General features: G+C 37.3%; 1 long non-coding RNA gene across 1 annotated transcript; it reads right to left on the reverse strand.

Annotated features, from left to right (window-relative positions):
* Window positions 1-23,980: 23,980 nt before the first annotated feature.
* On the reverse strand, window positions 23,981-46,743 carry LOC113482946. The gene is made up of 3 exons (XR_003398936.1): window positions 46,319-46,743; window positions 39,648-39,652; window positions 23,981-23,995 (listed from the first exon to the last, which is right to left on the reverse strand). It is a non-coding gene; the product is annotated as an uncharacterized LOC113482946 (long non-coding RNA).
* Between the last annotated feature and the right edge of the window lie 25,346 nt (window positions 46,744-72,089).

Raw genomic sequence — 72,089 nt, forward strand, 5'->3', positions numbered from 1 at the left:
TTTTATTGTAGAACACACTGTCATATGGTACAGGAGATCCCTTTGGAAAGTTAAGTCAGCTGTTCTCAACTTCTCATGCACCCCCAGCCTACTCACTGGTGGGGTAGTGTAAGGAGTAGAAAAGGCTTTGACTCTGTTTGAGGACTGCTCTGCAATAACTAAAACATTGGTGTGTTACTGACACTATTTTCATCACAAATCCAAACCATAGCACTATACAAGCTACTAGGAAGAAAACTAACTATATCTCAGACAAAATGTATATACTACCTCAGATGTAAATGTCTACTATGCTGCTGTCTACACTTGATGAAAAATACTTCTTCGTCTGAATACATTTCCAACTTTATGTCCTCATTGTATTTTTTTTTTTTTTTTTTTTTTTTTTTTTTTTTTTTTTTTACCAGTTCCTACTTCTAATATATTTTTAAGCTTTTTCTATTTTCCTAATCGGTTTGTTAGCTCTACATTGTAGAATGTCACTATGCTTCTTTATTCTGCATCAGTCTGTGGCTATTCCTTAGTACTTAGAATTTTTTGTTTGTTCGTTCATTTTCTCTAACTATATTTATTCTTGGACAATGTATACACAAATAATGTCATCAGTAAGTTTCTCATCTATTACTGCCTTTTTTCATGTTGTCTCAGTTTCTTAAAAATAAAATAATTATATGGAAATATTTGAGTTATGGTGAAGGATGCTCTTTTCTACATGAAGATATACCCTTACAGACCTACAGATTGTTTATGTTCAGCTATCTTGATTCATATGAGAGCATGATACAGAAATAGACTAGGAGTGATAAATAATTAAAGACAGGAAATATGTAAGCATATCAGCAGCACGTGAAATTGCTGATCATGAGAAATCATTATCCTGACATGCAAGAGACAGAGATACCAGAATGTATCAGTCTCAATTTTCCTTGACTGTTGATGATTGAACAATATGAGACATTTCTACTACAGGGACTTCCTTGTGGGACTTCTTAAAAATATGTTCTTCCTCTAGACAAAGTCAAATTTTATTCATCTTTAGGATTTAAAGTGTCTAAGAACTTGCATCATTATGAAATTTTAAAAATTAAAAAAATAAACAGTGTAGGTTTCTAGACTTAACTCAAATGAAAGTGAATTACAATAGGGAACAGTGAAGATAACTTACAGGTCTGGTACAGTTTCCTTTATCAGAAAGCCTCACAATAAATTTTATCTGCAGTTTGAGTATATTTCTGTATTCCATGATAGTACATAAAATGAGGTAACATAGCAACAGCCTGATAAATATTTTATATAATCCGACTGCCTAAACATATTCAGATGCATCCCAATGCATGATGACTAGCATTAGTCATAGTTACTTCTTTATGGCCTTAGCATTCTGGAAAATTTAATTCATTTGTTATGCTACTGTGCATAACTTGACAACCATGAATATAATAGGCATTTGTTCTTTGCCTGCAACAGTCAGGTCATGTTCAAGTGTTCACAATGCACATTCAGTTGTACTGAGCAGAGGTCACATTGATGTCAGATAGGAGGCTGAGGTCATGTAAGACCGGTAACTTGCATTAGTGCCTGATGGATATCCATTTCCACAGAAGCTAAGGAACAGCATAGTCTAAACTAGTTCTGAGCCTGAATATGTGCTCAATTTAATTTTGTTTTCTTTAACAGGGCAAAGCACAGCAGGTATGTTAAAAAAAAATAAAACCAAACATAGAAATAGGTCAAGCCAAGTCCTTACTATACAGACATACCCATAGCAAAGAGTATGAAAAAAAGAAAAATAAAAAAATTCACTGGCTGCACTTTCAGATCATCTGAGTTACATATTTTATTAATAAATGTAATAATAAAACAGCCACCAGTAAGAACAAAACTGCAGTCCGTTAAAAAGGGCAAAAGTTGAAGTGAGTATTTTCTACATAAGAAAAAACAAAACAAGCAACAGAATAAAGGGAGCAGATGGGAGAAAGTATCTATCCTAGGCATACTGAGAGCATTCACTGAGTTCCAGGACTAAACTCCTACATCCTCAAGGAGCTTCTATAATTTTAAAATTGAGTCCCTTTTTCAATAACAAAATTTTAGAAGATAGCAGGGACACAGCCATGCACATTATCCTTTCTTTTAAGTATTCAAACACAATTTAAAGAACACCCAGACTGTTTAAGTATAAACTTATTGTAAATATTGTCCCATTTTTTTATAGTCAGAACAAATACTCAATGTGGACAGCATTTTTTCACAAACATCTTGTGACCCTGCCTTAACATGGATCATATAATTGTTAAATGTGAATTGTATCTTTTTCTACAAATGTACTTTGTAGAAAATGTGTCTCCTAATGCTGTCATTATCCTCAGTCAGAATACAAGTAAGGAAGCATCTCTTTCCTCTCTGAGAGCAACAAGACTCTCTTCTTGCATTTTCTAATTAGAATATATGCTGCCCACTCCTCTTGTCACAGGAAATTTCTACTTAAGCATTGTTTAATGGACAGCAGGTTAAAATTGCATTGTGATGCTGTATTGGGTGCAGGTGTAAAGGTTATAGTGGTGGGGAAGCTGCAGGGGTGGTCTCTGTAAGGAGAGGCCAGGGATGCCCTGTGCCAAACGCAGCTGGTTTCAGACAGCTCCATTAGATCCACCTCAGGGCATGACTGAGCCCCTCAGCCAAGGTAGTAGTACCTCTGGGAAAGCACATTTAAGAAAGGGTAGAAATTCCACAGAAAGGGAGGAGGTTTCCTGTTCTTTTTACATTTTATGAGAAATTATAATATTTCTAAGCACAGAAACATGGATGCAATACAAACATGGGTTGGATGTAACAATAAAATTACTCCAGCTAGGAGCCTGGATTTATGCTTCTGCTCTAAGAATGAAGAAGTAGTTACACAAGACTCACTCAACTGAAATAAGAAGACTAAGCCTTAAATCCCTATTGTGCTTCAGCACAGTATTTCCACTCTATATAGTGGGTGACTGGATATCTAACTCATTTGTAGGTATCCACATTGCCCACACTTAACTTCAGGTGTCTAAATCTGGAACTGATTCCAAGTGGATTTACCAAACATAGTCTTACTCCAAGGTTTTAAAGTAAACATAACTACAGGACACAAGGGATTTCTGTACAGAAAAATAAAATAGTAACTGTAGAAGCTGATGCATGACCTACTGAATTTATGTATGAAAAAGAACAAATAGACATACATAGAATGACACAAAATTAGCTGTACAAACACATGTATTTCCAGGCAAAGGTAGAAAAGCATGTCAGATGACATTAAGGAAAAAAAAAAAAAAGAAAAAAGAAAAAAAAAGAAAAAAGAATATATAACTGCATAATCATTATCAACTGATTTTTCTTTTAATATTCAGTAAAATCACAAATTTTAATTTTTTTTTTTTTTTTTTTTTTTTAATATATATAAAGCTGATAACTGTATAAAATTCAAAGTCTGAGTACTCCCTAAGAATGGAAGACAATACTTCTATCAGTATCAGAAGAATATACTTCTGTTTATTGTGAATGTAAATTTGAAACTCTTCAGCACAATAGGTCTCAAGACATCTTTATAATGAAAATAGAGTGGAGCTTGTAATGAATTCTGAGAACAAGAGAACAACCAGTTTTATTAACCTAGTATAGTATAGAATGAGTACAAAAAGGAGAGGGAATTATGGAAGTTTCTACAATATTTTAATGACTCGTAAAATTTTTGTTGTAGACTGACATATTTATAATTAAGAAAACTCACTCTTCTAACTCAAGGTAGACACTACAGGAAAATTCCATTAGCAGCCTACAAAAGAATGCAATATTTATATGCTCAGACATAAAGAAAGAAAACAATTTGACAAACTATTTGCGTTTTGGCTTGTGTTCTGTTCTCAGCATGAAATACAGGTCATAAAGAAGAAAATCCTAAACCAAGTCCTGTCTTGGACCAGTTTCTCTTTTGTCTGTTTGTTCCTTGTTCAGTTAAGCCAGAAATAAATATTATGAAATTATAATTTTCCTCTGCAGTGTATAGGTCAGAAGTATCTACTTATCTTCTTTTAGTCGAGCTGAAAAGCTTGACTTTCAAACTATTTGTCTCTGAAAGTCCACAGCCTCTCTCTTGAAAACTGTTAATCCTCTGTTCTGCCCCTTTTCCCTTCCATCAAGGTGAGGGGGTTAGCGTGAGAAAGCATTAAAGAATCATAATCCCTTTCAGTATGCAAGGCTTATTTTACCTAACTCTAGCCATCTCAGACTTAAGTTTGAGCTTGTGGTTTTATTTTCCTCATATAATCAATGGGGAGAAATAAACACCTAAAAGGTTGATTGATGTATCAACTGTTAAAAGCATTTCCTGTAAAGTCAGATGAACCGGATTTGGAGGTATCAGTTTTTCTGTATTGACCTTAAAATAAGTTTAAAATGTAGTAGTTTTAGATAATCCAATCTAATATGTAAGATTTCCATGAGGTGATTTACATGTGTTAAGTCATACTCTTGACTTGAACTGTTAAAGTCAGTAGAAAGTCCATAAAATGTTGTTGGCAAAATAGAGTAAGTAGGAGCCACGGGATTAAAAAAAAAAAAAATAAAAAAAATAAAAATTTCTCATTAGCACATCAAGAGAAGCAGTTTAGACCATGGGGTCGTTTTATTTTGTATTACATTTGAATTTGTGAGATTTCAAGTTGAGAAGTGATATAATCATTAACTCTGGAATTTGGGTCTTTAGTTCATTTTAGGTGTGGTTTTTTGTTTGTTTTGTTTTGGGGTTTTTTTGGGGTTTTTTTTTGGGGGGTGTTGGTTTTTGTGTTTGTTTGTTTGGGTTTTTTTATAAGCAAGGATACTCAGATAATATTAATGAGAGATAAAACAAAAGAACAAATCATGATGATGTGCATTTGCTCCTATAAGACAATGAGAAAGGCCATGAATAAAATAAATGCTTGATTCATCTAAGAATTGTTTGTAGTAAGGACAGTGCTGGCTTATAGAGGACTTCAGCTCTGGGCTATTTCATTTAAAAAAAAAGAAAAAAAAAAAAAAGCCATGAGGCTTGCGTGAACAAAAAGACAAAAGCATAAAGAAGATTCAGTTCAGGCATGTTTTATCATAGTATGGATATGGGGGTAGGATTCATCTTACTAAATGTACATTACTGTAGACATCTGAGCTTGTTACTTTAGGAGAGATTTATAGTAAAGGAAGAAAATCACTTGTCAAAATGTGACTCACTTTATTCTGATGAAGATGACTGCATTATTCAAGCAGATGAACATCCTAGGCAGATATTATCATGAGCTGTCTGAAGACTACCTTACTTTTAGACTCGATGAAATTGTTTTGAGTTATTCCATAGACAGTTGCTGACATTTGTCAAAGCTGTATTAACTAGAGATCAAAATCTCTAATATGCATCACAGACATGTTTATAGAGAGTCACAGAGAGTGACTGAATATTTAAGGAAGCAGAAAATATAGATTAATATTATTTTAGAGGTCACTTGAATCTAAGAAAGTGCAAGTTTATTCTTTTCATGCATTTATGGGAAGTGCTGTATTGTAAATTGAAACTTCAGAAACCATATCATTCTCCTTTCCAAGACTGCTATTAACTGCATTATGATAATACATTCAGCAAATAAAAGAAAATGTAAGTATATACATAATGTCTTCATTTTACAGTTCCTGTTACAAACCCATAGAAGGTCAGTTTCTTGCTGAGCACATGCACTGATCTCCATTTGGAGACCATTTTTTTCTGTTTAGCAATGCATTTTATGAGGTTTAATGTTCGGAAAAAGCTTTTCAGAGTTAATAATGTGGATGCATATTCTAATTAAGTAGATCCTGACATTTTTTTAAAATCACTTTTCTGTTTTTCTTAAGATTGACATTTACAAAACCTCTAAAAAGTATCCCTAACCACATTTTAACATAAAGTCAGCTCTCCAGATATATCCATGGCTATTATGCCATGTTCTATTTTGGATATAATGATTGCCCTGACTTAGTGTCATCAGTCTTTTTCATTAATTCTTTTATTTTGTAAGACATTCAGCATTTGACTTTATATTTTTATTTTATGGATTGGTTACCTAGGCATGAAACTACCTACCCTCAGACTTTGTAATAATTAATTATGCAGTGAATCCATGGTGTTTACCAACAATAAGAAAATTTTATTTGAAAGCAATACATGAAATAACAAATATAACCCAACCAAATAGTAAGTTATATTACCTTGATATTAAGATTAACTATTCTCCAGAGATCATCTGAATGATGAGAAAATACTCCTTAAAGCAGACTTTTTTTCTCACAATATTTTTTGACAACTTGTAGAATTTTAAAGGTTTATATGCTAAACTCAAAGTGTGATTATGATCATAATTTGTTATTTTGCTCTTCCATTCAAACTGTTTCTTACAATAACTCTTAGTTGCATGCACACACCACTGAACTAAATTTCAGTGGGTTCTTCCTGTTAGTTATGTCTTCAAAAGTTGACTTTCTAATCTGGCTAAAGTATCCAGAGTTTATTCATTAATTTAGTCCTCTCTTCATAGAATCATAGAATCAATCAATAGTTTGGGTTGGAAAGGTCATCAAAATTCTAGTTCCAACCCTACTCTCATAGGTAGGGACACCTTCCACTAGATCAAGCTCAAAGCCCCATCCAACCTGGTCCTGAACACTTCCATGAAGGGAGCATTCATAATCTTCTCTGGGTAACCTGTTCAAGTGCCTCACCACCCTCACAGTAAAGGATTTCTTCCTCATATCTAATCTCTATCTTCCCTCTTTCAGTTTAAAACTGTTACCCCTTGTGCTATCACTACACTCCCTGAGAAAGAGTCCCTCCCCATTTTTCCTATAGGTCCCCTTTAAGTACTGGAAAGCCACAATAAGGTCTACCCAGAGCCTTGTCTTCTCTAGGCTCAACAACCCCAACTCTCTCAGACCGTCCTCATAAGGCAGGTGCTTCAGCCCCATGAACATCTTTGTGGCCCTCATCTGCACCTACTCAAGCAGGTCTGTGTCCTTCTTATACTGCGGACCCCAGAGCTGGACACAGCACTGCAGGTGTGGTCTCACAAGAGTGGAGAAGAGGGGTAGAATCACCTCCCTTGACCTGCTGGTCATGCTTCTCTTGATGCAGCTCAAGATACAGTTGGTTTTCTGGGCTGCAAGTGCACATTGCTGGCCCAGGGACAGTTTGCCATCCACTCTACTCCCAAGTGCTCTTCTCGATACACTCATCACTCAACCTGTATTTTCCTTGGGATTGCCTTGTCCCATGTGCAGTCCCTTGCTTTTGGCCTTGTTGAACTTCATGAGGTTTGCATGGGCCCATCTCTCAAGCCTGTCAAGACCCCTCTGGATGGCATCCCTTCCCTCTAGAGAATCAACCTCACCACTTAGCTTGGTGTTGCTGGCAAACTTCAGATTTAAAAATTCTTTAGTAGAGGAAAAAAAGCCAGTGAAATCCCTCAAAAAGGACAAAGGTGCTGTTTTCTTCTTTCATGTGGCAGAAGGAAGAAAATTCAGGAGTGAGTTTGTCTCCTGGATCCATCCAAGAAATCCTTTCAGACTGTAGTTCTTCAGATTGAAAACTCTTATATGTTTTATAATATTATCAGAAATTACCTAAACATTGCAGAGTTGCATCTTCACTTCCACTTTGCTAGTAAAAGATATGTCAAGATACAAATATGGGTTAGAGATTTGCTCCCCTAAAAATGTTAGTGAAACAGAGGATTCAATTTTTAAATAAAACCTGAAATTTAAGGGTAAATAGTGGTTTTGTATGTGTGTGAAATAGTGTTCAAAGTACGCTGTTAAATTTTGTAGGTACTACTCAGATGTTGAGGCTTTATATTCCATGAAATCTTACGGTTGAAATGCTATTCTATCTGAGACGAAAATGCTCCTCTTCGTGGCTATATTTTTATTACCCAAACAGTGTATAACTTTATATTAAACCATGCAGAATTAAGCAAATCTGTAGCCTCTACTATCCAGTGACTTGTAAAACTACTTGGACACTAAGGATTAAACCTCCATTAGGGATCCATGTGACATCTACAAAAAAAACAGCTGGATTTTATTAGATGTGAGTTTTCATTTCAGTGCTTCAAAATTGTTGCTTATTCATATATCTTAGGATGTAGCTCTGACATGTAAGATGACATCTTTTATATTTTTAATACTCTTAGAAATTTAGTTTAGTTTTAGTTAAAAAATTTGCATTTAAAGAGGGAAAAATATTAAGCAGTTTTAGCATACAAGCTTTTAAAGAAAACAAATCAAATCAGGATAGATTAAATATGGCTATAATTCAATCTTTTTTATTTTTGCAGAACAGCTTCACAGAAATTATAGAGTATATATGTCACCACTTCATTCGCAGATTAATCTGTTTCTCTGGTGGTTTATTTTCTTGCTTTCTGTGAGCTAGATCTCCATTATGCCTGTTTACAGCAAGTTATGATCATGACTCTTTGTATATGATTTATATATACAAAGGAGTTAAGAAACCAAGTAAAAACTGGTTTGGATTTAAATGCTATAAAGAAGAAGTATGCATTGGTCCATTCCATTTTCATGTCATTTAAGCAACTTTTCAACTATATCTTACAGAAAACATACTGTATTTAATTTTCAATTTTCTTCAAACTTTTTTCTCATAATACTGAATTTTATACTAATTAGAAATTTTCTTAAGAAAATGACACTAAGAATCATGCATTGTTATACTGAGAAGAATGTGAATAACTCAAGATCCAGCACTACCCACCATAATTTATATATATATTCTTCTCTACTCTATTTATTCTGTATGACCTACAGTTTCTCAGACAAACCTCTGTGAGTTGAGGGAAAAGTTTTCAGTGTGTTTTAAAACTAGCTTCTGATCCACCAACTGATTAGGATGCAGACTCCTTCATTTGTGATTAAAAGACTACAGAGGAAATTTTGAATTAATTCTGATACAGCTGTACTGAGTAACAGAGCCAATAAAAGAAGTGTTGCTATCAGTCACCAGAATTCCTGTTCTTTTTTTTGTTACATTCACTCCTTTATGCATTTTTCAGTAACAGGCATGTAAAAAATCCGAACAAACACAAAAATAACCCTCAGCCCTGAGAAAAATAAAAACAAAACAAAACAAAAAAACCCACACTAACAAAAGCTGATAAAAGCAAACCCAAAACTTTTGGTTCAGGATGTTACAGTTAATGACAAAATTGACAGTGTGGAGACTAAATGGACCGAGTTATGAAAGCACAATTATACAGCTTTCTAGTAGTAGTTGTTTTGTTGGGGTTTTTTGTTTGGTTGGGTTTTTGTTTTTTGCTGTTTGTTTTTTTTTTTTTAATATACTTAACTTTTGATCCCAGTAGCTGTTACTCTAAATCCCACTGGCTGGACTTGGATTTCTTCAGGGATCTTTTGCAATGCATTCTAGGAGATTTTATCTTCTGAGGAGGTATAGAGGTTATTTTTTTACCCCATCATCAGTTTAGACAGAGACCAAGAATGTTTCCCGCACTACTTTTGGCCTCACTTGCCAGAAGGCTTCTTATTGTTTGGTTATGCTCACAAACTTGTTTCACTTATGGATCACAGAATACAGTGGTTTCACAAGATGACTTCATCCAATAACATGCTTCGTCCAAGTGTGTAGCGGTGGCTGGAACCTAGATGGATTTTCCCACAGCATGCTGCACAGATTCTGTCTGTGTGAAGCAACTCTTTCTTTCAGTCATCATTCTAGATATTGCATAATTTGATTGAAAGAAAACAAGTATCCCTAATGAAATTTCACATGAGAATTTCTTGCCACACTTTTAGATAAAGGAAAAGTCATGTAGGGAGTGTAATCACTAGTACCAAGTGGAAGCTACTTACAGGTTTCTCTGTTACAACGAGCTGGGTGAGGATTTCCTGCAGTCAAAAGATCTGTGCAGCACAGCAGAGCACAGCCTGAAAGACACACTGGATGTGCGCCTATTCAGATTATCTTCTGAAAACAGGAAATATTTTCAGGGAAAGTAAGTTTACATTTATATGTTTCCTTAAGCACCCACTTTCATCTGCTGATGAAAGAAAAAACAGCAAGACTGTGGATCTTTGGATTGATCGGCTGCTGCTGTTACTGTGCTAGATAACATATGATTATCTCTGAAGTTGGGAAGATTTTTTTTTTTTTTTTTAATTTTCTTTTAATATGTGTAACTCATTTGGCTAGTGCAAGTCAGATAATTTCAGCACAAATAATTCATGACTGCACTCTTCCTTGCTTTAGTATTTGTAATTAGCTGATTCTTCACAAAATTGTAGCAAGGGAACAGAAATAATATAATGCAATTAGGTTCATACACACTTGTCAAATTTAAAAAGCCACAAGAAAATTTTTAACAGCTCATGATAAAATGGGTTGACCCTTAATACTGAATAAATCAGAGCATTTATAGTAGAGATGCTCAGATAATTGGATATTCTGTCTATAGCATATTAAACAACTAAATCACATTTTTGTGTAACCAAAAGAAAATAAAACCAGAATTTTCTTGCAGATTATTAAAAACAAATTTTCAGTAATAATATTTGTTCAACATTATATTTTATGTCAATATTTGGACCAGCATAAGTGTGAAAACAAAGAGAACATAAGTATTTATTTTTCATATTTTACAAACTTTATTAAATGCTAACATAATTTGGCCTTTTAAAAGAATTTTTAAAGAACAAGAAAGAAACTATGTAGATTTGTAGATAACAAACCTCCACGCAAACATAAGGAAAGGATTCCCATGGGCTGTGAGATGAGAAATGAAAAAGTTTAAAAAGTTTAAAGATTAATTTCCTGACAGAATAAAATGAGTGGTGTTTTTCATATTTAGCATGTACAATACGAATATTTATGCCTGAAATCACCATTCTAGACTCAGTTTATGATCAGTGGGACAAAATCCCCTCAACTCTGGGGCATGCATCATGTAACATTAGATAGCATTAAGACTGACTAAAAGGCAAGGCCTGGACTTTCATCTTTCTAAGATTAATCCCTCCCTCAAGTTCTGCAGGAAGCAATCCAGAATTTGATAAACATGGGGGAAACTAAGGACAACTTATTTTCTATAGAGACTGATGGAAGGAATGGTAAATGTATGTTTAATATATATATTTTTTTCACATAACCATGTATCTTTTAATAAAATTAGTTTTCACCTGAAGGTCAGCTTTCTCAGATGCCAAGCCCATTAGGACTTCAAGGAAATACAAATAACAGCTATATAAATGTATAGTTTTGGGAAAGTGGTAGCACTATTATAATAAAATTTGAGAGGCGTGGTTTGACTTGGAAGATGTTCATAACTGAAACTTAGAACATCTCCGATGAATAACCACTTTATTCAGGATCTATTATTATTAACACATATATTGTGACATATAAATGTATTTTATTTGCAATTGTTCTATAGTAAACTGGGGCTCTAAATCAATCATTGTGGTATCTATCTGAGAAGACAAGTCATCTACCTTGTTATTTTCTATTAGGTTAATGTTGCAAAATATTATTTCCCTCGACATTAAGCATTTCTTGGGTTTGGAATTTTCAATTATATGATGCTTGAAGTTTCCTTCTAATTGTAATATTTATTGTAGAATAAAAGATTATTTATGTCCCAGTGTGAATAAAATATATTATGGATTGCACATTTTCACAGAGTAAAATCTAAGTTGTTATGTTCTATTCAGTGCAGTAAATATATATATATATATATATATATATATATATTTTTAATTATTATTTTTTTTTAAACCCACATGTTGTGGTGCAGGCAGAATCTAGTTTTCTTATTGAAAACACTGAAAATAATCTAATCAAACCTTACAATTTTTCTCTCTCCTATTACATTGATTAAAATTTTGTCTCAAAAGCATAAGAAGATTGATGTAAGAAGGAATATTATCTGAGTACATTTCATTATATTTTCAGTTGTGATTTACTATTGTCAGATGCCTACAGGCATAGATGCCCCAAAATTAAAGTTTATTACTATATTATGTTGTGACATTTTTCAGTTTGCATTTAAGATGGAAATGTCTACAATTCAAGATTCAAAAACAAATAAACTCTGGATTGCATGTCAGGTGAATGATTTTTTTGTATTTCTTAGAATTTCAAATATTCATGAAGAAATTTATTTTCCCTCAAGTTTTTATGGATAGCACTTAATGAAAGTTCCAAAGAGGTGTAAATTACCTATTTCCTTCTCATGGTGCTACTGCCTACATTAGTCCCTCCTTTGTCCTGTAGCCATATGTTTCATTTTCCAACTCTTTTCCACTTCTGTTGTATTCTGTTCTTCACCTTTGACATGGCCCATCCTACATGACTACCTCACTCCTGTATTAAATATTCTCTTTATCTTCCCTTTTTGTGATAGTATTTCTTCTGTTCTGCAACCAAAGCTTTTCTGTGACAAAGTAATTCATAATACGGTTTACAGAGATGGCGTCTGTACCTGAAGAAACACCACAGAAAGACACTGACCATTAAATAAACTCTAAAAAGGGTAAGAGCTTCTAGCAGAGATCAACAAATGGAAAACTGTTTTGAAACACAAATAAAGTAGCTAAAGAAAGCTTATATAGAAAAGGATCTAAAAATGAGATATAGAGAACCTCTGAGCCATGTCCTCAACAGCAAGGTCAGATAAATTTTTCCTTGGAAAGCTGATATTCATAGGAAAATATGTATCATCTCACCTACTTGTCTGCAGAGATAGTCTTAGAACCCTCCTTTCTAAAACTGCATTTTAAAATATTACTTCCCAAGCATTATTAAAGGAAAGATGTTTTCCTCCACAGCCCACTTGCTTTGGTGGTTTTTTGGAGTGTTTTTTTTTATTAAAAGATCTCTCTCATATGAAGCTTGGAGGGTGTTATATGACTTTGCAGATGAGATCTTTTAGTGAAATGTTTTTTGCATAGGGTGATAGGGGAAGTTTTCTTCCCAATTTCTTTTTCTCTGTGTAAGGATTATTTTCCATGCTTCTCAGTGACCTTTTTAACCACAGTGTATTAATGCTAATGGATCAGATCTTCTTCCCTAAAAAGAAATTATGAATAACCATTAAGCTGTGTCTGCAATGGTAAGTAAAAAGGACAGACAACAGCTCCAAGGCCTTGGGGTACTGGTTGACTTATGTCCATGCTCTTTTTTGCCAGTTCCATCTATAACACAGATTTTGGAGAAAAGTAGCTGCAGTAGACAAAAGCAAGTGAGCTCACTTGCATTGAAATAGCAACTGCCAAGGTTATTCTGTCTGAGTGCCTTCTCAGGTCATTTTCCTTTGTTCAGGCTGAAAAATATGAGGACGACATGATACAATTAAGAAACATTTTATAGTTAGGTTTGTTTTTTGGTTTTGGTTTTGTTTTTTTTCTTTTTTTTAGTGGAAAAAATAGCAACTTCCCTTAATAAAAATGAAAGTATTAGACCATCCTTCAATAAGAATATGGAATCAGATATCACTACCTTTAACAAGAGTAAGTAGAAAATTAGATTTGTAGTAACAGTCTACAATTAGTCCTCAACCCCTACCCCCAAACCCAACAGAAAACTCCCAATGTTTGTTGCATCTTTGAATTTATGGTATTGGTATAAATGAATGAACACAGCAACTATTAAGTGGAAGATTATGATTATTTTCCCCTGGTATTACATGGACATACCTACTCTGTTGGCATTGCATAGTTACATTATAAGTTGTCACCTTCTGAAGTACTCTAGCAAACCTTTAGGATAATTCTGTTAGTCAAGGACAATATATTCACTGACATGCATCTTGTATTTCTGCCAATTCTATGTTAGACTTGCAGTAAAGCCAGAGGTATTTATGCAACAGTTTGTAAGTTCTTCTGGCAACTTTTCAAAATGCTTTATTGTTACTGAACTCTGTGAAGCCCTTTTGTATTGTGTTCCTGTGTTCTAGCTTTCCATTTCACTCAAGTTTTATTTGCTAATATGTTAGCACATCAAGCTATACTGTTGCTGCACATTAATTTCTGGTGGTTTTGAATAATAATAATGTATATAGAGTACTAGGAGACTAGAATTAATATGAGGAAACTGGAAGGAACATGCTTATTTCCTCCACAGTCCTCAATTTATTATTTTAATCATTGCCCAAATTATATTGTCTCACATTACTAGGAGGGAAAAGCAAAGTCTTATTTTAATTCCAGAAATTATTAAGAATATTCAAATTTCTACTTTTTACAAGTCTTGTTATTCAAATATCAGAAAATATATCATTTTATAAGATAAAGTCTAATGATAAACAGAAAAAGTTAAGGGCATAGAACTCACACCAACAAAATGGCACAATATAAAATAAAAAAAAAAAATTAATAGAAGCATTGTGAAGTAATACTGATGTTTCAAAATTTTATTCAGAGTTTCTTGATCTTCTAGATCATTTATTGCTAACCTTTAGACCTTAAAGTAAGTTTTCCAATTGCGGTGAAGAAGAGTGAGGAACCAGTTTGCTGGAAAATGGCAGCTGGAGGATTTCCTCTGGGCTGTAAGAGCTGTTAAGGTATAACTTCCTCAGAAAATCCTCCTCTATTTAGTTACTGGTTTAGTCTAATTAACATCAGTTATTATTTCAGTATGAGATCCCTGCACCTCCATAAGGAAATGTAACAAGAATTACCTTAAAGAGATGACATGTATAGTGGCAGAGATGGTCATAAAAAAGTTTAAGGATGTTATTGGCTATGAAACAGCAGATAAATGCTCTATACAAAGAGGCAAAATGAAAGTGTTGGGTTTTTTTGTTGTTTTTTTTTTTTGTTGTTTTTTTGTTTTTAATCAGGTCAAGCATGAATATAATTTTGAATATTTTAAACAATAAAAACATTTTTATCTCTGTATGAATGTAAGAACGTGTCACGGTTTACTTCCCTCTCTGACAGTCAAAGCGATTAGATTTTATCACACAATGATGAAGCATTAAAGTTCTGATTTTGAAAGGTTCTTTCCAAACCTTTCTGAAATGGAACATTACTTTTTAAACAACCTTTAAAAAGTTTTATGTAAAAATATGCACCATGACTTTCCACAAGTCTGGAAATTTAGTGCAAACAAAAAACTGGCCAGTGTTTTCAGAGACTTGTGTTAGTCTTCAATAATCACCATCACTGTAAATGTTTTAATCTTATTTATACGGATGGCTAAGAAAATGCTGCCTGAGCTACATGTTACTGAAAATGCTGTGTTCAGAATTTTAACTCACTCCAAGCAATTCAGCATGTCACTCCAGTCTTGAGGGAAAGTCACAGTGCAATTGCTTGTCAAATATCAGGTTTACTTTAAAATTGCTTTAATGACTTCTACGACAACATACAGTTTTGGTTTTACAACTGGGGCATGGAGGTGGTAGTGGGGGCAAGGTGGGGGAGTAAAACAGATGCTGTAGCAGAAATAGACCAGTCTAATAAAGAAGCTTGGGTCCTACATCACCTGTACAACAAAAATTAAAATAGATTTTTTTTTTTAAAGTTATATTCATAGCCCTTATCTCCTTTTATCATAGCTGAACTCTGAAATCCTTGCTAGGATTTCTGAGCATGATCCTAAGCAATAAGAGGTGCCTTTTATCCTATATCCCAGAATACATCATTCTTTTACTAGGTGTAGTGGTCTGACCTTGGCTAAATGCCAGGTACCCACCAAGTCACTCTATCACTTCCCCACTTTTCCCCTTTTTTCTCAACAGGGCAAAAAGGGGGAAATAAAATAAGATAGGAAAAAAAACAACCAACCCTTCTGGGTAAAAAAACCAACTAACCAAACAGTTTTAATATAAGCAAAACAAGCAAAGGTCCACACATGGAAGCAAAAAGCAAACAGATTTATTCTCTCCTTCCCATGAAGAGGCGATGTGGGGCCTTCTCAGGATCAGGGCTCCCATACGCGGAGCGGTTGCCTCAGAGGACCAAGGGTGACCCCACCCCCTTCCTCCTTTCTCCCAGCTTTATCCCGAGCAGACGTCACATGGTCTGGAATATCCCTTTGGTCAGTTCGGGTCAGCTGTCCTGGCTGTGTCCCCTCCCAAGATCTCGCCCACCCCGTCCCACTGAGGGGGGAAATGTCGGAAAGAGCCTTGGTGCTGTGTAAGCACTGCTCAGCAGTAGCCACAACACCAGGGTGCTGCCAACACCCTGCCAGCTCCCAGCATAAACCACAGCACCGTGAGGGCTGCTACAGGGGAAACCAATTCCGGCTCAGCCAGACTCAGTACACCAGGAAACAATTAATAGCAAAAGTGATATTTCCTGAAAAAACAAATATAAAATATATTAATATATACGAAGGAGCTATCTTCTTAACAACATATAGATATACGTATATGTACATATATGTGAACAAATATACACACATACATGTACATAACAGCATGTATATTAAGCACTCTATAGATGTTGCTATTTCTGCTATTTCTTCATGATTTTATAGTGTCAGTTCTTATAGTTCTTACTTTTTGTCCTTTTTGATTGTTCCTCTTTCCAGTGATTACAGTATTACCATATACTTTCTGTACATAATTATCTTTGGTTTTGTTGATGTGTGGACATTGGTCCTCTTTCAAATGAAGGCAATGTATTTGAGAAAGTAAGATGACTTGCAGAATGCCCCTTTTACACCATAAAGGCAAAATTATATACTTCAATAATATGACTAAATTGAAATAATCTGAGATAGTTGTATGCGTCAAGAATTAATATATTATTCTGAGATAATTATTTGTGTTAGAAACGTATGCATGTTTTTTGGTCTTACTAATGGTATGAAGACACTCTCTGATGTAATTTTAACTACTGTAATTTTAGCTGGTATATCACAGTACAATTCAGAGTGAGCAATGCAGGTTTTCACTAAGAATCAGAAATAACTTATGCTGGAATTAAGCTTATACTTTCACTGATGTTTATATAGTGTAAAGGTTTAAGCCCTGCCGGGACCAGAGAGCACGTTGCTGTTGTCCTTCCCCCACCCCCTCCCAGTCGGGCTGGAAGTTAAGCACAGACCCCGGGTTAAAATAAGAAGAAATTTAATACAACAGTGTGATAAAACAATCTGAACAGCAGCAGTGGCAATGATAACAAAAATAAACAGCAATAACAGTGAACAAGAAAAACGATATACAGAGAAATACCACAAAATGGTCAGGGAACAAGCCCGCCGCGTGTGTCACAACGCCCAAAACCAAAAGCGAAAGTAAAAAGGCTCCGCCCCTGGACCTGACGCCAGCATGGTATGAATAACCCGGCTGGAGATCCCTTCCCCCTCTCTCTTTGCTGGGGAAAACTTGACCCTTTCCCAGCTGAACCAGGACAATAGTCAGGTGATTTAGAAAGTGGTTTTGTTTGTATTTTGCTTTTTATAACTTATTTGAACAAATCAAAGCAACTTAAAAGTACTGCAGAAGTCATAGACCTTTAAATAAAAAAATCTGGACAATCACATTTGAAAAAGTCCCTGAGAACTCCAGGTCCATCTGCATTTGCTTAGTATTGTTTTTTTATATATAAGTGACCTAGCTTTATGTCCTGCAAAGTGGGAATGATGCCACTGGTTTAAAAAAACAAAAACAAAAACAAAGTAATAGGTTTAAATAGGGTCTTTAGAATTACCACTGTCATGAACCAACACTAATTTATTTTTATAAACCATATCAACACCATGAAATGATGTGGTTTTTTTCCTCAATCCTGACATGTGAAGACCTAAATAATTATATTTTAATCTATTTTAAAATTTCAGGATTAAAAATATTTTTGTTTGTTTTAAAATTTTATTAATATCTATATTGCACTTTCTTAACATAATAAAGATTAAATTACATTGAAAAATCCAGTAGGTTCTCCAGCAGCAGTAGCACTTCCTTCCATCTGGGACTCATTAATCCTTTGATTTCTTTATTTTGTGTGGAAAAGAACACTTTGTTTTGTTTTGTTTTGTTTTGTTTTTTCATAAGACTCTACAATAGAGAAAATCTGTCTTTATAATTCTCTTACTTTTCTTTTTTAGATACTTTTCTCTACATTTAACTGGTTTCCACAGCTTCCCTTAAGCTTGCTCATGAATAACTTAATGGCCCTTTCTGTCTTAATTTCCATCTTTTTGTTTTTAATCAGCTGCTTTTGCACAGTTGAGGGATGCATTTAGACCATCCATTAACACATTTCAAACCGTTCCAGTGTGAAATGTGTGTATTTCATCGGTGTCTCAATTCAACCTTAATTTAAAAATTAACAAAATTTATATCAGTTCCAGTGGGATTATACAACTATTCAAATATAGTGTTCTACTAGCTGAAACCAAAGCATTCATTCTAACACTGTCACCAGTGGTGTATTGGTTGTCTCTGTTAAGAACAGAAAAATCTAATTAAGCAAAATGACTTCATGAAAGCCAGAGTCTGAGTCAAGGTTAGAATGAGCATTACAGTTACCGTGTATTTTTTAGGTTATGTTAATCAAAACATCTTATACTTAGGTTGGGTTTGTATAGCACTATCCTAATCTGTAATATTTTATTTTAAATCTACATTAGTAAATATGTCTTCAGGAGTGTTCATACTAATGCATAATATGACATGGCAAAAAAGCTATGTTCCTGAAAGCATTGAACAGCATTTCTGACAAGTAAACTTTCTGTGGTAATAATGAGGAAACATTATGTGACATGGCACATAATAATAAATGTGGTTTAATGTCTGATCTATTAATGATTTTGTAGAGATCTTTCATTTGTGATGCCTTTTCTGACTGGCATTTGGTGAAAATTTCGGAGTCATACACAAATATGGTACTATTCCTTTTTCATATAGTTTTATTTTAGATGATACAGTCTTCCTTTGTCTTTATTCAAGAAATATATAGAGTACTTTAATGTTTAAAAATAGCTCAAAAGAACATTTTGCTGCTGATTATCTGTAACACTGGTTTTGTATTTCATGAGCAAGTACATGTCATGTTTTGATCAGGTTCTCCTAGGCTATGCTTTTGATTCTCAAGTGTTTCAAAATCTAAGGATATTACTCAGACTCAAGATCAAATTCCATCTCCAAGCTCAAAAGTCAAACCAAGTCAACCATCACAAGTAATTGAAATACGTTAGGTATAAATTATCCTGCCTTAGGGAGACAGAAACCTTTCACTGTTACATAAAGCTCTGTATTATTTATTCTCTGAAAATTAATTTTATTGCATTTCCTTTATTATGCCACTCTCAGAATGAATGACTGTATGTAAGAATTTGACATATGATCAACATCTGGTGTTTCAAACATTTCTCTTGTCTGTATTTCAGAATGCAAGTTAGACATATGATAAAAGGCAATTCATGGTTTCTGTGTGGTTGGGTTATTTTCCCCTCCATCAGTATTATCAAAAGATTATAAAAATAATAGGATAATTAAACAGTTCCACTGTTTTAACTGGTCTAAATAATATAAATAAATCCTAAATATAAATAAACCCTAAATAATATAAAAAGTAATCCAGTTTACAGTATAGCTTTCACTAAATGTTTCAGCAAACCTGATTTTTTTTTTTTCTTAAATGGACAATTTCTATATGCTTTCTTCTGGTGCTCTGTCCTTCAATTCTATAAGCTTTATGTAAATGACATTTTCTGCATCTAGAGTAGTCTTCATTCTAGAAAACTTACTACAACTGTAAACAATCTGTGCAGGATATCCCTTTGATGCTTAATATGGGTATGTTCACTGTCAAAACAGGATTGAGTTAACCACTGCTACCACTTTTCTCACATACCATGTAAAATCATAAACAGACACATGTATTGCAGAAGAACTGACTGTGCAATGTGCAACTTAATTTGAATAATGCTGACAAAGAAAGATATTGATTTAAAAAAGCATTAATTAAAAATAGTTCAAGAACATATATGATGTTAAGAATACTATTCAGTATTTTATAAACTTTTTGATTTGCATGAAATAAGTTCTAAAATTGTAATATTGAACTATGCTTTGTGCAAACCTTCAATTAAATTGTGTAAAACAAAAAAGCCATGAGTAATATTGCTGGAGAACTGTTGGCATTTGAACTACTATTATGCTAAATCATTTGCAATTGAAAAAAAAAAAAAAAAAAAAAAAAAAAGTGCCTAGCTCTAGGATTCTACTTATTCTATAAAATATTACTTATTCTTGGAGAAGAAGGAAGCCAGAAAGAGAGACATTTCCCCATTTTTATTTACAAAAATGTGAAATTATAAATAGATGCATGGGATAGCTATAAAGAAATTACATGTGTATTAAAATCTCATAGAATTATGACTCTGTGTGCTATCAGGATGCCACAAGATCTTGGATTTTGTACATAATGTCATTATCTACAAAATCTTCTATTATTCTGTATGAGACAAGGAACCACTGATAAAACAATATCAAATGCCTTTAACATGTATAGTTTTATGTGTTTTTAAAAAAAACTTTTAAAGGAAAAGGTTTGTGAAAATTTAGGACTATATGAAAATTACAAACAGACAAAAAGATGTCTAATATTATCTGAATTCTATTAAAAACTGCAACATATGAAAAAAAATTAGCTTTCTGATGTGAACTCCACTCTAATCTAAACCTTTTACCTAAAGAAAAGTGGCAGTAACAAACTCTTACTTTAATACACTAAAATCCATTAACCTCTAACACCAGTAATTATCGTGGGTTTAACTTTATATCTAAATGTTAGACTCTGGAATGCTACCAGCATTTGAAGAATCACAACCGGACTTACACTCTCTTACCTTTAAGGTTACCAGTCAAAATTCCAGAGGACTGCCTTGTGTAAAAAAACATGGCTCCAGGCAATAAAGACTGATCACTGTCCTTGCTATTACTTCTCATCTGTCATGAAGAATTTTTTTCCCCAGACATGCTAGGATGTACTTAATTTAAGTTGAACAAATTTCAGAAACTATGACTTTATTCACTCAATAACTCACTAAAACAAAGCTATGTTGAGTGGTATCACCCAAACAGTGGTGTTTATCTTGCAGTAATATAGTAGAAGAAGCTTTGTTACATAATTAATTTAGAATTCATCTTGTTGGAATTTAAATTCATGAATAATCATTCAGATGTTCAGGAAGTCATCTCATCACTTCCAGCAAGCTACGTCAAAGACAGCAAGTGTGGAAGTAAATGAGAAGATCCACCATGAAAATTGGCATCATATAGTTGAAATTTAATTGAACATACTTATGTTTGCTCAAGTCTGATATGATTTTTACCTGAAGACTCACCTGTATTTTTAATCTTTGAAGCATTCACAGGCTTTTAAGATCACTGACTCCAACCATAAACCTAACACTGCCAAGTCCACCACTAAAACATGTTCTTAAGAGAGATATCTAACCATTTTTTAAATAATTTCAGGGATGATGAATCAATCCTGGGCAGCCTGTTCCAGCGCTTAATAACCCTTTCAGTGAAGAAATGTTTCCTAATATCTAATCAAAACCTCATCTGGCACAGCTAGAGGCCATTTCCTTCCATCCTATCCCTTGCTGCTTGGGAAGAGATCCACACCCACCTTGTTACAACCTCCTTTCATGTCGCTGTTCCCTAAGTTGCTCCTCATAAGACTTCAGCTTTAGACTTTTCACCAGTTTTGTTGAACTTCTTTGGACGTGCTCCAGCAATTCAATGTCTTTCCTGTAGTGAGGGGCCCAAAAATGAACACAACATTCAAGGTGCAGCCTCACCAGTGCCTAGTAGAGAGACAATCACTTCCCTAGTCCTGATGGATACTATTTCTGATACAAGCCAGGATGTTGCCAGCCTTTGTGGACACATGGGCACACTGCCAGCTCATAATCCAGCTGGCTGTTGACCAATACCACCAGGTCCTTTTCTGCCAGGCAGGTTTACAGCTACTCTTCCCTCATCCTGTAGTGTTGAATGGGGTTGTTGTAACCCAAGCGCAGGACCTGGCACTTTTTGAACCTCAAACACCTGGTCTAAGCCCGTTGATCTAACCTGTCCAGATCCCCCTGTAGAGCCTTCTTTCCCTCAAGCAGATCAACACTCCCACCCAACCTGGTGTTCTCTACAAACTTACAGAGAGTGCAGTCGACCCCCTCATCCAGATCATTGATAAAGTTATTAAACAGAACTGGCCCCAGTATTGAGCCCTGGGGAACACCACTTGTGACCAGCAGCCAACTGGATTTAATTCCATTTGCCATCACTTTTGTGTCCAGACATCCAGTCATTTTTTTTCCCAGCAAAGAGTCCACCTGTCCAAGCTTTGAGCAATCAGTTTCCTCAGGAAAATGTTTTGGGATATGGTGTCAAAGGCTTAACTAGTGTTCAGGTGTACAACATCCAAGCATTTCCCTTATACCCTAGGTGGGTTAACTTGTCATAGAAGATCAGGTTTGTCAGGCAGGACCTGCTTTTCATAAACTCATGCTGACTGGGCCTTTTCACTGTTTGTCCTGTATGTGTTATGTGATGGCTCTCAAGATGATCTGCTTCGTAACCTTCCCTGGCACCAAGGTTGTGTTGACAGGCCTGTACTTCCCCAGATCCTCCTTCTGGCCCTTCTTTTAAATGGATGTCATGTTTGCTAAACTCCAGTCAACCGGGACCTCCCCAGTTAGCCAGAAGTGCTGATAAATGATGGAAAAGTGGCTTGGTGAGCACTTCCACCAGCTCCTTCAGTACCCTTGGGTGGACCCATATGGCCCCACAGGCTTGTGTGTGTCTAAGTGGTGTGGCAGTCCGCTAACCATATCCCCTTGGATTATGGAGGCTTTATTCTGCTCCTCATCCACTGTCTTCCAGTTTAGAGGACTGGGTACCCTGACAACATCTTGTCTTACTACTAAAGCCTGAGGTAAAGAAGGCATTAAGTACCTCAGAATTTTCCTCAGTCTTTGTCACTATGTTTCTCCACATCCAATAAAGGATGAAGATTCTCCTTAACCCTCCTTTTGTGCTAATATATGGTTATCTCATTTTATAATTGAAGAGTTAAAACAGGAATGGTGCAATTAATCTGGTCTAATTTAAGTGCCTACAAGATTGAAAATTAAGAAAACTGGGTATTTTTCAGAGAGGAATTCAACTCTTCTCTGTGCTGGTTGAGGCCCTGCCGGGACCCGAGACCCAGCCGCCGTTGTCCCTCCCCCACCCTCAGACTGGATGGGGCAGGGAGTGAGATACAAACCCTGGGGTTGAGATGAGGAAAAATTTAATACAACAGTGTAAGAAACAATAAACCGAACAACAACTATAGCAATAACAACAACAATAAACAGTAATAACAGTAAACAGGACAAAAGATATACAGAGATATATGACAAAAGACACAGCAATCCTGTCACACATGCTCTCAGGGACAAAAGCAACACACAAACTGTTCCTGTGCTTTGGCATCTGGACCTGACATCAGCATGGTATCAAATAACCTGGCTGCATCTCCCTTCCCACTGCTGGGGAAACTTAATCCTATCCTAGCTGAACCAGGACAATTGTCTTCTACAGGAGCAACCAGATCAAGTTCTAATAGAGCTTTGGCCCTTCTAATTTTCTCCCTGCATAACCTCATGACATCCTTGTAGTCCTCCTGAGTTTCCTGCCCCTTCTTCCAAAGGTCATAAATTCTTATTTGCTCTGAATTCCAGCAAAAGTTCTCTGTTCAGCCAGGCTGATCTTATTCCTTGCTGGCTCGCCTTTTGACACATAGTGATAGACTGCTCCTGAAACTTTAAGATTTCCTTCTTGAAGAATGTCCAACCTTCCTGGACTCCTTTCCCCTTCAGGACTGCTTCCAAGTGCACTCTGTCAGCCAGGTCCCTAAACAGGCCAAAGTCTGCCCTCCAGAAGTCCGTAATAGCAGTTCTGCTAACCCCCCCTCCTTACTTTTCCAAGAATTGAAAAATCTATCTTTTAATGATTGCTGTGCCCAAGAGAGCCTCCAACCATCACATCACTCACAAATCTTTCTCTGTTCACAAACAGCAGGTCCAGCAGGGCACCTAGTTGCCTGCCTCACCAGCTGTGTCAGGAAGCCATCTTCTGCACATACCAGGAATCTCCTAGACTGTTTCCTGTCCACTGTATTGTATTTCCAGCAGACATCTGGGAAGTTGAAATCCCCAACAAGAACAAGGACTAATGAATGTGAGATTTCTCCAAGCTGCGTATATTTCACCTGTGATTTCATCCTGGTTAGGTGGTCTATATCAGACTTCCATGATGTTATCTGCTTTGTTGGCCTTCTCCTTGATACTTACCCATAAATAATCAACTCTATCATCACCACCATCAAGCTCTAAAAAGCCAAAACACTGCCTAACATACAGGGGTAATCCAGAGCCTCTCCTTCCTTGTCTATCCTTTCTGAAGAGCTTATAGCCATCCATTGCTGCACTCCAGTTGTGTGAGTCATCCCACCATGTTTCTGTGATAGCAACTATGTCAGTTTTCCAGCTGCACAATGGTTTACAACTCCTGTTTGTTGCCCATGTTACATGCATTGTTGCAGATGCACTTCAGTTGGGATATCAATACCACCACTGATTCTGGGGAAGAAGCCTTGATTCCTATTTGACCATTCCCAGGCACTTTCACGGTTTCTACCATATTAACAATCCTTTAATCTTTGCTGCTGCATGGATCTCCATCCCCTACCTTCACTGAGATAGAAAGGGATTTTGCTAACACACTGTTCCTCAAACACCAATGTGCCACCCTCAGGCTTATCTCTAATGAGCCTGGTTTTATCCTTTTCCACCTTCAAATGTAGTTTAAAACTCTTTCAATGATTCCTGTTAACTCCTGAGCAAAGATCCTTCTTCCCCTTTGAAACAGGTGTATCCTGTCTGTCATCAGCAGACCTGGTGTCATGTAGTCCAACCCATGATCAAAAAAATCCCAAAATTTTGCCAGTGACACCAGCCTCAGCGCCAGATATTGATATGCTGGCTCATCTCTGCAGTTGGAAGGATAGAGGAAAACTACCTGTGCTCCTGATTCCTTAATCAGTCATCCCAAGTCTCTAAAGTCTCTCTTGATTATTCTTGGACTTCTTGTTGGAACTTCATTACTGCCTATCTGAAAAATCAGTAATGGATAGTAATCTGAGGGCCATGCCAGTGTAGGAAGTTTTCTCTTCACATCTTTAACCCAGGCCCCAGGGAGGCATCAGATGTCTCTAAGAAGTGTGTCTGGTTTGTATGGGCCTTCTATTCCCCTCAGGAGAGAGTCTCCCTTGAAAATGACCTGTCTTTTTTCCTTTATGGAAGCAGTTCTGATGCAAGGCATAGGTCAACATAACCTCGGTGACATCTCCAGCCTAGACAAACCATTGTCCTCGTTATTGTTCAATTCCACTTGCAGAGCCTCATACCTCTTTTGCAAAGGTACCTGGGAAGGTGGAGTACTCAGAGAGGAGTGCTGTATCAGGCACGAACTTGTCGCCATTGCCCCCTATCACTTGAGTCACCACATTCATTCAGGCAAAGAGAGGACAGGGAATCCTCTCTGTCATGTGTCCTGCCTGCCTGTTGGGCCTGTCCCAGGGAAGTTAGAGTGCAATTCCAGTAGTCTATCTCTCTCCCACACTCCCTGGTATTCCTCAATGTTGTCACCTCCTCCCGGAGCTCTGTCACTAAACAGAGGAGTTCCTCTCCTTGGATGCACCTCCCACAGGTGTGCTCAGTGCTGCTGTCCAGTACTGGGGTAAAAGCAGGGCCCACCCTGCAGCCTGGCACCTGGGTGGCAGCGTGTTCCCACTAGAGCTCTGTCTGGGAAGCTGTGTCAGTCATGTAGGTGCAGAGTTTAGAGTGGAGGTAGCCTTCTGCTTGTGGATACCATTGCTCCCTGGTTGAGCTGACAGAGCTACAGCACTCTTCCTCCAAGCCCTCCCACATGACCTGCCATGCAAACTGCCATGCCATGCCCATGCTGCCATGCCATGCCCTGTTTGCCCACCCTGTTCTTGGCACTTCTGGTCACTAGTGCTCCCCAGGAGCTTCTTTTATAGGTGTGGAATGGACTTGGAAGTCATTGTTCCTGGCCTTGCCCAGGTCTCGTCAGCCACTGTGGCATGAGCTGCATGCTCCTGAAATTGGCTCCTCCTGAGGTTTCCCCAGGTCAGGAAACCCCCCACTGTACTGTGTACCACGTTAGAGCATTTTACTGCACATTGTACTGCCACTGGAGCTGCTTGCCTTGGCAACTGCTGAGTCCTTCTTAAATATCATACTGGCAAGATAGATAGTGAAGTAAACTTGGAAAACCACAAAAATAAAACTTACATACAGAGTAATTTTGGATTCAGGACATTGCTATGGTAATAAGGGCACTGTCAGCCTGACCTGAAAAAGGTAGATTTTGATGTGTGTATATAAGCCCTTTCAAGCAGTGTATGCAAGCCATTTCCCTGGGGTAAAGGACTGATTCCTGTTCCTCTTGCATTAGCAGTTAGACAGAACAAATAGGAGAGGATGATTTTAAAACTTATTTTCATTTTGGACCTATTTGATTTCTGCATTTTGCATAAAGTGTTTGTAAGAATATTACAGATTAGGCTGTAAATTCAGAACAAATAACTTTTATCTAGAAATAAATGAAATTTATTTAAAGTTGTTGACAGTGCATATTTAACATGGTTGTTGATAAAGTGTGTAACAAAATTAACCTTTCCTCTTTTTTTACCCTATGATTTCATATTATTAAAAAAAAAAAAAAAAAAAAAAGGTATATTCCATGTGTATACACATGTGAACATCAGTTGAGAAATTCTGTGATTTAAGATTTAGGTTGGAGATGAAGGAGAAATGTAGGTCGTCCTGAAGGCATCGATAAACCTAAATATTCCTGATCAGCCTCACCTCAGGTCTCCACCTACACACCCTACTCATGGGCCCAGGAGCCCCATTTCAGCCTGAGTCTTCAGTTGCTCTCTGAACTGTGTTGTAGTCTTGGTGATCGCCAGCTCAGCAGTAGCAGTACTTGATCCCATTGATATTGACCTATGGACTGTTTTTCTGGCTTGACCTCAGCCCAGTCTCATCACTATGGTCCTGCCTGAACATCCCAGGGCTGTATCTGATTCTGGTTCCCCTTGAAATGAAACTTATTTTCATTGAACCAATTTTGTTTGCCTTTCTAGTTTCTTGATCAGTTACTTGCATAGTAATTTTTTTTTTTTTTTTGCAGGAATTGTATTCTTTAGATAGAAGCTACTGAGAGATATTTAAGCAAGTGACTACCAGTAGCTGTCAGAGCAGGAAAGCTTGGAATTTTTAATGGGAATTTATGAAGTGTGTAGCATGATAAGGGTGGTGAAGCATGTTCAGACTAAGTAAAACTGGCAGCATACATAGCTTTTAAAGGGATATATAACCTTTTTAAAGGTTATCTATCCATTCTCCCCCTTTCACTTTTCTCTGCCTGAAATAAATGCCTCCATAATTCCAATGAGATCTGAGATACTGCATAAAATTCACAGAAAACATAAAAGAAAAGGAGTATATTCCTGAATACTAGAAAAACACTTTAGTCAACTGAAGTTTTGTTCAGCTGTCTGAAACATTCATTGATTCTCCTTCTTATCCTGTTCTTTCCTTCTTTCATATGAATACATCCTCACACTGTGTATATTCTTTGAACTTTGTTAATTTTCAAATTTATTCTGACCTCTGTGGCTCTCATATTATCAAATACTACCCAAACTTCAACTCATTTTCAGATATAAGTAATTACGTAAAATATTTCCTTAGTTTAGAAACATTGTTTAAAGTATGAACTTGAAAAATAATCTTGTGTCTGTATTTATAGACATACAGTTAGGTACAATTTTTCAAATCATTATCTATATGCACCTGCTGTGCTCCTAATCCATGTTGTGGATGAGATTTGGGAATGAGATCTGAATATGCACCATACCATCATCCTGTCCATCATTCTATCTCCTCAGCTTTTTCTTCTCTTTCTGCTAAATTCTGTTTTTCTTCATAACAAACCTATTGTCAATAACTATGCAGCAGTACAAAAGGTCACTTAAGGGAATATGAATGTGTCATAAAACATCATGGTCTGCTATCTAGGCATGCCCTTTGTGTAAGGACCATGAGGACTCCAGTAGGCCTTGCTGGTCTTTACCAGCCCCACCTGGAACCCCATTGCACTCCATTACAGGAGTCTCATTTCAGTTCAGCCCTGGGCACCCAGCCCCGGTCCCAGCCCCAGTGACACTATGGGTGTGTGGGTTCTCAACTACATTTATGAACTTCAGCCCAGCACTTTAGATAGCCTGTGCCCTGGACAGACCTCTTGGATCCACAGTGTATTTAGTCTCTCACCCAGTCTCCTGCTGCTCATGACAGGATGTACCAGCCAGCTCCTGGTCCTGGCTCACCATTTGAAATGTTGCAAGCTGCTCATGGACACTGTTACTGGCACCCAGCTCTGCACAACACCCTCAGGACCTGTGAAATGGCAAGTGTTAGGGAGGACATGTCTTGCCCTGGGATCTTCATGGTGCTTGCCTACTCACCACAGAGGACTACCCACCTGTTTCTGTTTCCTGACACTTTGAGGTCAGTCAGGGTGTTTTCAGCACCCTTCTCTTGCTTTTAATCAAACAACATTTGTTTGCTTCCAATAGGATACATTAATAAGAAAGGTAGACTGTAGACCTATAAATTAATTAGGTGGGGTTTTTAGTGTTTTCATTATGGAAGAGTAATAAAACTATGTGGCATTTCAAGAGAGATGAAAGAAGGTCCAAGTCTCTTGATTAAGACTACCCTGTATTTGAAATTTAATGTGAAAATTTCTAAATCCCCAAACCACTGTTTTATTATTGATTTTGATAGTTGTTCCAAAAGTACAGAGTTTCAATCAGAGTGCTGGGGATTCAGATTCTAGGCTCTGTGATTCCAGTGTCCCTTCATATCAGTTGAATCAAGAATTTAGAAGCTTTAGATAGAGACTTAGAATAAGACTATAGGATAGTTCATGTAGGAAGGTATCTCATGAGGTCTCTAGTTCATCCTCTCTAAAGGTCAGCTCTGAGGTCAGACAAGGTAGCTCAGAGCTTGATTGGTCTAGTTGTGTCTTGAAAACTTCCAAGGACAGAGACCACACATCTTTCCTGAGCAACCTGCTCCATTGCTCAACTGCCCTCATGGTGAAGAAGGTATTCTTTATATTTAGCCTGAAGCTCACTTCTTTCAACTTACGTCTGTTTTCTCTCATCCTCCTGACACATGCTATTTTGAGGAGTCTGGATCTGTTTAGTTGATGACCTCCCCATAGATACTGAAAACTACAGTTAGGTCCCTCCTCAGTTGTCCTTTGCCCAGGCTGAACAAGCCCTGGTGTTTCAGTCACTGCATACAGAGCAACTGCTCTAACTTTGACTGTCTTGGTGGCCCTCCACTGAGTTTTTTCTCAATTTATAAGTCTTTCCTGTGATGGAGGTCCCAAAATGGCACACAGTAGCCTAAATGTGGTCTAGTGAGTGCTGAATGAGACAATCAGTCATTTACCTCAACCAGCTGCCTATGCTCTGATTCACTGATTCATACGGCCTGAGAGACTCTTGGCCTGTTGTCCTGGTTTCAACCAGGTCTTTAATTTTCATTAGAGTATTTCATACCATGTGATGTCATGCCCAGGAATACAGGTGGGCAGGCTCTCTCAGGAGAGCATCATTTTTTGGGTTCCGGTCCCGTCAAGTGTTGCTGTGGGGGCGATCACCGCACTTGGTAAGACACTGCTACATTTTACCCATTTCTTTTTGGACTCACTATTACTGTTACTTTTACTGTTGTTCTCTCATTATATTTAGCAAATTCTTTTATTTTTATTCAACTTACAAATTCTTTTCTTTTTGTCCCTCCTCTATTTCACTGGGGAGGGGGGAGGTGAATGGTTGGCCACATGCCATCTGGGTGCCGGCTGAGTTCAAACCTCACCACCTCTCTGTTGCCAGGGCCACCAGAGGCTTTTTCCCCTGAGCTGCTCCCTAGCCTGACAGTTCTCAGACTGTAATGCTGTTAGGTGTTTTCCTTCCCAGGAGTAGATCTTTGTATTTGTCCTTGGGTTTCATGAGGTTCCCATCAGCCAATTCCTTCAGCCCATCTAACTCCCTCTAGAGGGAGTAACACTGCTCCCCAGTGTCTCAGTTGGTACTTCAATTTGGTTTCATCTGCAAAATTGATGAGCATGCTCTCTAACATGTCCTCCAGGTCATTCATAAAGATGTTAAACAGGACAGCTCCCAGTACAGACCTCTGTGGTACACCTCTTGTTACTGGCCTCCACTACCACTACACTCTGAGCCCAATCATCTAATATATTTTTTTTTTTTTTTTTACACATCTGCTTGTCTGCGCATACAGACCATAAAATCCCAACATGCTTATAAGAATATTGTGGTAGATAGTGCTGAAAATCTTGCTAAAGCTGAGGTAAATGGGATCCACTATTCTCCACTTGCCCTTTAGTCATCTTACAACAGAAATCATCAGAGTAGTCAGGCATGATTTACCCCTGGTAAAACCATGCTGACTATTCCTAATCATGCTTTTCTCCTTCACATGCCTATAAATGTGTTCCAAGAGGAATCATTCCATAATTTTCCTCACAGACCAAAGTGAAGTTGACTGGCCTATAGTTATCTGGATTGGATGGTAGAACAACTGTCCTCTTACTATTATTAGTGACCTCCCCAGTCTCTATTACCTGTCAAAGATGATAGACAACAGCTACACAAGAACATCTGCCACTTCTCCACCACAGGATGCAGCCTGTCAAGTGCTATGGGTTTTCAGTAGTAAAGGTCACTCAAGTAAATCCTGACTTGATTCTCATCCACTGCTGATATTTTTGCTTTACCTTAAACCCTTTCATTAATCAGAAAAGCCTGGGAGACCTTGTTGGTGAAGACTGAGGAGAAAATGGCATATCTACTGAGACTTGCAAGTCCTTTTTCTCTTCCAACCCCTACATTCAAGCAAGCAAATTTATTAACTTAATTGTTCAATTTTATTTTTCATAGTTCACAGTTTTCAGAATTTAAGTTTTATTGGCAAACTCTTATTTTTTTTCCTCATTGATTTTGATTTGAATACACATCTCTTATAAATTCACTTACAGATTTGCATAAATGCTTAGATGCAAAACAAATTCACCTTGTCCTCTCACAATGGAAAAGAGACTGAAAAATGTTACCTACAACTGATCTTCAGTTTTGGTCTGTAAATGTGGGTGTTTTTTTTTAATTATCATAATTCCCATTTGTTTGCTATACCTAAAAATATTTTACAAACGCTTAATTAGCAGCAGCTTTCTTCTCCATTTTATTGGGTACATATATATGTGCTACATGTATATATTCTCTAGTTTTTTATACCCACTAATTATGCTGATATTACACTATCCTATAGCATAAAACTATGCTGGGAAGGAGAATAGTTTTAAGTCTGTATAATGAAAAGAATATAAGGTTTTTGGGGTTTTTTTTGTTGGTTTAGATTTCTGAAAGATGTAAGCAAGGAAATCATTTGCATAAACCTATGGATATATACCATGAAAAACTAAAACATCTTAAGGATGTGGTTATTTAATTACAAAATTAGATTTGATCATGTTATAACCTTAAGGCTAACAATCTGGAGAAATAGATGAACAGTCTCATCACATGACCATTTCCAAATGTGACATGATAGTATTTAAATTTCCATGACTGAAATTACTATCAAAATATTATATGAATTTATCATGTGGTATTGTATGTTAACAGATGCTACAAATGTCCTAAAGGAAACACTTTATTCTCAGGGAGATAGTGGAGACATCATACAAAACTTTGTCCATTACCATTCTTTCTCAAACATTAAGTTATCTTAAGTGTCTTCTTTTTATAAATTTATATTATGCAGAGCAAAAATAATATCTTAACAATTATCCTGGTTTATATACATTAAGAAAGAAAACAGTTATAGGTTTTTTTCACTTAACACTTTACACAAAAAAATGTAGATGATGTGACCTGATAAAACTAATGCTAATTATGGTACCATCGATCTGCTTTATCATGGTATCTTCATGAATATCATATTATTCCATGGCTGGCATGCATGAATGAATTTTTTAACTACGGTTAAAAGCTTAGTCATATAAATTAGATTTTTGTGATGTTATGCTTCAACACTATTCAGATACTAAAACTATGCTTTGCCAACATTGATATATGCCTTGAAATGATTGAATTTGAGTTTTGTGTTGATATCGTGCCATTAATCAACATCCAGACCTTCTATTTTATATCATGTAGGAGGCCTTTTAGATTTCAACAATTTTTTTTCACTACCTTTTCTGCATGCAGAACTGTGCAACACTGAAGACTGTTGTTTGTTTGTTTGTTTTTTTTCCAAAGGGGTGTAATTTATACTTCATATGTATCTGAGAACTCATCATTTTAGAAGGTCATGAGTCAGCCTTGTCATCGGATTGTTGCAAAACAAGATACAAATTTGAATATGTACATTCTCAACCTCATTTTATAAGGGTTTATCCACGTAGCTGTACCCAGTATTAAAAATTTCCAGAGGACTTAAGAACTGAATTTTGTATGTGACCATAACTGTTTGAAAACATTTTCTGGAAGTAGCCCTTGATATAAATATTAATTGCTATTAGGAGAAGCTGTTGCAGCAAATTTAGGAAAGACTACATTAGTGCAAATATAAACAAACCTTTTCAGTAAAGCTATAGATCATTGAAACCATAACTAGGATAGAGGACTTAACATGTGGATTTCTGGTCTTCAGGTAGAAATTTTTCATCTAACAGCTATGAATTTATTTTAGGACCAGTTTATCAACTCCAACATTTAGAACAGTTAACTTTTTACCTGAGTTTCAGGAAGAAAGTGAAGGAATCCATTACAATCCCCTATTGAGTTATCACATCTTTAGCTATATGCAAAGACACACAGCAAGTAGGATAAATGCATCTTTATAGTATAAATCAATTATTTTTTTATCTAACACACACAAAATATAGCTAGGATAAATTTAAGAAAACTAAGGGAAATTAAAAAAAAATAGACAAAACAAGAAAGAAGGTTACAACTCTAGGCATATTCATAGGGATTGACCTTTTCTCCATAGAAAAGCAGTATCTATATTAAATTCTATCTATAATAAATATATATACTTCCCTAGACATTCATGACTATCTGCAGTCAGTCTTCCACTACCTAGTCTGTCCTCAATCCTTTCTACACAAGTCCTGCTAAGGCTTTAACTGACTTTACTGCCTGGTGGTAAAGTCCTGAAACTGATATTAACTCAATTATTCCTATGAAAATTTAGGTAACTAGGAATTTTTGAAGAAAAAAACAAGTCTTATGGGATAATAGGAAATGTTTGAAAGAACAGCTAAATTTTTGAAAGAAGTAAGCGTAGTAATTATTATCATCAATGAAAGACAACTAGTTAACAGTAGTTTTCCACAAGAATTTATTTGTGGTCCTGTCTTGAATCATAAATTATTGAGTACTGGAATAGTGTTCTGGAATTAACTCATTATATAATTATAGTTTTATCTAGGTATCCAATGTTGGCCTATGTTGAAAAACATGATCAATCTTAGTCTTATTTTATATACCTTGTTTTATTTATATTACATTTGGTATAATCTGGCACAATATTTTTTATCAGTAGCTAAATAAATTAGCCTATTTTTTCAGCAACTTATTACTATAAATACTGGTGTTTCTCTTGAAACATGTTGAAACACCTAAAAATCACCATAAGTTCAGTTTCACATGAAATTATTTTACTGAACATTCTGAGCCTTTATCCCTTTAAGAATGTAACACAAATAGTGTCTTCTTATAGTACAAGCAACTGCTAGTTATTTTATTCTTATATTCAGAAATTGAAGTGCAACATTAAGCCGAAATTGATCTAAAATAAACTGGGTTTGGATATGCAAACCCTGACAAACAGAAGATGCTTTGCCAACCTTTGTAAATGGTTTACCTGCAGATTATTGGTGACTACAGAATGATGGTATCTCACTTCTTTTCTGTACTTTATGGAAATGATTTATTCTGCCTATAACTGTACAAATATTTCGTCATGCACATTATACACTCTAAATCAGGACATGATGGCCATCTATTTAATTAATAGCTAGTTCACTACTAAACAGCTGAATACCCTATTGTTACTTGGCAGTCACAATCCACTCACTTATCATTCTGTTCTTGCTTAATGCCTCAGTCCACAGTGAAGTGTTGCCTGGGTCACACTGAGACAGCTGTGTCTTCATAGAGAAGATTAGAATGGGGAGAGGTAGACAAAAAAATTTAATGTATTCATAATTATAAATTCTATCTCATAACACTGTACAAAATCTGTTATAAGTTTTTAGTCTTATGCCGTTATATTAAAATATTATGTTGGTGCATGAAAACAAAAATTGCACATCAGAGTATAATGGAAAACATTCAAACAACAGTGTCAGTTTAGCAGTTTTAAATCATAAGAATGTTAGTAACTAAAACTTGTAAATACAGTTACTGCCATCATTACTAGCCAAAACTGATACAGAGAAGTTATCCCAGGTCTATAGCTTGTCACATGATTAGATTCATTACAGTCTATGATGATCTAGGAGTGTCAGTGACGGACCTAGCATTAATAGCATAAAGTTTATACGTATATAAAGATATGTTTAAAAGACACAGACTGCAGTGATGAATTACAAGATTTTATTTTAATAATTTTCCTTAGTCAGTTCAGACATGCAACCTATGAGTGAGATGACATTGTTTCCAGTTTCCTATAGCTTTATTTTTGGTTGCTTCAAGTAAATAAAGAGGTCCAGCACTTTGAACTAGTCTTTTGATTATGGATATAAAAAATGACAACAATCACAATGCAGATGTATTATGAACTTTTATATTCTGGCCTCGTTTTTACTTATGATCAGCTCAGCATGAAAGTATATATAGTTGCAGCTAAATTTTAACAGTCTAGGTTGACATCCAATGAGGGCAAAGGAATACACCTCATATACAAGGAGAAGAATTTATTAGTAGTCTGTTGAAATCTTAAGAGCCTAATTATGTATATGTATGTATATAGTTTGCTTAGATCCAATTATGACAGAAAAAGAAGGAAAATAAAGAAACACAACTACAGAAATAAAATCTCGGTAAAATTAAAACCACTGTACACAAGCTTCCTAGTATCTATTATTTTCCTTTTTGGTGCTCACTCTCACAATATTCTTTTAAGTACTTAGATTGACACTTGAGCCTTCAGGAAGAAGTGATGAGTTTTAATGGATCACCAGTACATTGAGTCCTTCTCAGAGAGGAGTGCAGTTGTGATGGTGAGGTCTTCCTCCTTACGATACAATTTGTCTGGGACTATTTTAATATAATTTCTAATACACTGCACCTCTTCCTCACTCTTCAGTGGTTTGCAATTCCACCTAGCATGTACATATGGCTGATGTCACTACTATTGAGTTGTTCACTGTCCTGAGGCCTGTGGTATTATCCCATGCCCCTGCTTTGAAGGTCCTTGGAGTCATCATACAACTGCATTCTCCAAGTTTATCCTAATATTGTATCTTCACAACAGTAAAAAACTAAACAAGAACTAAAAGAAATAATGTAATATTCAGCTGCTCATTGTGGAACTAGTTGTTGCAACTAAATAGGCTAGAGAAAAGCTCCAGGAAAGCCAAAACCAGCCTAATGTCAAGCAAAAAAAGACTGACAAATCCTAATCTTGAAGCCTTGAGGAGTTACCACAAAGCTTATTACCATAAAAGCAATTCTGCCTTTGCTAGATTGCAGATTGCAATGCATTGCCTCTATAGACCTTAAAGAGTTTGTTACCAGTTCTACTTATGAGGAAAAATGTACATGACCTCAAATATCTGTGTCTAATGTGTGTAATCATAAACAAATACCAGTGTCCTCTTGAAGTGCTAAGGCTTGGACAATAGGCCCAAGACACAGCTGACCTATAGATGAATCTTGTCTATTTCATAACTGGTAACCATTGTGCTAACAGGTATTATACTAAGTTATAACAAACCACCTATCCTGATGTAAAGGGTGGAAATGTTGAAGCCTGAGCAACAGGCCCTGAACCAAAACTGTTAACACGTAACATAATCCTTAACGAAATACGTATGGAGGCAGGTGTCTGTCTACGAGATCTGATGTGAGACCTTGCACAGAATCCCATCAGATAAGCAGAGAAACTCCTTTGGCTTCTTCCTTGAGCCCTGGCCAGGCTCTGGGGCAACCTGATGTGAGACTGAAACCAGGTATTTCCGTTCAAAACAAAGGTGCCAGCTATTCTGGCCTGTCCATCTCTGGTATATAAGGCTGGACCCGCTCACAGGGACTTTGGCAGCCTCACCTGTGGGCGGAGGCACCGCGTAGGATTTCCCCCTTGCCGGGACAGGCTCTCCAAACCCTCGCTGTAACCGGGGCTGCCCAGCCACTGCGGGTCTGGGTGATGGGAACGTATGCAAGTGGTGATGGAGCTTTCTTAATCGCTGTTCTCTCTCTCTCATGTAGTAATGATTTGATGCATTCCCTTGTATTTTCCTATTTGTTTAAGAGCACTATTCTGTCTTTTCTTACTGTATGTTTTCTGTGTTATTTTGTTATATTATTTAGTTATTTCTAGTAAAATAAGCCTGCTCTTTTCACTCTGCTGTCTGAGTTTAATTAGTATCCCTGATCAGCAAAACACCTCTGCAGGTATTATTCTAAATTTTAAGATAAACAAATTCCAGCAACACTTTGTGTCACCACTGCTTAGATATCAGAAGCATTAAATCTGCAACTTGATATAACTGAAAATAGAGTCCAACACTGCAACAGAAGTACTGCTCATCTAGATGTAAATTCACTCTAAAACCCTTGTTAAAGAAGACATTCTTGTTCAGATTGTCTGATCATTGTGTCCATCTGAATTTTTACAAAACGAGAGTAACAAATGTTTTGGGAAAAAAACAATCCAGAAACATGCTACTGTGGTGAAATATCTCAGGTGATCTTCTGTTTAGACCATTTCCATGTTCATACTTTCACTTCTCAAACAACTAATTATTTTGGATTAATTTAATTGTAAAATATGTCTTCTCTTTGTTTTGTAAAAATTAATATCCTTTCCACTGATGTCAGAAGTAGACTGCTGCTTTGACTGGTACAAATCCTGTCACAAGTACATCATAAAAAAAAAACCTCACCCAGTAATAGGGTAGCATAACTTAGCATGGAATTAGGTAATTTTATTATTGTAAGGAGTTCTATTTATTATTTTGCATTCAGTCATCTTTGTTAATTCTTCCTTATATTTCCATTTCAGTATAGAATGATTTGATGCAGTTCCTTTAAAATCTGCAGATCTTTATGATATGTTTTGGGCTCTATAAGATATGTGGAGACAATTAATAGAGTTTTAATGGGACTAAAAAATAAATCAAGCTGAGGAGAGACTAGAGACGAGACTAGTTTACTGGAGTATATTTACAGGAGTATACAGCAAAATTTTAAACATTTGACTTAGTTGTCTATATTAGGATGATGGACTCCCTACACACCCTACATAGAACAATGGAAATTTCAGACCATTAGCTTGTGATTCAGAATATTTGTGAGGCCTCTGAGTAACCTGTGAATTTTACTTTCTTCCTAAACTCCCATCACAAAAAAAACCCCAAACCACTGAACTGTCATTAAATTGAGATTTTGAAAGTGGAGACATAGGCCTTAGCTTTTTGTTATATTTGAGAAGGAAAAATTGGGCTTTTGTCTTTCACAATTAAATTTGCTGGGTGTGGTGTAGGATTTATAAATTTCACTTTTTCTTTAGCTTTTTTGTTTTAATCTTTACTGTAATATCATTAATATTGTCAATTAATATATCCTTTCTATATCTGCTAAATAATATAAAAAATGAATTATATCCACTCCCTTTTATTTTAATAAGAATTTAGAAAATTAACCAAAAAAATAGATTTGTTTTATATGACCAATAAAATTAGCAAATATTTTAAAAATACTTTTTAATAACTCATCATATATTCTATTACATGTAAAATTAAAGCAAAGTTAATTATGTAAGTAAAGTCCACATAGCATGTTTTGAGGCTTGTTTATCTATCTAGAGCTGCATAAATTATGAGACTGTTGCCAGGACAGTGTGTAAACATCTTCTCTTCATTTGGAAGCAGGTCAGAATTTCTAATGAGCACACTAATTATGCACACGCTTAGAAACAAATCTTAACATGTCAAAAAAAAACCCCAAACAAAACAAAACTCTGAAAACCAAGACTGAGATTTTAACATCATTAGTGAGTCTATTTTGAAATTGCTAATGCAGTTAATGAAAGTAATCATTACAAATAAATAGCAAAGAATTTAATTCCTGAAAAGAACCAAAACAACCCAAAACAAATCCTTGTTCCCTGATTGGTGAATTTGGAGAGAGTAAGAGAGGAGAGAGATAGCAAGAGTGCATATTTTGGTTGTGTGAGAGAGAGATCAGGAAAAGAAAGAAAAAGTGCTGGAGTTAAAGAGTGAGTAAAGAAGTAGGAAGAAATAAGTGTAGAACAAGTCCCAGTTATGTAATATTTGCATCAAACATGTTTTATTCAAAGGCAAATGGTAAAACCAAAAACCTCTCTAGGATCTGAGGTGAGTATTAACAAATGTAGTTTTGACAGCTTTGAAGTTATTAGCTAGGAAACAAGGATATCATAGCGTGAGTCAAAGATATACTTAAGAGCTGAAGTGAATAAAAAAAAGAAAATTAAGCCAAGGATGTTTAATCACCTTTAACTGAAACTTATTTGAATATAAAGTAGAAAAAGTGTAAAATTATTCATCTCATTAAGGAATGGTATCTATAGAATTTAAATTATGCTTTTGAAACAGTAATTTTCATTCTCTTTCATTGTTTTCAAGGAGCAATAAAACATCTTCAGAAATAAAACAATCTAAATCTTGTTCTATTATGTTCTTCTCTAGACTTTCTGGGAAATGTTTGAAAATATGTAATGAATCTGGCAAATGCAAATAATTAAATCAAGAGAAAACCAGAAAGTATACTTTGACTCCTGAAAAACTCAAAGTACTCATTTGACAGAAATGAGCTGTAAGTATTTCATGTACAAGAGCATCCCCCAGGGAACGCAAGGAACCAGAGGCGCGGTGAACAGGGCAGGCAAACAGGGCCTCGCGTGGCAGAAGGGCGAGGCACCGCAGTTTGCGAGGCAGTGCAAGCGGAGAGGACGCAGTCCCTCAGCTGGGTCTAGCGCTTATCTTAGCTAGTTACATCTTATCATCCTCCACGAGTAGACTGAACCATGATCACCACTCGGGTCAGAAACACCATCAGGAAGAATGTGGTGACCCACACAGAGCTGCCACAAACACTCAGCGGTGCAGGTCCTGGGCTGCAGGGAGTGCCTGAGCCTGTCGGTCCTGCCGGAGGGCAGCAGGGACAGCACCTGTGTGACTGCCATCAGCTGGGTGACCTGCTCAGCCTGGTGGTGGAACTCAGCGAAAAGGTTGAGAAAGGAAAAAATATTAGGGAGTGTGAAAGGAAAATTGATTGGTGGAGTAACAGCCTAGCACCCCTACAGAAACAGGAGCGAATGGAGGCTCCAAAACAGGCAGACGATCTCTCACTCTCTTGCTACCAGGCAGAAGGAGGGGACCTAAGAGATGGTGGAGTCTGGAAACAGGTCCCTGCTCAGGGAGGAAGGAAAATCCTCTCCTGACCTCCCTCACCGTCCATGGTGCCCCTTCAGAATAGATATGGTGCCCTGGAACTTTTGAGTGAAGTAGAGAAGAACAAAGGAAATGAGTCAAACAAGGAGGAAGATCAAGGTCCACCAAGGCTGGGTCACTCTAGACCACATAACAAAATCAGTTCTCAAAAGAACCCCAGAAGGGTCATTGTAGTTGGGGACTCCATCTTGAGGGGTGTCGAAGGCCCCAAATGCAGACCAGACCCACTTCACAGGGAAGTCTGCTGCCTCCCTGGGGTTCACGTCAAGGACCTCACAGCTAAACTCCCTGCTCTAGTGAGACCCAAGGACTACGACCCTCTCTTGGTTTTTCAGGTAGGTAGTGATGACATTACCAGGAGAAGTCCTAAATCAATGAAGAGACATTTCAGGTCCTTGAGGAGACTAAGGGGTCAGGAGCACAAATTGTGTTCTCCTCCATCCCTTCAGTTACAAGGATAGATGAAGAAGATTACAGGAAAACTCAACAGATGAACTTGTGACTCCAAGGTTAGTGTTACCGTCTGGGCTTTGGATTTTTCAACCATAGGTTAGTATACAGGACACCAGAACTTTTGGCATTAGTGGGATCTTTCTGGGCATCTTTCTGGGATGCACCTGTCCCAGAGGGGGAAATGGATCTTGGGGCAGGAGTTAGCTGGGCTAATTGGAAGAGCTCTAAACTGGATTTGAAGAGAGAAGGGGGCAAAACAGCCTGATATACCAGAGATCGACAAGCCAGAATAGCTGGCACCTGTTTTGAGAGGAAATAATCTGTTTTCAATCTCATATTAGGTTCCCCCCAGAGCCTGGCCAGGGCTCAAGGGAGAAGCTAAGGGAGTTTCCCTGATAGTCTAGCTGATTTTTGAGCAAGGTCACACATCAGATCGCAAAGCCAGACAACTGTCTCTGTGGCCCTGTTATCTTGCCCACACACAAAGAAAGATAAGGATATATTCAAGATAGACATGTTTTATGATATTTAAGCTACATCATTTATGCATATTTCACCAATGATTACATACTGAGTTAGCGGTTTCAGTTCAGGGCCTGTTGCTCAGGCTCCAACATTTCCATCCTTTACATCAGCATAGGTGGTTTGTTATAACTTAGTACAATACCTACTAGCACAATGGTTATCAGTTATGAAATATACAGGATACATCTATAGGTCAGCTCTGTCTTGGGCCTCTTGTTCAAGCCTTAGCACTTCACTTCTATGATTTTTGCCACTCCTACAAAGGCCCCAAAGTTGCTCTACAGTTAATAATGGTATTTCTAAGATTTCTTTTACTCTTTAAAAAAAAAATATATTTATTTTTTAAAAAACCCTCTTTGGTCAGATTATAATCAACAATCAGATTGAAAAGCAGTTGTGTAATACCAAAACATTTTTAACCTCTATTATAAACCATATATTTACAAAAAAATTATAAATACCAACATTTCTATCTGAAGAAAATTAGAATCATTCATGTATAATACTGGAAACAGTTCAATATGAAAAGTATCTTCCCGGACTTGTGCAAAGCTTTTGACACTCTAAATTGGAGAGACATGGATTTGATGGATGGACTCCTCAGCAGATAAGGAATTGACAGGATGTTTGCACTCAAAGAGTTATGGTCAATGGCTTGATGTCCAAGTGGAGAGCAGTGATGAGTGGCTTTCCTTAGGGGTCGGTGTTGGAACCAGTGCTGAAAATCAGATTTGCTTTGCTTTGTTTGTTTGTTTTTTTGTTGATTTTTTTTGCTCAAGCAGGTCCAGAGGACAGCTATGAAGCTGATCAGAGATCTAGAGCACCTCACCTATGAGGAGGACAGGATGAGAGAGTTGGAGTTGTTCAGCCTAGAGAGGAGAAGGCTCTGGGGAGACCTTATAGCAGCCTTCCAGTACTAAAAGGTGGCCTACAGGGAAGAAGTGGAGGGACACTTTCTCAGGGAGTGTAGGCATAGGATGAGGGGTAATGATTTTAAACTGACAGAGGATAGATTTAGATTATATATAAGGAAGAAATTCTTTATATATAGCAAAGTGCCACATGGCCAAAACCAAAATCAGGCAGACATTCAGAAAACATTGTGCCACAATCACACTGGCCTGCAGGCTCCAAGGATAATTGAAACTCCCAAAACCCAAGAGGATCTCTTCCCCTGGCTCACCCACAGAGGGGGTGAGACCCCTAACAAAAGCCCAGGCAGCAAACAGGTTGTATTATTTTTTTCCTTATCTCAACTCCGGGGTTTGTATCTCACTCCCTGCCCCGTACGGTCCGAGGGTGGGGGAGAGACAACGGCGGCTTGGTCTCGGGTCCTGGCAGGGCCTAAAGCACCACAGAGAAGAGCTGAATTCCTCTCTGAAAAATACCCGGTTTTCTTAATTTTCAATCTTGTAGGCAGTTAGGTCAGGGCATATTAATTTCCCCTTCCTGTTTTAACTCTTCAGTTATAAAATGAGATAACCATCAAGATCTGGAGAATCAGGAATATCAAAGGAAACAGAAGAATATGGACTACTGAAGTCTGAGATTCTGTCATGAACACAAGAGAATGTCAAGTTGAGTAAAAAGTTAAATTTTTCAAACTTAAAAGATGTTAGATCTATTTTGATCTAATAATATGACCATACATAGCTTGTAAGAACCTTCAGTAATTGAAGCCTTATCAAGTTTTTATTAATAAATTAATAAATTTATTATTTTCTAACTCTTGATAGACATTGTTTTCCTTTGTATTTCTGTTCAGCAGTTAACATATTAAGTGGGATTCATCTCACTCAGCTTCAGCATCTCATAACTAACCTAGGTTGTTATTTCTGTTTCTTTGTAGTCAATGTAGAGATAGGCTTCTCTCTGACAGTAAGTTATTCCACGGGGTGGATCACCCTTTCTCACTCACTGTTGAGTTAGTTGGTAGAGAAGCTTAAGAATTATTAAAAAGTCACAAAGGAGAGACTATTAGCTAGCTTTGAGTGGCTCTGTATATTATTTAGATTGTGTTGGGTCCCATTCTGAGATGATTCATTTCACATTTGGATCACATATGAATTCTATATTTGCAACTGTAGGCTTTCAATTCTGCTGAGGGGGGATAGGCAGCTAAAGCTGGGTGTTACAAGGTCATTCTTTTAAGGCACTTCATTTGCTAGATTTTGTTGGAGACTCATGGTGCTAAATACAATTAATCTTATATGCACAAAGATGGTTTCTAAAATATCTTGAAATTGGTGTATGTCTAACTTCATGCTTCATGTGTGATGTGAGAGATATTTCTATCCTTAATGTGAGCTAAATTACATAAATAATCTATGGCTTTGTCAAGAGTGAGCTATGTGACCATGTTCAACTTTCATGAATAAATAATTATATAACATTACAACAAAACTTACCTAATTTGTATTACAAGCCCACTAGAAACTATATTGCTATTGCTATTATTGTAAATCTCTTAACACCTGCTCGTTCTTATGAAACCTTAACATTAATACAGAAGTTCTTTAGGCTTGTGTACTGCCACATGTCTTGCAAGAGAATTATGTATCAGGAAAACTTCTTTTCTTCTTGAGAAATGCTGACCAAGAATTTCAACATCAAGGGTTTTTTCAGCCCCTTGAGCATTCACACTTGACAATCAAGACTATTAGCTGGTAGTAGCTTATTATTTTCCTTCATGATCCTCCAGAGACTCCTCTGTTGTTGCAGTATCTTGAAAACACTTGCTAACAGACAATTGGTGTCCTATGGTTTCTGGGTCCTATGATTGCAAGGTATGGATTAATAACTCTTTCAGGGTTTGCTTACTTTTTTTTTTTTTTTTTTTTTTTTTTTTTAAATCCACTCAGTTGTTGTCTCATAAATTTTACTTACACATTGTGTTTGGGTCTTTTTGTTTTCTCTCTGCATGGCATCAAATACTGTGGAGATCCAGAGGGAGGGTATTTCTTTGGCTTGGCCTTTGAGGAGGTTAAACATGCAAGAAAAAAAAAAAAAGGTAATAAACTCAACAAGAAGGTTTATGGTCAGATGGACTAGGTCTACCATATAGGAAACTGATGACTTCATTATATCCTGGTTTGAGTTCTAATAGCACTGTCAGCTTAGTGAAGAAAAAAAGCTTTATTTTGATAATTCTACGATGAAAAATCATGCTATTTTATCTTTCTTCTTTTTTTCTTTTTTTTTTTTTTTTTTTTAATGGAGATTTATCTTAGAAATATCTTCTATTTATCAGCTTCCGAGTCTCTGTCTTCAGTTCTTTCATTAGAAGTTTCAGTATTTCTTTCCTGTGTTTAAAACTGTGATGCAGGTTTTTTCTGTCTGCTAAGCATTAATCATAGGCACAGTGTGCATATCTCATTACTGTTCTTTCCAATGGAAAATATAAATGGTATTAAGTTCTTTAACTGGATCTGAAATGTTTCCATGACATTTAGAAGTTATGTGTTTGATAAATGCATCTAATAGAAAAAGAGCCACAAGCCAGATGATACATGATGTATGAATTTAGAGTTCTTATAAGTTTCTCATCCTACAGAGTAATTAGGAAAGAATAAACAAGGTGAGTGATGAATGGTATCAGAAAGATCTACTCAGTCATGAGGAATACTTATCTGTCTTTATTAACTGATGAAGAGTTGTCACATTAAAATTTAGCATTGCGTTATTTTAATTTGAAATAAGCCTGTGCTGCCATTAAATGCAGTGGTCCTCCTCTCTAGCCTCTTCTCTCCTGCTGTGTGAGGGTGGAGAAGATAGTCTTTAGCAGATAAATTTCCAGTTTCCATTCACCACATGACTGAACAAAAAATAATGAGGACAAAAAGATACTGCAAGAACAAACAGTAGAGGAAAAGGTGGCCTTGCCGTTTATGAAATTAACAAAGACTTGCTGAATTAAAGTGTTATTGTGTGTAGGTGCCAAAGCAAGGTGCTCCAGGGGTGGCTTCTGTGAGGAGAGATCGGGACTGCCCCATGCTGGCCACAGCTCGTTCCAGCCACCACAAACAGACCTACTGCAGGACATAGCTGAGGCCCTCAGCCAAGATGATGGCACCTTGGGAAAAACATGTTTAAGAAAGGGTAAACATGCCATGGAAAGAGAGGAGGGTGGAACAAAAAGAGTAAGAAAGACCAGATGGAAGACTAAAGCCTGGAGAGAAGGAGGAGCTCCGTGGTGGAGCAGATATTCCCTGATGCCTATGGAAGCCCAGACAACCCTGTAGAACAGTGCAAGGAAGGAGCAGCAGAGAGGTGTTATGAACTGACCACAACCCCAATCTCACATACTCCCTTGTGCCACTCTAGGGTAGAAGAGGTAGAGGAGATGGGGATGAAGGTGTGAAGTTGAGCCTGGGGATAGGGAGAGGAAAGGTATTGGTTTAATGTTTGTCCTTTTGTTTCTTGCTACCCAAGTCTTGCTAAATTAGCAATCAATTATTTTCCCTATGCTCAGTCTCTTGCCCATGATGGTGATTGGTAAGTGATCTCCCTGACTTTATCTAAAGCCATGAATTTTCTTGTTTCTGTTTTTTTCCTATTTTGTGCCCTGTTCCCACTGGGGAGGTGAAGGGAGTGAGCACCTGGGTGGAATTGTGTTTATTGCCCACATACAGTAAATTATAATCACAAGTTTAGATAAAACATAGATTTAATGAGTCAAATTTTTCAAAGGGCTTATTTATCAAATATATTTTCTGTATAGCATTTTGCTGCATATCTTTCTTTTCTTCTTGTCAGTCTTCTGTATTTGAATAATATTAAAGATATAGATTTGTAGGATGGGACTTTAAAATTTAACTTGTATGATTGGTGAAGCTTAACATTTTGACTACAAGAAGGAATCATGATTATAAAGACAAATAAGTTTTATGCTGTTTATCCTTCAATGAAAAAGGATTTTTAGATTAATTTTACTGCAATTAAAAAAAAAAAAAAATTCTCTTGTAGATTACAGCATCACAGATCTAGAAAAGCTGTACTAAAATTAATGTAATATTTCATTTTTTCACTAAGAAAACTTCTGTTAACTTCAATTGTGAGCACAGGAGGAAAAAAAAAAGAGTCTCAAAATTTTACTTTTCATGTGCAAAATATGTTTTTAAATAGCTTGCATAATTGGGTTGTGTGTCCCCTTGTTATTCTATAGCTATATAGAAACAGTTAAATTCAGAACACAGGAATGTATCTTTTGCGTGCATACTGGTTGTGGATGAGTCTGCATGGCTTTCCATTGGTACCGAAACTACAATATCTTCCCGAAGCTCGAGCAACAATATCCTTGGCAGTGCCTACCAAGCTGCACTGTGCATGAGCTGGGTGGAGAGGAAATCAGGGTGAGGAAGATGTGTGGAGGCTGAAGAAGCCGGAGGTTGACACCCCGCTGGCACGACCACTGTCAACACCTGGGCATGCGCTCATGGAGGAACACGGGGCAGCACGTATGACAATGAGCTCCGTGGAAATGGGCAGACTCTTCAGAGCAATCATGAGGACGAGGGCAATAAAAGCCTGCGTACTCCTCTCTAGGAAATCTTGATCTAAATCTTGATCTTCTTGACCTTTATCTTGAAATCATCACTCAGAGCTGGGACTTTGGCATAGCTTGGGGCTTGGAGCAACCATCACCTGCACTGAAACCAAGCCAATGGGACATTGCTGGATTCGTGGTGGTGGTAACTGATCTTGCTGCATCTCTACCATTTGCTTGCTTAGGGATTCTGACTTTTCCTTTCTTCTCTCTGTCCTATCACTATTATCAATTGTTATGGGAAATAAAGTTAACAAGGTTGTACGGCATCTGACATAATTTGTGTTTTAATTTCAATCTTGGGATCATTTAAGAATCCACCCTGATATTGGATCAGGACTGTACTAGGCTGTCAGGAGTCCTATTTTAGAAATAGTTCTGGTAGCAGAATTGAAAAAACAAAACCTTTGAGTTATAGTGGAAGTTCCATTGCATCTTAAATGCATCTCTGGTCACCTCAAAGTCACAATGCACATATTTGGTACAAATACAGCCTATGGCATAACATGATATGAAGTCAAATATCCCAGATGATGTCTTCTGGCCTTTTTCATTACTCAGGTGCTCTCAGGATGCCACTGCTGGTATTTGTATTCACCAGTGCAAATAAAATTCCCGATGGTGGAATTTTTATTGTAAAGTATGGTATTTTGTCAATAAAAAATAGGGTAATGTTAAGACATATATTGCTGTTTGTAATGTTAGTGACTTTTACCATGGGTTTCTGAATGCCTCCAGTAACTATTTGATGAATCTGTCCCCAAAGGAAAGAGTGAAGTATTGCTGAATTATTACTGTCAAAACTAACAGGGGCTTTATATTACAGTGACAGTTTGTGCCATTAAAAAAAAAAAAAAAGTTCACCTGGCAGAGAAAATAATATAAACCCAACCCAACCCAAAACCACAGTTCTTATACAAGTATTGATACAGAGAAATGATTACTTGTTTTGAGATTTACTTATTTACTTATAGAAAACTGCTTAGCAATTTATTTGCTTACTTATAATAAGTTATTATATTAGTTATAGTATTTAAAAAAAAATATTACTAAGAATCCTGCTTGCCCAGACTGTTCTGTGGAATTTTACCAAGGACTACTGTGTTCATCAAAACAAAGCAGTTCACTGTAAAAATCTACCAAGAGCTACAAAGTTCAGCAAAATATACTTTTGTCCTTGAGGAACAGGTGGCTCTAACTAGTTGGAATTTTGCTAATGAGTAAAGATAGCCATATACGAATGGTAGGAGTTCTATCGATTCTCTTAGATAAGATAGAAAGTAAACCATCTGAAAAACACTCTTGCTAATAAAGATATTGGCCAAGAAAATCTGCACATGCTCTGGGTAAAAAACAAGGTGAGAAAGACTACAAGCCTTCCTCCCAAAGACCCCCGAAGACGCTCACCAGGAGGCAATGCACAGTTGCAAAGAGAACATACACTGCTGACATCAGCCTTTCTAACTAACCCAGCCTTACTCATGCATATGTATGTTTGTGTTATGTAATTCAAGGAATGTGGATGTCCACACTCTATATATTTTTTTTTTTTTTTTTTTTTTTTGGCAAAATATGCAGTGGGTGTTGAAGCTTTGTGGAGAAATCCCCGGCACTGAAGTGAACATACCTGCTTTATAATTCTGTTCAAGTTGTGGAGTCTTTTTTCGGAGAATCAGTATTTTTCTCTGTTTTCCTTTAAATCTTCCCTTTAGTCATTTGCATCTCAAATATTATATTGGACTTTATTAAATTTATTTTTTCTATTTTCAAAATATTTTTTCTTTCCTGAACCACCTTTGTAGAGATTACTTACTCACTCTAACAGTTTTTCTAATAAGGCATTAAAACTTTACAGGACTGAAGCTAATGGGATGCATGTTGACCATTAATGGCAGCTGTTGAAAAGACTCCTCTATATGACAATAAATTAAGAATAATTCACAACTGAGAAATTAATTTAAAAATACAAGCTGGGTCACCAAGTGCCAAGTCCTGCAGCTGGGTCACAACAACCCCATTCAATGCTACAGGCTTGGGGAAGAGTGGCTAAAAAATAACTATTGAAAGGAGTGTGAAACTCCTAAAAAATTGTGTTAATTTCTGTTACAAAATCATGAAATAGAAAAAAGTATATAAATTCTGAAGAACTTCTGAGCAAGAGAGGTATTTACATGGCAGATTTGATTCTCTTTTTCCTATTTTAAAGAAGAAACCTATGAAACTAGTACTGATAGAAATGCTCAAATGCTAAAGAATATGTAGGGCTGAATAATTCAACATTGTGTCCAAATATGAATGAAAAAAAAAAAATGCATTTACAAGGCTCTGGAAACATGTATAGATTTCTCTTTTAAAACTCCTATTTTTTTAAAAAAATTTGAACCTCATTAAGAGAAACAGTGTTATGGGATTGGGGTTTTGGTGGTTTTCTTTGATGAAAGTTCTGAAAGGAAATAAATGTTTCAGCAGCTCTACTTATGAGGTATGAATTTTGTATGAATATTGTAACTCTCAACTGATTTAGACTACGAATAATCTAATGCAATAACCTGTCAACACTAACCTTCATAGATTCATTGTGTATATGTATGTGTTGTCTTCTGTTTTGTTTTTTTCCTGTTCAAGCATTGCCATGTGTCCTAAGGCTACCCCCAACACATGCAAGATATATCCTTGCTTTCGTTCTATGAAAACACTGTTCTGATCAATTGCCAAACAATCCTCACATTATTTTAGACACACTGCACAGAGAAACAACAGAAACTAATACATATAAGAAATATTTGTATTTTTGATACAAAGGCACATAACTACAACCTGATGCTAGATGGATGTGCCCTTAGACATAAGTGGAAAGGTCCTTGTTTATCTCTGGCTTTTAAGAAGATCTTTGGATGAATAACTGTGCAGGTTTAAGCCCTGCCAGAATCAGAGAGCACGTGGCCGTTGCCCCTCCCCCACCCGTGCCGGTCGGGCTGGAAGTTAAACACAGACCCCGGCTGAAATAACAAGAAATTTAATACAACAGAGTGATAAAACAATCTGAATAACAACAGTATCAATGGTAACAACAACAAACAGCAATAACAGTGAACAAGACAAACGATATACAGAGAAATACCGCTAGCTGGTTTGCGGAAAGCCAAATTCCCTCCCGAACCCACCAAGGAGCAAGGAAAAGGTTCCGCCCCCGGACCTGACGTCAGCATGGTATGAATAACCCGGCTGGAGATCCCTTCCCCCTCTCTCTCTGCTGGGGAAAACCTTACTCTATCCTGGCTGAACCAAGACAATAACTCTGGTGAAGAAAACTAAATTGTTAAAGCCTACATGAGCGAAGATAGAATCTTAGATATTGATAGAGAATTTAGACAGGTAAACAAGTTAAGGATTTGTGGGCTGAATTGAAACAAAAGGCTACCTTCAGAGGAAGGTCACTGTAGACAGAAAAACATCAAATGAAGAAGCAAAATAATGAAACGGAAGATGATAATTTGTTACAAAAGCCATGAACAAATGCAGAAATCTTAAATTTTGTAAAACTTCAGAGGACACATGAGAACAATCACATGTATAGCACTACAATACAACAAATGTAGTGTTTTCATAGTTGTTAGCCTACCACAGTTCTTTACTAATTTAGCAAAAAAAGGGCTAATGGGTTTTCAGGCCTTTATGGATGTGCTGGGTCATGACTTTGTTTCAGTTTAGTTTAGCTGCAACACCACATTGCCCAACAGTCTGATGACTGTTTTCGAACTTGTAGCTTCAGCTTAGCTTTATACAACTATACCAAGGAATTGTACCACATATGGTAGAAGGTTTTTTTTTTTTTTTAAAAAAAAAATCATTTAAACTAAATTTGTGCATCAGGCAGAAAAACGTGTTAGCTACAGACTGGAAGCATGAGAAAGAACACCACATGCAAGACTGAAAAGGAAAGAAAGTGAACTACCGCCACTACTAACACCATACTCCTCTTCACAAAGGACTGGATATTGACCACACACCAAAACATCCAATAGTACAAAAAATGGCTCTTGACCTTTAAGTGTCTAAAAAGATGAGTATAGCAATGGAGAACACAAGAAGATACTAGAAAATCGATGTGCATAATACTTTAAACTGAATTATTAATGGGAATTGGGAATAATTTAACAATTTGAATGAAAAGTGCTATGAAAATGATAGCTGATTGTTTTATTTTGATTAGACTGTTAAAACATTACTTAGACTATCAATAAATTCCCGAGCGTGCATAAGAGATATGGACCATTTTCACTGATAAGAATATTTTGAGAGTGATAAAATTTGATTCAGGGAGACATGTAAAGCTTCTCATTAGTTTTTACAGGTTTATATATATGTCTTGCACAGACTGAAAATGAGTGTGACTGGTCTTTAAACTCAGCAGAAACAAATATTTTTGTGTCTCTGATTGCCTGGGAGGACATACTAGATATAAGTATATTTATGCCATCTTGTTCAGGAATCTGTCTTAGTTTTTTTGAAGTCACTTCTGAAGTATATAATATGGGATTTATTCCCATGTTGCACATCCAGGTACAACCCCCAGTTGTTTATACACTGGCATTGGAATGCAGAACTCTTTTTCTGCAACTGTTTGGGGGTTTTTTGTTTGTGGGTTTGTTTTGTTTTGTTTTGTGTTTTTGTTTTGTTTTTGTTTTTTCCCTTGAAGAAAGACCAGGTGGATGATATGGAGGCAATTGTTATGTTCTCTAGGAGCCCTCTACTCTGAGTGATCAAATCAGACTTCGTTACAGAGCTTTGATGCTCTGAGTCATGCTCAAGTAGCATGTATTTCTCTGCAGCGATTAAATAGAGAGCATGCGCTCCTAACTTAGAAGTGAAACAACATGCCTAGAGATATTTATGCAAAATTTTTTTCCGTTTTTCTATTCTGTTGACAGTAATGTTATGAAAGTTGTTAGGCTAACAAAACAGAAAGGATAATCCATGGAAAAATGTCTAAATCTATTTAAGGTTAAAGTTACAGAAAAGGGATAAAATAACTTAGAAGTGAAATATGCCAACATTTCTGAATTGCTTGAAAGAGTAAGAATTTTTAGAGGTATTCTGGGATAAAGTTAAAAAAATGAGAGTAGAGAAAATAACGGTGAGCACTTTTAAAATCAATTAAATTTAATGAGGCATATTAATCCAGTAATTCAATATAACAATGTGTGCTGACATAGTGTCCCAATCCAATATCGGGGAGGGTTCTTAAATGATCCCAAGAGTGAGACTAAGGTACTGTCCTGATCCAGTGTCGGGAGAGGTTTCAATATAATCCCAAGAGTGAGATTAAGACACAAAATAGGTCAAATGATGTACACCCAAAATATGTTTTAATTATTAAAAAAAATGAAGAGGGTTAGCAATAGGACAGAATGGAAGGAAAAGAGAGAAATAAAGCAAATATGTGGGATAGGGCTACAAGAATAGTCACCACCATGGATACAGTGATGTCCCGTTGGTCTTCAGTCTTCAGTTCTTCAGTGGTGGGTGCACACGAATATGGCTTCGATGGTGGATGCACACTGAGCAAATTTTTCTGCTGCCTTTTTAAGTTCATTGTATCTGCTGATCAGCATATCTACCAACCTTGAGTTTGGGGTTTTTTTTGGTACCACAGGTTTTGTTGCATCTGGCTTCAAGGGCAGAAACATTTGGCTCTTGTCAGTCCATTATCAATGCGTGCATGGGGTCTGGCCTACACAATAGAACCACAAATGGCTACATGATGGGGCCAGCTCAGCACACATCTGCCCCTTTGAGGCTTATCTAAGAAGTTTGATAATGCAACTGCAAAGGAATGGGGGTGTGTGTGTGCATGTGTGTGTGTGTGTGTGCGTGTGTGTGCATCCTTCAGTACACTCCCACTTCCCTGGGTGACATCCCCCAGAAAAATTCACAGGCCGCAGCAGCTTCTCTTGGAGGTTTGCACAGACACAAGCAAGCTTTGAGACAGTCATGTGACTTTTCAGTCTCTCACAGATGCAAGCGAGGTCAGATGCGGAACAAGCCTTCTAAGATTTATTTCACAAAATAACTGATAATAGCGATAGAACAGAAGGAAGAAGAAAGGAAAAGTTAGGATACCTGAGTAAGCAAACAATACTAGCTACCACCACCACCATGAGTCTAGTGTCATCCTGTTGGTCCAGTCCTAGTACAGGTGGTGGGGGGCTTCCTGCAGGCGATAGGAAATGCCACCATGAATCTAGCAGTTTCACCTTGGTCCAGTCCTGGTGCGGGTAATGGGGGGAATCCTGCAGGCAATGGAGAATCCTCAGTAGGTGAGAGGGGAATCCGCCAGAGAACAGAATGCAGTCCCTTTTATCCAGTCCCCACCATCAATTTGCAGGTTGCTATAGATCTCTTCTGCACATTCGCCACGCCGTGTTCCCGCATGTGAACATGCCCAGGTGTCCACAGTGGTCATAGCAGGGGGGGGGTGGGTAGGTAAGACATCAATGCCTTCAGTGTCTGCACATTCCCCTTGACCCCTGGTCCTGCGCACAGACGCAGCTTGATGGATGTTGTTCTAGCTCTGGGAAGATTTTGTTCTCATGGCAACAGAATGTTGAGTCCCACCCTAGGAAATGGTGTGGTGCTGAAACAGACAGCTGACATAGTCTGACAGTCTTACACCACCCTGTGGCTTGAGGGAGGGTAATGGCATAACGATGATGTCGAGACAAAATGGCTGACACAGTTCCTTCCACATAGCCAGGTGTGAAGTATCATTGCTACGGACGCTCTCAAATAAACAAGCAACCACCAAAAAAATGAAAAGTTATTATTAACACAATTAACTAGCTCTCTGCAAATTATAGGTTCAACGTCTGTGAGATGAACAGCTCCCTAGGTTTCAATGACAAAAACAAAATGCTTTATCACTCACCTAACAAGGAAGGGCTCTCAACCTCAAGGACCTGCTCAGGGCAGCGTCCTGACACAAAGGGAGAGTCCTCGACTGCAGCTGCTGCTCCAGGGGACGAGCTCCCAATGTCTCCCCCCGGGGACTCCATTTATCCCCAGGCCCAACCTGACCTGCAGTCAGTAGCGGCTCCCGCTGGCCAAAGGGCCAATTACTATAAGCGCACGCTTTGCTGGGTAAAAAACTGTCTGGATGGCCGGGCCCAAAGAGCTGTGGTGAACAGAGTAAAATACAGTGGGTGGCCAGTGACGAGTGTTGTCCCCCAGGGCTCGGTTATGGGGCCACACCTGTTTAACATCTTTATTGATGATCTAGACGAGGGGATCGAGTGCACCCTCAGTCAGTTTGCAGATGACCCCAAGTTGGGTGGGAGTGTTGATGTGCTCGAGGGTAGGGAGGCTCTGCAGAGAGACCTGGACAGGCTGGAGCCATGGGCTGAGGCCAACTGGAGGAGTTTCCATAAGGCCAAATGCCGGGGGCTGCCCTTGGGCCACAACAACCCCCAGCAGCGCTACAGGCTTGGGGAGGAGTGGCTGGAGAGCTGCCAGTCAGAGAGGGACTTGGGGGGGTTGATTGACAGCTGGTTGAACAGGAGCCAGCAGTGTGCCCAGGGGGCCAAGAAGGCCAATGGCATCCTGGTTTGTGTCAGCAATAGCGTGGCCAGCAGGGACAGGGAAGGGATCTGACCCCTGTCCTCGGCACTGGTGAGGCCGCCCCTCGATTCCTGTGTTCAGTTTTGGGCCCCTCACTACGGAAAGGACATTGAATGACTCGAGCGTGTCCAGAGAAGGGCAACGAAGCTGGTGCAGGGTCTGGAGCACAGGTCATACGAGGAGCGGCTGAGGGAACTGGGGGTGTTTAGTCTGGAGAAGAGGAGGCTGAGGGGAGACCTCATCGCCCTCTACAGCTCCCTGAAAGGAGGCTGCAGAGAGCTGGGGATGAGCCTCTTTAACTGAGTAACAAGCGATAGAACAAGAGATAATGGCCTCAGCTTGTGCCAGGGAAGGTTTCAACTGGATATTAGGAAGCATTTCTTTCCAGAAGGGGTTGTTAGGCGTTGGAACGTGCTGCCCAGGGAGGTGGTGGACTCCCCATCCCTGGAGGTGTTTTAGAGTCACATTGACATAACGCTGAGGGATCTGGTGTAGTTGGGAACTGTCAGTGTTAGGTTAATGGTTGGACTGGATGATCTTTAAGGTCTTTTTCAACCTAGACGATTCTGTGATTCTGTGATACTCTGAGGCCCCAAGAGCAAAGGTAATCATTAGCTGCTACACTTCAGCAGCCAAGAAGCCCTATTTTCATTGGCTGGGTGCACCTGCCACAGTCATACACAAAAAAACTTCATAAAGATACGTAATTTTCCACAGATGTTTAAAACTCTATGTGATGCTAATAAATGATTAAGATTCAGCCATTTCATATTAGAAAGGAAAGTCGAGAAGAAAACCCATATATCCCATGAATTAATGGGCAGTTTTTATGCACATCATCTGTACAATTTTAAAATGAAAATAGGAAAAAAAAACCCAAACAAACAAAAAAACCAAACAAAAACAAACAAACACCCCAGGAAGATGCAGAGTATGAGACATTGTAACATTGTCAGTTTGTGTTTTGAGGACAGCAGTCATGTTTTCAGAGGTATTCAAAATAAACTATACTTTAAAAATGCATCAAATGTCACATCATATTTCTGGGACTTACTCCGAACAAGAATCTATTAACCATAGTCGTAATGCATCCAATTCCAGCCATTCTGGTGTCTGGGAATATGTACTTCTGAATCTCATGCACACTGCCATTAATATCACAGGATCCCAAATACAATACATAATTATTGCTGTTGCTTAGTGAACACAATGTCATGTTATAATGGGAGTTGTCTGGTATGTTTTTTTTTTTTCCTTTGGAGGTTTTTGTTTCAAGTTATTCACTGAGCTTGGAATTCATCTCTCCTAACTTCAGACCAGTGATACTTTACAGGTGAACTAGTCATTTCAAAATCCTTTACAGTCAATAGAGAGAAACGGAACAGTATATGTTGTCTGTAATCTCCATATGAGAATGGTTTAGTAATTATTATATTATGTTTATATCATAACATGAAAGGTCAGATAGACATAATACATGATTAAATGTGTGAAAGACAGACATTATGAATGTCAGACTATGCCTCGTCATAACCTCCAGGCTGACGTAGAGCTTAGCGCTGATGGATATGGTGTAGTTGGGAACTCTCAATGTTAGGTTAATGGCTGGACTAGATGATCTTCAAGGTCTTTTCCAACCTAGATGATTCTGTGTTTCTGTGATCCCATAACTTGTTTGTTTTTCTTGTGCTGTCTGATATTTGTTTGTAAGACTGTTTAGAAATCTTTTGGAATTGTCTGATCTGTATTCCCTAAGGACTTTTAAATAGAAATGTTTTTTCTTTTATGTAGATCCTTTAAAAAAAAAAAAAAAAAAGCAAGAAAGGTAGTACTGCATTTGTTGTTAAGCATGAACATGTTTGCAGATAAAAAGGTGGCATTCATAGGTATTGTTTTCTTTTGGAGGCTTGTAATAATAAAAATCACGGTAGCTTTAAGCCAAAAATATTTTTTCCTGCATGTTTCCCTATATGGTACAGTTTTCTATCAGGTGTTTCTCCACTCATTATTGATAACTAGGACTGTATCGGAGTTTTCAATGACATATCAAATGCCCTTTTCTGCACTTCAGATACTTTAGTTGTCAGAAATTATTTCACCAGACACAAAAAAGACAGTGGTTGTACTGTGTCTAAAAAGCTTCCTTCATTCACATGGAATGATCTCAATAATTTCAGTGTGAGACTTCTCCTTTATTCCAGAGAGCACTGAATGAGTATAGAGAAGACTGTAGGGTAGTGAAGAAGTGAAATAAATTGAAAAACTTATGCAGCATTCAGTAGGGATAGATTTTAGTCCTAGAGGAGTATAAAAGGAAGCCTCTTTTTTTCTTGTTTTCCCTTTAAGCAGATACAGAAAATTGTGTTCCCTCTTGTTTCTACCTTCAGACAGTAAAATGTGTATATATAAATATACACATATATATGTGTGTGTATATATACATATATATATATATATATATATATATATATATGTGTCTTTTCTCTTGATTTCTTAAATTCAGGAAAATTTAAATCTGCAAGAGTTATATGAGATCATTAAGATGTGCATCACCAGAACAGAATAGGAAATGAGATTTCAAGAGATTAAAGATATCTTTGGTTTTAAACGAAAACAGTCATTAATATCACTTTATATTCTGGAAATAAACAGAGGAAAAAAAATATCCTTTTTTTCCTACACTGATAGGCAGAGATATACCAAATGGATCTTAAACTATAGAGGGAGAGTAAACTGAGAGGGGAAGGAAGACTTCCTGATAGAATTATTTTTCTTAAGATGATTTGTGCTGTGGTAGGAAATACACCATATATATATATATATCTAAATAGCTGTTAAGGTTTTCAAAGTTTTCATCTTCTCATTATGCTAATAACTAATAATCTAGAAAATCTGTTCTTCCTTCTTTTCCTTGTTATTAACTATAGGAAGATATTAATGTATTTTTGAGTTGCTGCTAGGGAAGCACTGGAGCTGTCTGCACACTAGCACAATTTATGAGAAATACAAACCTCATAATTAATTGTACCTAAGTATAACATTTTCAGAGGGGTGAGTCTACAAAAATTATACTTTCATTCATGCAGTGTGCTGAAGAATGTATTTATTCAAATGCATTTTGCAGTATTCAGACATTTCTAAGGGATTTGCCTCTGAAAATTACAGACTATGCTCTGAATGTCATCTTAATTTGAAGATTTAACTGCTAAATCATCATATCTACATTTTCTGTAGTTAACCTTAGACTTCAAAAATATGTGAGCAGACGTTGAACTTAAAGGATCTATGTAGATTTACCAAGGTAAACGACTAATAGGGTAATTTAGCACATACTGCATTCTCTGTAAATAACAATGCTGAATCTTAACATGTTCTTTTTCTCCTCAATTTGCTTGTTTTTACTTAGTCTACAATATTCCAGATCTAATTAAGGATTGCATTTATATAAATACATACCATTAAAGATATATGTAATTGTCACCAACTTCAAAATTAAGTGCCTATTTCACTACATCTTGAATAATATCCCAGGATGGTATAATAACTGACAGAGTCACACAGATATTCTTAATTTCAGTTTTTATATTGCAACGTGTCCCAAACACCTAATGGACAGTCCCTTGTATGACACTTTTATGGTCATTAAAAAAAAAAAATAAATCCTCAATCAATATTCCTTTTGCAGTGGATCTCCTGAAGCCAACTAGTCCTACCTTCTCAAAGAAGGTCTAATTTTATCAGATTGTTCAGGAAGCTGTTCAGCCAAGTCCTGAACACCTCTGAGGATGAAGATCTCACAGCCTCTTTGGGTAATATGTTCCAGTGTTTGACTTCCTTATGATAATTTCTTTTTTGTCATATAAATAGTCAACATAGCTTCAAATTCCATGGATGCATCTAGCATGTGATGAAGCTGATAAGAAAACAAGCTTCCCTGAGGTGTGAGGATCTTCCATTTCTTGGGATTTATTTCTTGCTTTGATTCAGATCATAACTATGTACATAAACCAAACAGAAAATTTCACACGGCATAAACCCTGCTTTTCAGACAACTCTACAGATAACTATATTGTAGGAAGGACACTTTACATTGTTCAGTAAAGTACGAGTGTTGCTAAGAACATCTTCCAATTTTATTCTTTTTTTTTGTATCAAAGTAAATCACATCTAAGAAAATACATATCATTCTTACTGATAAATATGCTAATTCATATATAGATAGTGAAAGATTGTAACTCACACTTAATATTCAGGGTATTTATGACTACACAAAAGAAAGAACTAGAAGTAATAATTTAGAATTGCAAGTATTATCTGTCTTTCAACATGATCTACATTTTTGTCTGTGTTTCAGTGTCTACCCTGTGGAGTAACATAGCAGTTATGTTTTAATGCTCTTGCCAGCTGGAGCTTTTTTACAAAATGATAAACATCCTTTGTAATACAGTACAGTTCAATCTGCCACAGGCAGTATTATTACACAATTCTCAATATAAGCTAATCAACCCTATTTAAAAGCTTGCTGGCACCAGTTAACACAACTAAAAGACTGAAGTAGGACTGCCCTTTGATGAGTATTAGACCTCAGAGTCTGAATCTACATTTGAAATTACATTGGGTGTAGGTGTCCAGGTGTTGGCACCAGGGGACTGCAGGGGTGGCCTGTGTGAGAAGAGGCCAGGGCTGTCCCATTTTGGACACCAGTACCCACGGGGGCACTCAGACATCTGTGCTACCCACACTACACATTGTGAACTGGATGACCTGGGCACCCTGAAATCTGAGAGACCCAGAGCATTTCCATCACCTATGGGGATCCAGTCATCCAGGTGTCTCAAGTCAAGCCTGTTTTTTCCATGATGGTAAGTGATGTCCCTGTCTTTACCTAGATCCATGAGATTTTCAACCTTATTTCCCATCTTGTTTGGAAGGGAGAATTAGAAAGCGGTTAGGTGGGCATTGGGCTAAAGTTCAAGGTCAACCCACCACAGTCCTTTGTGGCTGGATATTTCTTGCTCCAGTTGACATAATTGAAGGGCAGATGTGGGACATTATTGATGTTTACCTTCCTAATGTATTTATGGACAGCAGTCTTAGCAATTCTTTGTTTTGTTAGACTGAACACTTCAAACTCTTATAGAAAAGGGAATAATAGAAATATGAATACATTTTGAAAGGGGAATATAATAAAAGAACAAATTTTTTTAACATAGTCTTCAAATGGAACAACAAAAGATACCCCAAACGTACTAAAATATGTATGTAAGCAAACAGAAATCAACTGTCAGCAACACTGAAAGACACCTTTAAAACAGACAGGTAGTATAAGTGCATATCAACTTGTCTGTCCATTTGCACTTAGTTGAATATGGGCATTTGATTCCTACAAATAAATTTTATTCATGACAAGGTTCTTTTATTCCCAAGATAAGTAAATTACACACAGTAGAAATATTAATTAAGCTTTTAGGACTGAAACTTTTAAAATGTTTTGAATTTACTTTGCATTTTACTTCTTTTCTAGTTTTGTTTAAAGTTAGTGTTGTCTAACTTTTCTGGAAGTATCTTTGTATATTTATATACTCGTTTATAAAAATAAAATGTTGGAGGAAAAAAAGATTTTTAAACAGGTTTCCACAGAAAATAAATCAAGATCAAAATTTGTCAGGACACTGAGTCCACTCACATCTTCTTCAAGTTTGTTGACTGAGGCCAAACTCAGCTGCTTTGGTGAAAAAAGGCTTTATGAAGAAACTTAGAAGATGCCTTAGAAAATAGCCAATGCTTCTTTGGGGTACTGCTTTTTAGCCAGAGATCTCACCTTGGGTGCCCACCTGAGCTGCAGGTGTCACAGCAATGACCAGGCCATGGACCCTGTTGGTTTGAACATGGACTCTGGTAGTGACCTGTGGGACAATGTCCCATCCCATCCTTGGCCTGTCTCCCAGGAGGTCTGGGGCAGCGGGACAGGCCTTGGCCACATGGCTCTGCCATTATGGCCCCATGGGGAGCCCCCGCTGCTTTCTGCCTCCGTGGTGTTCCAGGGAGCTGCTGACCCATGCAGAACCCTGACCAAAATTTACTGTTTGGTCCATCAGAAAACTAAACTGATATTCTGTAGAGAAGTGGATCATCAAAGGAGTAATAACAGATGAGCTCATTCTATAGTCACAGGGTAGAAGGAGTATGAATTCTGAAATTTCCTAAGAATTTATTATTTGATTTCATGTTAATAATCTGTTGACCTTTGGGGCTTTAGTATCATTTCCATCTTCTTTAATTTGTAAATTAACTCTTAATTCTCCATCTCACCAGAAATAAACTCAATTATTTTTTGATCTTTTTTGATTTGTGTGGGGGTTTTGTGTTGGTACTTGGTTGGTTGGTTCTTTTAAAACCCAAATCTGAATACTGTGTTGAATATAAGGGAAAAGGCAATTTTTTTTTTTTTTTTTTTTTTTAACAACTACTCATTCAACAGCATTCTACTCTGAGTTAGGAACAGTAATAATTCTGATAATATCATGTCTGGAGTCAAGTAAAACTCAAAGGTGACAGTGAGATAACCACAGGAAAAGTAATCTTCCAGTCCTTAGCTTCTCATCTAAACCTTCCTTCTTCCTCCTGTAGAACTACTCTGACACAAATCTCAAGAGAATGTCTAGCTATAAGTACATGTTGTCTTGAGGAATCGAGCAAAGGGAAAAGCAAGGAATGATTTAGTAGTTCATCTTCATGCCAATACCATGACCTCTGTCATCAATCTGGTTTAAAAAAAACCTCACAGCTTGACTTTCCCCTTGATCAATTCTCTGTGGGACCATGCAGTCATAAGCAACACTAATTTTTAAAGTATTCATTCTAGTGCTCTCTTAATAGTTAATACAATAAATTCAGTCAGAAAACCTGGCATAAAAGAGTATATTTACCAGGTGTTAATGTTAGAAGGTTAAGACAACTGCTAACAATTAATTTAGTAGCTAAGGGGTTATAGGTCTTTTTAGTTCACAGATAAACTGGGTATTCTTTAATTAATTAAAATTTTAGAAAAAAGTAGACAAACAATAAAAGTAGAAGAGCCTAGTCCTGCTTAAAAGAAATGCAGTGCAGAACCACCTTCGTATGTACTGGAACAAAGATTGTCTAAAGCATTTATACCTTACAAATTTGATCAATATGGAATGTGCTGTAAGTTCAAATTTATTAAATGTATTTATAAATGTGTAAACATAATTTTCTAAATATCTAATATGCATATTGTAAAAAAGCTAAAGACTCATACTATAACATAAAATACTTAACAGAGAGAGTGAACAAGTAGTCATATATATCAAAGAATGCACTCAGTAACTTTTTCAGAAATAGGTTCAACATACAGTTACAAATTGCTGCGTTTAACATAATAGGATAAGCTACTATGAAAGTGTAGTAGATATTAATTATATATAACATACTAGTGAATATATTGCCCTATACAGTAAATTCATAGAGTAAATAACGTTGACACACTGTAATAGGGTAAGGATGAATTACTACTTGCTTAAATGTTCTGTAGAATAAGCATGTCTTAATAAGATTTTGTATAAATGAGACTTTGCTGAATTAGGATCTGTTACATAATATTTTCATGCTGGTTTGTTTTTAATAAGGAAAATAAGAGAGCAAAATGAAGCATGTTAAATTAAGTCTACTTAATGTTGCAGAAAATCCAGAATCTTTATTGTCTATTTCTGACTGCTCATTTTTTTTGTGTTAAAATTGAACCATTGCATTTATGTTGACATAAGTAATGTAACCGTGTAGGTCCTTGTGTGTGTTTATATCTACTACGTGACTTACTACTAATATGCTTGCTGAAGCATTTCACAAAAAGAGCTCCTGATCCTTTTATACATACTGATATTGAATACTCAGGACAGAGTTTTCTAGATCATCAGGGGAAAAAGGCTCCTAAGGCAGAATTTTGTGTCCTACAAGGATTTGAAAACTAACATGCAAATATAAAAAGTGGCAAGCACACCTTTCTCTGGCCAGTTTAGATTTTGTCTTAAACATAGACTCTTTGATGGAGCAAGTTCAATCAAAAAGTTCGAGTGTCCAGGTAGTACCAGTTGGTGCCATCAAAGAGTACTGGCTGTCCAGAAGCCCTCAGCACCCAGTAGTGCAGTTCAGTGTTCCTGACAGAGTAATGTAGAGACATCTAGAGCAGGAGACAAAAAAAACACAAGCACATACAGTGTGTGAATGAGTCTGGAGAGCAGGTGCCTCTGTCTCCATGAATTTGGAACAGTTGTCAGCTGTCTGAGGGCAGTGACAACCACTGTTCTTTAAACAGTATCGCTTATTTATTGTAGTCCTTCAGGCAGCACTTACCTCTAAGCCCTCTTCAGCTTGAAGGGGGGTTTCATGTGAACTAATTTATCAGAAAAGGACCTTAATCAGAAAGCTCTAAGCAACGTGTGGTAGAGCTAGATTTCCTCCTTCTTCAGAGTAACTGTCAAGGAGTTTAACTTAATAGGAGATTTAAATGAAAAGCATTTTCACTTTATGTTATAACATTGAGATTTAAATTTTTGATTGCAAGGATTATGCACATATTCATTATTAGGGTTTATTCTAATGCCCTGTGCACATAAATTGAACAGAACATAAATTATGGTTTTGAGTTATGGTATCACATTTAGACATACAAAAAGATGTAGGTTACTGTAACAAAGAATAGATGAAATAACAGAAATACAAATCATGCCAGCTATGCTTATGAATGAGAGCTGCCCGATCCCATGTTCATTCCTTGAAATTTTACTTGTTCTTTAAATTATATTAATAGAACTTTGAAAGGAAAATCATGCTCCATTGATGTCATGACTAAAAGTCTGAATTAAGTCAGTGGGCTCCAGATTTATCCCTCACGTACTATTCTAGTGGTAAAATTATCTACCTTAACTGTGGCTGGTTATTAATGCGCTACAAAGATTAATAGGGCTTGAAAACATACTTTTACCTAGTTAAGAGAACTTCACGTTTACTTGATTTACAATACAATAGTCCTTTTTAAACTTCACATAGCTGTTTGACTTTTATATAGCATATTTAAAGTTAAATAAATATATAGGTTTTTTTAAAAAATATTTATATTTCAGAATAAGACTTGCAACTATGCTATGTTTCTAACTTCAAGAATAACCCTTCATAATTTTCTCCTTGCCATGAGGTGGGGAGGAGAAAATATAACAAAAGGTTCAGGGGTTGAGACAAAGACAGGGATGGCTCACTCACAATTTATGGTCACAGGCAGGAGACAGAATCAGCTGGGGAAGAAGGAACATCAATTTATTTTGAACACTACCACTAACTACTACTTTACCAATCAAATCAGAGTAGGGCGGTGAGAAATGTAACCACATCTTAAAAACAACTTCTCCCCACCCCTTCCTGAGCTCAGCTTTGTTCCTGATTACTCTTCCTTCTCCCACCAGTGACACTGGGGGGGCAGGGAATGGGAGTTGAAGTCAGTTCATCACCCATTGTTTCTGCTGCTCCTTCTTCCTCAGGGGGATGATTCTTCACACTTCCCCTGCTCCAGGATGAGGTCACTCCCACCAGAGACAGTCCTCCATGAACTTCTCTGACATTAAGTCCTTCTCACAGGTTTAATTCCTCCTAGCAACAGACGGCTCCAGTGCGGGCTTCCCTCAGAGTCCCGGCCTTTTTTGGTCATAGACACCTGCTCTGGTGTGGGGTCCTCCACCGGCTGCAAGGGGCATCTGCTCCAGCAGTGACCTCCATGGGCTGCAGGGGCACAGCCTGACCTCTCACCACAGGCTGCAGAGGGGGCTGCTCTGGCATACCTCCCCCTCTCTGATTCACTGACCTGGATGTTTGAATAGGTGTTTCCCTCACTCCTATCCCTCTCTCTACTGCAGGTTCCTCTTCTTAAATACATAATCACAGAGGTTCAGCCATCATCACTAATTGGCTTGGCCTTGAACAGAGGCAGGTCCAACTGGGAGCCAGGAAAGCTTCTAGCAGCTTCTCCTAGGAGCCCTCCCTGGTGCCCGTCCTCTGCTACAAAAGTCCTGCCATATAAATCCAATACACATTTTAATAGAGCAGATATTGCCTAATTACTATAATTGCAAACTGTGCTGATGTATAAATAAAATTTTATCAGTCTTTAGAACTACTGGATTATTTTCCTACATAAAAGAAAGCATTACATATGGAAAAAAAAATTAGACTCTTCAAAGATCTGTTTTCCCCTGAAGTTAATGCTTCGTTTTTTTGGTTTGTATGTGATGCACATCAGCTTTTCCTACAAAAATATTGAAATTACTTACAGAAAGCATTGGAAATCACAAAAAAAAAAAAAAAAAAAAAAAAAAAAAAAAAAAAAAGCAAGATTGACAAAATGCTTCTGATGATTGATTTTTCAAAGCTTTGCTACTTGCAACAGACATAAACCAAGGAAGATATTTTATTAAGGCAGTTCATTTTTTTTTCTCTCTCTGATCATCCTGAATTGACATGCAGACATCAAATTTTAATCAGTCCCTAATGAAATGAGTCTTCTTCAGCAAAACAGCATCATTAGAGATAATTTGTCTGAGTCTCAGTTCAACAAATACATATATACTTTCTTCAATTTAGTTATTCAAAATGCTAAAATTAAGAAGCATCCTCTATGCATGAAAAATAGGAGTACCGGTTGAACTAGACTTCACTGAAATATCTCAGAATCTTTTAGCTATAGCTCAGAAACTTGGTTTTTGGTTTTTTTTTTTTCATTCTCTTTAATCTTTTAGTCACCTGTGAGACAATCAATGACTTCACTTGCAAGCAATCTGGAACAAGAAAAATTTGTGTTTTCAGTGTTGAATTAACAATACTTGAGTCCTAAATCTTGTGGATAACTTCAGCTATAACCATAGTATCATTTTAAAACATTTAAGAAAAATTGTTTCTGCAAATTACTTTAGAAATATTCATCAGCATTTCCTAAATGATTATGTTTAAAGACTCAAAATAAAAGCTTATCTTAACAAACTGATATTTGGAGACCTCATTTTCCTTTCCCACCATTTTGTATGATAGATGACAAGCAAAAGGCATTAGAAAATTCCACACTGAGGATAAATATCCTCCTTGGTTGCATTTGCACTCTGTACTTTGTATAAATACTACAGGCTTGTTCAGAAGACATACATCTATATACATGTTTGGAAGGCAATGGACAGAAATTTCAAGGAAAATACATTAAATAATATACTAGTAACCTCTCTACATTTGTTTCTGTTTTCAATGGCTAGGTTTTGACCTGCCTTTATATGAGTTAATGAAATACAGTTCATCTGTAAATTACTAATGTGTTTATACAAAAGGCTCTCATAATTATCATGCTCTCTATGTATGCATTTTTCCAGTAAACACTTTATTTGAGAACATTATATTTGCAATACAATGCACCATAAAACTACAAGACCGTATCTGTACTGACATACCATAATTACTATGGAACTCGCCCAGTTGCACTAACACATGTGTATATATGCTGCACATACATATACACAGATTTATCTCTGTTTTTCTTCACACATAATAAAATATGTGAGCCAGTTCCAGAGCATTTGCATAGGTACACTTCTCTGAAATTTGTGAATCTAACAAATTTACTCTAACTCAGGAAGATCACACTTGAACATAGAAAACAAGCTAGCAATGATATCTAGGCTATCTAGAACAGTCTTCTTGCCCCAACTTTAGACCAGGTATGTGCTCATCATTCTAGAAAGATATTTATCCAGTATTTTCTTGAAGATAATCTGTGTTGGGAACCACACATTTCACATTCTTTTTAGTGAAGCACTGTTTTCAAAGTAAGGAAAATTGTAGCGTGTTCCTACCTTTCCCTACTGGTTAACCAGAATTTAGTGTTGCCTTTTAAGATAATTGTTTCTTTTCCCCTTCTAGGTTGCAATCCATCATTGACTTCTTTGTGGCATATATGACTGGTTTTATGCCTACTATCAGCTCTCTGTTTTCTAGATTAAACAAATAAATCTATTTCAAACTATTTTTCATTCATTTTCATTGTACTTCTCTAGATTGTAACATTCTCTTTAGCAAGTAACTCCCTGTCTTGACAGGTGCTCCTTGAGAACCACTCTCATTGCAGCTTTCTAATACAATGTAGAGAGAAAGTGCTGTTGTGTGTGCCTTTGTGCTGTGCTTTTTGGCCTAATTAATGTTAAAGATTCTATATGACGCTTGGTAAGAATTTTCAAAACAGAAAAGGAAAGTTTCTTAAGCTGTACTGATGTACAGCTCTGTGCTGTGATTGAAAGTGAGTGAAATATCTGGAGGTCAGGACCAGAAAAAACAAAATGCTTGTGGCTCAACTGATCGAGTTAAACTTAAAGATTTCCAAACAGTGATGAAAGTAGTTTTGTGGTACAGGTAACAGAAGTAAGATTAAATGTTTTAAACATGAGAATAAGATGAAATTAATTCTGAAATGTATAATAAAATGAAAAGGGATCATTACTGTGTAAAAGGGAAGTCCGAACTCATAGCCTAAGGATAGCAGTTGATCCCTGCTGGTGGTTTGACAAGAAACAGGCAACAACTGTGATGTTTGCCAAACTGCCTGAGCTAAAGAAAACCTATGTGAAGATTTCATAACAAACTGAGGTTTGGATATCTGAATGATGCTTACCAAAACTACAGAAATGTTGCGGAAAGAGCCAATATAACTATAAGAGTAGTACTAGTGAATTTTTGCAAGACTATGTTGCTATGTTACTCATGCATATGCTTGCTAACTATAACTCAGAGGTCCTTTTCTACAAAGTAGCTACTAAATGCAGTGCTTGATATACCATATGGCTTCTGTTGATTTTATTTTCCACAATTTTAAAAACTTACAGGTAGAAAGAAAGGACTGTTGCACCTATAAATTAGAAACATGACAATGAAATTTAATATTTTATTGTTTTGAATCAAAAAGTAATCATACTAGTATAACTAAATGAGCATTTTTGTGTTCAGTGACCCAGTAAGATAGTATTACCATTGGTAGTAACAAGGCACCGCCCTTTTGCTAACTGTACCTTACATGACTTCTAAACACTTCCATCAAAGCGATCTCTAATTTCCTAACTGGTATCTATATATTCAGTTGCAAGAAACAAAATGGATGAAACACAAAGGCCAGAAATTTTGAAAAGGTTTCTGTTGAAGAAGTTTTCATGATCACTTCACTAAAGGAAAAGTAGTTATGCGCGTAGGACTCAAGGAACCAAAGAACTCTACTTATGCACATAACTTCTACATAATATTCAGTGTCCTATACTTTTCCTCCAAATCACTTCCTTTAGCCAAGCAGTCTTTTACACAGGAAAACAGATTATTTGCTGTCTCATAACTGGTCTTGATAAATGAAATTGGGAGAGAAAACGGTGCATCTATAAAGGTCTAATATTGCTTATTTACAATGATATAATCTTTCAAAGCTGCACTCATCCCCCATGGCCCAGTAACTTAAACTATAAAGCAATTGGGAAAATAGCAAAAGACAGGATTAGTGAAGTTTATACATAAGGAGCTCTACTGTACAGGCTGTTTACAGAAAAATTAAATAAGTCAAGTGAAAAGATTTGCAAGAAAGGCTAAAGGGAAATTTGAATCTTGTTCCACCATACTGAAAGATACTTCAGTGGATTTGTCTAAAACCATATATTAAAGGTCAAAACTTTATGTTTCAATAAGGTTTCATCCAAATGGCTAAATATCTGCAATATCTAAGTGCTTTTGAATGTATAAAGAACTTAAATTTGTTTATGTTTATCATTGTTTCTTACCTTTTGTTTAGCTAGAAATTTTCATGCAATTCTAATGGACCTTCAGGGTGCTGTCTTTTAGCAACTGATGATTGAGTTGCTACAGTATAAAATCTAAATTAAATTAAAGCCCTACAGGCAAATTAAAGTAAAAGAGCCATTATTTTTACCAGCAGCAAAATTAAGTTTTGCTCTCACAGAATCACAGATTTATCTAGGTTGGAAAAGACATTGAAGATCATCCAGTCCAACCATTAACCTAACAGATACAGTTCCCAACTACACCATATCACACAGCGCTATGTCAACCCGACTCTTAAACACCTCCAGGGATGGGGATTCCACCACCTCCCTGGGCAGCCCATTCCAATGCCTAACAACCCATTCTGTAAAGAAATGCTTCCTAATTTCTAATCTAAACCTTCCCTGGTGCAATTTGAGGCCATTAACTCTTGTTCTATCAGTTATTATTTGGTGGAAGAGACTCATCCCCAGCTCTCTGCAACCTCCTTTCAGGCAGCTGTAGAGGGCGATGAGGTCTCCCCTCAGCCTCCTCTTCTCCAGACTAAACACCCCCAGTTCCCTCAGCCGCTCCTCGTATGACCTGTGCTCCAGACCCTGCACCAGCTCCGTTGCCCTTCTCTGGACACGCTCGAGTCATTCAATGTCCTTTTTGTAGTGAGGGGCCCAAAACTGAACACAGGAATCGAGGGGCGGCCTCACCAGTGCCGAGGACAGGGGTCAGATCCCTTCCCTGTCCCTGCTGGCCACGCTATTGCTGACACAAGCCAGGATGCCATTGGCCTTCTTGGCCACCTGGGCACACTGCTGGCTCCTGTTCAGCCGGCTGTCAATCAACACACACACACCCCCCCAGGTCACTCTCTGACTGGCAGCTCTCCAGCCACTCCTCCCCAAGCCTGTAGCACTGCTGGGGGTTGTTGTGGCCCAAGGGCAGCCGCCGGCATTTGGCCTTATGGAAACTCCTCCAGTTGGGCTCAGCCCATGGCTCCAGCCCGTCCAGGTCTCTCTGCAGAGCCTCCCTACCCTCGAGCACATCAACACTCCCACCCAACTGGGTGTCATCTGCAAACTGACTGAGGGTGCACTCGATCCCCTCGTCTAGATCATCAATAAAGATGTTAAACAGGAGTGGCCCCAAAACCGTGCCCTGGGGGACACCAATCATGACCGGATGCCAATTGGATTTATCTCCATTCACCACAACCCTTTGGGCCCGGCCATCCAGACAGTTTTTTACCCAACAAAGTGTGTGCCCAACCAAGCCACGAGCAGCCAGTTTCACCAGGAGAATGCTGTGGGAAATGGTGTCAAAAGCCTTGCTAAAGTCAAGTAAAACAACATCCACAGCCTTTCCCTCATCCAATAAGCAGGTCACCCTGTTGTAGAAGGAAATCAGGTTTGTCAAGCAGGACCTGCCTTTCATAAACCAATGCTGACTGGGCCTGAGCATCTAATTGTCCCTCATGTGTTGGGTGATGGTACTCAAGATGAGCTGCTCCATCAGCTTCCCGGGCACCGAAGTCAAGCTGACAGACCTGTAATTTCCTGGATCATTCTTCTGACCCTTCTTATGTATGGGCATCACCTTGCCCCATTTCAAATCTGTCGGGACCTCCCCGGTCAGCCAGGACTGCTGATAAATGATGGAATGTAGCTTGCTGAGCACCCCAGCCAGCTCCTTCAGCACCCTTAGGTGTATCCCATCTGATCCCATTGACTTGTGTGTTTCTATGTGATGCAGTAAATCACTATCTCTTCCTGGATTGTGGGGGTGTTTTTCTCCCAGTCTCTGTCTTATGGCTGAGGAGGCTGCATTCCCTCAGTAAAACTAGTCTTGTTATTAAAGACTGAGGCAAAAAAAGGCATTAAGCACCTCAGCCTTTTCCTCATCACTTGTTACCATGTTTCCTCCTGCGTCTGGCAGTGGATGGGGGTTCTCCCTGCTTGTTCTTTTGCTGTTGACATAGTTATAGAAACATTTCTAGTTGTCCTTGATTGCTGAAGCCAGATTAATTTCTAGCTGGGCTTTAGCCTTGCATTTCCTCACAACATCTTTGCTATCACTGTGAGTCGCTAGCTCCTTCTTCCAAATGCCATAAACTCTCATTTTCTCCCTGAGTTCCAGCCAAAGCTCCTTTTTTAGTCAGGGTGGTCTTCTCTGGTGCTGCCTTCTCTTACAGCACCTGGGCACCGCCTGCTTCTGAGCCATTAAGACTTTCTTATTAAAGAGTGCCCAGCCTCCCCAGACCCCTTAATAGTTGTCTCCCAAGAAGTCCTATCAAGAAGGTGCCCAAACAAGACAAAGTCATCCCTTTGGAAGTCCAGGATGGCAGTTCTGCTGCCCGCTCTCTTGACCTCTCTAAGAATAAAGAACTCTATCATTTCATGATCACTGTGCCCTAGTCAGCCTCCAACTGCCACATCACCCACCAGTCCTTCTCTGTTCACAAAGAGGAGATCCAGCAGGGCACTTTCTCTGGTCAGTTCACTCACCAGCTGTGTCAGGAAGTTGTCTACCACACATCCCAGGAATCTCTGGGACTGGTCCCGCTCTGCTGTGTTGTATTTCCAGCAGATGTCTGGGAAGTTAAAGTCTCCCACAAGAACAAGGGCAAGCGATCATGAGATTTCACCTAAATGCCTATAGAATACTTCATCCACCTCTCTGTCCTGGGTGGGTGGCCTATAGTAGACTCCTACTACAACATCTGACTTTTTTGGCCTTCCCCCTGATTCTAATGCAAAGACACTCCACCCTGTCTTGTACTCAAAGAAATCATAACTGTCCCTAACATACAGCACCACCCCACCACCTCTCCTTCCTTGTCTATCCCTCCTAAAGAGCTTGTAGCCATCAGCTGGCACACTCCAGTCATGGGAGACATCCCACCATGTGTCTATGATAGCCAATGCATCATAATTTTTCTGTTTCATCATGACTTTGTCATCCTACTATGCTGTGTTTACTGGCTGATGTGCTCAACATATTTTTGCATTTGGAGTTCCTAAATACAGCCTGAGCTCTCACAAGTGTTCCACAATTACTGATCCATCAATATCCCTTGCATATTTGCTGTGCTGCATGTCTCTATCCCTTGCCTCCAATGAGATGGCAGGGTGAGGGTCATCGCTGGCACAACAGACCACAAACTCTTGTTATCTACTCTGGGGCTTATGTCTGGGTGTTCCAGTTTTGTTCCCTTCCCTCTTCAAATCTAATTTAAAGCTCAAGTTCCAATACATCCAGTTTTAAAAGGCAGATATCACCCCATCCAAACATATTTTACTTTCATTCCAAGAGGGTTTATACTACAGTATGACCAGTACTTTCACAAAATTGGCATAATTTTAGACTGGACACATAAAAGCTGAGATACATATAATACAATGTCTAAAAAATTCTTAGTGCAGGTTTGCTGCTTTTGTCAATGCACATAATTTTTATATTTAAGTAAGACAATATCACATGAAAAAAAAACAGATTTATATAATGGATATCAGAATAAAATTGATTTAATTCCTAATTAAAATTGAGAGATCAAAACCTAGTTTTAAAAACCTATGTATTCTACAGATAAACAAATATGTGTGGGTGTGTATATAAGATCTCATTTTGCTTTAACTAAAAGGGGAGTGGAAGGGGAAAAATTCTGATATATATTTATAGCACAATTTGTACCTTCATTGCAAAGCAATTTATTTAGTGTGTCACAGCAGACTGCACAATATAACCTACCTTGATATGGCAACATTATGTTCCCAACTGATATTCCAGAGTTGTCTGTCTAAAAGCCTATGGTCATTCTAAGTTATTACAAATGACATTCCTTCTGCCCTCAGTATAGATGCATGAAGGTCAACGATAAAGAAGAGAGAAAAAAACAATAAGAATATATGAGATGTTAAGTCAGAAAATGCTTGTAAGAAGCTCCTGGTTGTGTAGAAAAAGGGGGGTTTTAAGCAGGAAAATTAACATTTGAGGATGTCTTTGTTATTCTTATAACATCTTGAAAATCCCCTCACAGGTGAATAAAGGAAAAAACCCTGTAAAAAATCTTTTCCACTGCATTAGGAAATAATGGACACAAGAGTTATGTGCTGTCCTAAAAAAACTATAGTCCATCCCAGTCACATCTCCACGGATACATAAAT

This window comes from Athene cunicularia, assembly GCF_003259725.1.
Source record: "Athene cunicularia isolate RWA chromosome 1 unlocalized genomic scaffold, athCun1 chr1_part1, whole genome shotgun sequence".
NCBI lineage: Eukaryota > Metazoa > Chordata > Aves > Strigiformes > Strigidae > Athene > Athene cunicularia.